This window comes from Gossypium hirsutum, chromosome A04 (genome assembly GCF_007990345.1).
Source record: "Gossypium hirsutum isolate 1008001.06 chromosome A04, Gossypium_hirsutum_v2.1, whole genome shotgun sequence".
Lineage (NCBI taxonomy): Eukaryota > Viridiplantae > Streptophyta > Magnoliopsida > Malvales > Malvaceae > Gossypium > Gossypium hirsutum.
In genome coordinates this window covers 80,925,302-80,982,346 of record NC_053427.1, presented here as the reverse complement: position 1 = coordinate 80,982,346, position 57,045 = coordinate 80,925,302, and the positions used below count along the sequence as shown (strand labels likewise).

The following is a 57,045-nucleotide window of genomic DNA, read 5'->3' as shown; positions in this document are numbered from 1 at the left end:
TTAACTAGTAAAATTGATAATTTGTTACTAGGGTAGTTAACTGCCTATTATCCATTTTTTTAATTCTTCAATAAATAAGTCATTTTAAAGTATTAATTATTAGAGTAATTATTTAATACACTACTTATTGTGTTTTTTAATTCAGAAGTGGGTTAAAGATGTAATCAATGTAACCTTTATTTATATATTTAATTTTTTTATTATACTTTATAAGACATTTGTTACTATCCAAACTTATTTGTGGAATTTAGAAAAGTCCACTCGGTATTAGGTAAGAGTGAGCAAAGTTCGATTCAAACAATAAAATAAATAAATTGAGTTATTCGATTTTTTTCAAGTCAAACTAGAATATTGTGTTTCAGTCGAGTTGAATTTTACAATTAGAATAATTCGAATAATTCAAATAACATATTGGTGTAAATATCCCTTTAGTCCTTGTCAATTTTGAAAATGAGTAAATTGATTTCTCTCAACAAAAATGACAAAAAAAAATCAAAATACTTTTTAAAATTAAAATTTTGTAAAAATTATAAAAATTATATTTTAAAATTTTTTTCTTAAGGATATGTGAAGAAAGTTAAAATTTTAAAAATTTTCTAAAAAAATAAATTTGAGGACCTAAATAAGTTAATGATTAAGTTTATCATACAGAAGTTTTTTTTTTCCTTATTTTGCTTTGAAATTTTTTTCAAATATATATGGTTTCAAATTAGTTATACTATAACAAAATTTTAATCTGATATGTTTAATATTTTAATTTAATTCGAACAATTTCACTCAATTCGACTTGACTCGAATTTATTTGACTCGAATTTTATTTAAACTTAAATTAAGTTAAGATGATAAAATATTACTCGTAAAGTGAATTAACCTTTAAAAATTTTGATAATTTTCCTTATTAACACCATCTACCTTTTATGGCAACAACTAATTTAAGTGAGCCAATAGTTGAAAAAGGCTCCTTTCATATGAATTACGGCTCTTAATTTCCCACATCCGTTCATGCTTTGATCAGTTCATACACTAATATCAACTTTTGTATTCAGAATTAATCATCCTATTCTTTCTTAATCTTTATCTCTAAATAGACCCTTTGTTTAACTTTGAGCTTGGTAACCATGGCGAGGCAAAGCCCTGTAGCTGTACTCTAAAAAAGTCGCTTTTGTTTAAAGACTAATACTTGTCGAATTGGGAGCAAATTCTCCTAAGGGATGCGCTTCTTCAAGATCAAACTACTACTTTCTCACCTTTATGAGCTTGCTGGTAAAGGATTTTAATTTCTAAGGAAGACAGGTTCCTTATATTCCATTAAAACTTGGACTGATGGAGAAGTCTGGTCTAATAATAGCATATATGGTTGAGGTGTTGGGTATGGAAGTAGCCATATATATATATGAGGCGGTTCACTTCCCTTTTAAAGGGAAGGAAGAAGGTTTCAGCACTTAGATGATCACCATTTTCTATTTAATGTATTGCTTTTGCCTTGACCTACTCTTTGCTAAGTTTAGAAGCTAAGTTTCCACTACGAACAACTTTACCCCATATTTCTACAAATGGTCGACCAGTCCATCGAAAACCGGATCATACCTTCCCAATGTGTGTATATATATAATACCTGATATATTTAAATAAACAACATAATTTTATTGATTCAAAGTGTATATATATATATTGACAATTAGAATTAGATAAAGGACTAGTTGGTCCTTTATATATAGATGTGAGTTAAGCCAACGTTAACATCAAGATTTAAGACAAAATGAGAACGACTTACTTTGATCGAAAAGCATTCATGAGGCAGATGATTTATGTATGTGATGAGGATGTGGATTAGCAGATAATTAAGGCATTATTAGGCGTTTTTCCAGATGATTTGTTTTCAGTAATCTCCGCATAATTAACTTTACGAGGATATTAATGGTTTTAGCTGCTCTTTCTCCTCTAGTTTGTATCGATTTCAACAAATCAACCCCCCCCCCCACTTGGTTTCCACATGCATGGACTGACATGGCCACTTATTATCCCACATGCATAAGCAAATCACACCATATTCCTGTTTTCCAACTCCCTTCTTTGGCTTGCTGGTGAAAGGGTAATTTGTAATTTTTGCTACAACATTGAATGGTGATGATGATGGCATGGTGACGGCTTCTTCATCCTTTTGATTTCTTCTACGATACTACGTAATAGGCGTAAGAAATATAGACGGAGGAAGCAACCCTCCACGCACTTTCTCTGATGGGAACAATGCATTTTCTCTTAATTTCCTCTGCCCAAAAATTAAACTAAAAGAAGTCAAGGTGTTTAGTCGTTCGGCTGGGCTTTCCATTATCATCATCATCATCAAAAGATGTCCATTAGGGCCCTAAATCATTACCATTCAATTTCAGCATCTTCTATTTATTTCTAGGCTTAATGCTATATTTGTTTCTTCACTTAAAACTTTTTTGATCTTAGTATTTAAACTATCATCTACAACATAAAAAAAAAATCAGGAGTAGCATGTGACCTTACAACGTGCCACATCAACTTCTTTTTTTTTTAATATTATGTATATTATACTGATTAAAATTAAAGTAAAAATAATATATATATGAATAATTTAAAATTTCAAAAAATTAAAAAATATTTTTTAATAAAATTCTAAATGATACAAATATAAATTTTAGAGAGTCAAAATAATATATAAAAATTGAAAATTTTATAAAAATTAAAAAGAGTATTTAAATTTTTGAAAATTGTAAAAAAAAGCCCTTAAATTTTCAAAAAATATATATTCCAACTTTTTTAAATAAATTTTAAAAGTTTAAAACAATAAATCACAAATTCAAAAACAGAAAAAGTTTGAACTAAAAAAATATAAAGTCTAAAAATTGAAAATTTGAAAAGTTTGACATTAAAAATTGAATTTTAAAAAAAAATTAAAAAATATATATTTTTAAAAATTTAATAATTTTTTAAATTAAAAAAGTATATATTTTAAAATTTTTATATTTATAAAAAATATTTAAAATTCAAAATCAACTGTTAGCCAATAGCGGTCAACGTCAAAGGTACTTTTTAAAATTTTTATTTTGTATTTTTGAATTTAAGTTTAATATTTTTAATTTTAATAAACTTAAATGTGCACATTCTGATTAGTTAGATGTGCCACGTGGGACAATCTATTTGTCACTACATATCAACTGATTTTTTAAAGTCATTACAAAAAATGTACTAAACCAAGTAGCAAAATGATAGTTTAAGTCCCAAACTGAGACCAAAAAAAAAAAGTTTAGGTACTAAAGTGAAAAAATAAGTACAGTTCAGGAGCCAAAGTGAGCATTAAGCCCTATTTTTTTTATTAGCTTAGTGTCTCACTGGATGTATTCATGGCGGTGTCGTGTTTAAGTATAGTTTTAACACATTTGAAGCTTATCTAAGATTGACTTAGCTCAAAATATGAGTCTAAAGTTTATCCCAAGCTTACCTATATTTGTAAATGGCTAACGCAAGTCCATTTTAGATCTATCCATATTATTTTTTTAAAACAAATAGTTGTATTATTTTTAGTTTAAATTTGATTAAATTTATATATTTTTCTATTTCTTAGAATTTTATATATAGGCAACTTAACATATTTCTAATATTTACATTATAACATTATATATCAATACACTACACCAGAACAGACTTTTAGCGGCGCTTTTAGCGGCGATTGGACAACAAACGCCGCTAAAAATTAAGCATTAGCGGCGATTTAAAAAAAAACGCCGCTAAATATCAGTATTACCGGCGCTTTTACAAAAACGCCGCTAATAATGAGCATTAGCGGCGTTTCTTAAAAAGCGCCGCTAAAAACCTAAACCAAACGACGTCGTTTTTCTTAGTTTTCGAGGCTTTGGTGGCGTTTTTGGAGAAGCGCAAGTAATTCTCAGGGCTTTAGCAGCGTTTCTTAAAAAGCGCCGCAAAAGACCTAAGCCCAACGACATCATTTTCTTAGTTTTCGAGGCTTTGGTGGCGTTTTCGGGAAAGCGCCGCTAATGCTCAATGTTTTAGCGGCATTTTTTAAAAATCGCCACAAAAAACCGAAGCCCAACGACATCGTTTTTCTTAGTTTGGGAGGCTTTAGTGGCGTTTTTGTAAAAGCGCCGCAAAAAGCCTAAGCCCAACGACATCGTTTTCTTAGTTTTCGAGTCTTTGGTTGGGGATTTTGCGGCGTTTTTTAAGAAGCGCCGCTAATGCTCTAGTTTTTAAGAAAATATTAATTAAAATATTTTAAATTATTTAGTAAAAAATAATGACACGTACAAGAAATTTTGAAAGTAAAAATAAATAAAAATATTTATTAAAAACGGGAAAAATGAAGAGACTGTTGTTTAAAATAATTTTAAATTAAGTTTATTGGGTACAGGAATGGTTATTTTTAATTTATATATTAAATAGTTTCTTATATAATCGTAAAAGAGATAGTATTATTTTTAAAATATTGAATTAATTATCATTATAGTTTAGGGTTTATGGTTTAAGGTATAAGATTTAGGGGTTAGGGATTATGTAGGTTTTATGGTTTAAGTGTTTAGGGTCGGAGTTTAGGGTTTAATTAAGGTTTATGCAAATTATGGGTTTAGTGATTATGGTTTACAGTTTAGGGTTTACGAGTTGGGGTTTAAGGTTTACGGGTTGGGGTTGGGGTTTAAGGTTTACGGGTTGGGGTTCAGGGTCTAGGCTAGGTTTAGGGATTATGATTTGGGTTTAGGGTTTAAGGGATTTAAGGGTTATGTGTTTAGGGTTTAGATTGATTAGTGTTATCTAATCAAGCTTTTTTGACCCTTACTTGTAGGGTTCTTAGAATGTCATATGTTCGTGGACGTGTTTGAAACAAGTTTTAGACACGAGTACTTGAAGTAATTAAAATTAAGAGTCAAATGAATAGAATTATATTAAATTAATTTCTATTAACCAATCATGAACTTTTTTCGGATTGTTTTGATCCTTCTAATTTGTTCGATTCTATCGTAACATTATCAGGTCTGTCTTCTTTAATACAAAAAACTACGTATTCTTCATCAAGGGAAACATATATATCCAGCTCCAGTTTTCATATTATTAAAAATTATTTTCATACACAATTATAAAATTTTACAAATTAAATATATAGCGTTGACCAGAATAAATTTAATTGAAAGGAATTTACGAAATAATTAAAACTTTGAAATATAGAAACAAATTTAATTTAAAGGAATTTTGTTTCAATAAAAACGGCAGTGTTCTATAGGATATATTAGTGGCGTTTTGGGTAAAACACCGCAAAATGTGATTTTGTTTCAATAAAAACGTTGCCGTTTTGTAAGATTTCTTACTGGCGTTTTTGGTAAAACGCCGGAAAAGATCATCCTTTAGCGGCGCTATGTCAAAAACGCCGCAAAATGTGATTCTGTTTTAATAAAACGCTGCCGTGGTGTAGGATTTATTAGTGGCGTTTTTTGTAAAACGCCGAAAACGTCAGCCTTTAGCGGCGCTGCGTTGGAAACGCCACAAAATTTCAATGGGTTATAATAAAAACGTTGCCGTTTTGTTGGATTTTGTGTTGACCGAAACGAAATCGTTTTTATGTTTTTAGTGGCGTTTTTGTTAAAACGCCGGAAAAGATCTTGCTTTAGCGGCGCTTATCTTAAAACGCCGCAAGAATGTTATTTTGTGTTTACCAAAACGTGACCGTTTTTTTATGTATTTAGTGGCGTTTTTATTAAAACGCCGCAAAAATGTTATTTTGTGTTTACCAAAACGTGACCGTTTTTTATGTATTTAGTGGCGTTTTTGTTAAAACGCCGCAAAAGATGTTACTTTAGCGACGCTTCTTTTAAAATGCCACAAAAATGTTATTATGTGTTTACCAAAACGTGACCGTTTTTTTATGTATTTAGTGGCGTTTTTGTTAAAATGCCGCAAAATATGTTACTTTAGCGGCGCTTATCTTAAAACGCCGCAAAAAATGTTATTTTGTGTTTACCAAAACGTGACCGTTTTTTATGTATTTAGTGGCGTTTTTGTTAAAACGCCGCAGGTGTTTATTTCTTGTAGCCGAAACGTCGTCGTTCCCTCAAAGGTTTGTTTATTTTACCGAAAACTTCGTCGTTTCTCCGTTTTCCCCCTTATTCTGATTTTCATTTCCCCCTTTCTCCCCAGCAGAGGGTCGATCGATCGTCATTCATTCCCCAGCAGCAAAAACATCCCCCAACGTTTTAGAGTTTGAGAAAATTCCTCCCGAAATCCCGAATTTCATCCCGAAATCAATAGAAATCAGTAGCCCCACTACTTTCCCGAAATCAACAGCCTTGGAATCGCCATTTTTGAGGTTTGTTCTCTTGCCCACCCGACTTCTAGGGTTTCCATGAATTAAAATTTGTTTTTTTCATTGAGTTTGATTCGGGGTTTGCAGTGTTTTAAATTGTTATGTATAGTATGAAGTTAGGGGAAAGTTGAGGATCCAGCATTGATTGGTACTGAATCCGGTGGATTCTTTTTTAGAAATCGCTTGTAATCGCACTGTCCTTTCTTGCTTCCTTGCTTTACTGCCTTTTACGAGCATACTAGGAGTCAAACAATTAACTATTTACTGAGCTATTGCATAAGAGAGAGCAGATTGTTCTCTATAGTTCTCTATAGTGCTTCATTACAGACCCAAAACAAAGCATATTGTTCTAGTGCGCAGCATATAAAATTCACTGTAATCGTTAAATATGTTCCTAATTTGGTCGAAATTTTTTGTACATGCTTTTGTAGTTTTGGTTCTTCTTTCTTGTTTCTAGGTTTCATTACAATTTGGTAGGCAGACAGGTGATCTAATGCATTTCAATGACCTTTTAATTATGTTTAATATTATTGTAATAATGTATTTTCAATGTTTGTTTTGGTATGCTTTCTATTTAGTTTAATCATTAAGTATATTAGAAATTGGATGTGCACCATTAAGCTTTCAATTTGCCTGCTGTCAAATGTTTGGTTGCTACTGTCAAATGTATTCTTATTTTCAGAGTCTGGTTTGTTCATTTGTGGGGATTGCAGTTGTTTTATGTTCAACTGTGCTAAGGCATTCGAAAGTTAAAATAAATCAAATTTAATATTCTGATTTGAATCTTGATTTAGTTGAAATATACTCTGTTTACAAAACGAGAAGGAAAAAATAAGCTTTGCCATTAGACTGGGAAATCCCTTCTAATGTAATTCTTAAATAATGTAATAAGCTGATAAATAATGTTTAAAAGAGACAATGTATATGATATGGCCTTAAATCATTTATGCATTTAGGTTTTTTTAGTTTTTTTAGTTTAGTTAACTTCGTGAAAATAAACTTTAGTTTTTTAAAGTTTTTTAGTTTCTTACTTCTGTTTTTTCGGTACTAATGTATTTCTGTCTTGGTTTTCCAGTTTTTGCTTCGAAATTGAGGAAATTTAAGGTATTTATTCCTATGTTTCTCTAATTAGTTTTCTTAAAAAAAAGTCAAATTGTTTAATTTCTTTTTATGGTTATATTTTAGCTGTATAGTTTAATTATTATTTTTCATTTTTAGAAAGGAGTTTTAATTACCATTTAAGCTAAATTTGCACTTGACTTTGCAGCTTATTACATTATTTGATGTTTAAATTTAAGAATTGCTTTTCGCGAAACACAATTGTTTTAAACTATTAAAATTTGGAATATAATTCTTAAATAACTTTATATATGTGAGTAATTGAATAAATTATGGGCGAATCGTTTAATCGGTTTAGCGTTTACAATTCATCGATTTTCGCTATTATGTCAATAAATTAACAATTTAATAAACCATTTATTAAAGAGTATACCTTATAATTAAATTTTGTTATCATGTTATCATAAAAGATAAAATAAAATATAAAAAAATATGTGGAATATTAAAATTGACTATTAAAATAAAATGTTATTTTATTAAATATTATTAATAATTATAAAAAAATATGTGGAATATTAAAATTGACTATTAAAATAAAATGTTATTTTATTAAATATTATTAATAATTATATTAGTAATGTTATTAAATTATATATTATTTTATTAAATAATACATAATAACTTACAACTTACATAATACATTTAACTTACATTACTTACATAATACATAATAACTTACAACTTACATAATACATTTAACTTACAACTTACATAATACATTTGACTGACATAATACATTTAACTTACAACTTACACAATACATAATAACTTACAACTTACATAATACATAATAACTTACAACTTACACAATACATAATAACTTACAACTTACATAATACATAATAACTTACAACTTACATAATACATTTAACTTGCAACTTACACAATACATAATAACTTACAACTTACATAATACATAATAACTTACAACTTACATAATACATTTAACTTACAACTTACACAATACATTTAACTTACAACTTACATAATACATAATAACTTACAACTTACATTTAACTTACATAATACATTTAACTTACATAACTTACATAACTTACCATTGCAATTTCTGGTGAAAATCAGACTTCAAGATCTAAGAAATGGACCGGTCTTGGATGAATTTGTTATGGGTAAGCGACGGTTATCGAAATGGAGTACAGACTTTTCTAAATTTTGCATTTCAATATGCAAGCCAAGAGAACATGATTCTTTGCCCGTGTAAGAAGTGTGTCAACATAAACTGGCATTATCGTGAAGTTGTATACGAGCATCTAATTGTTGATGGGTTTGTTCGGGGTTATAAACAATGGTTATTTCATGGAGAATGCCCGCCTAGTACTTCCTCTTCAAGTATGGATGTAACTTATCCTGATACTGCTTACCATCAGTCTGGTAGAGGGGATGACATGGAAGGTATGTTGCGGGATGCATTTAATATGCACAATCATGGTGTCGAATCATTCCCAGCGGACTTTATGGCCTCTGATGATTGTAATATTGGTGGAAATACTTTTACCGAACCGGGAAGTAGTGTACGTCATGAAGAGCCGAATGGAGAAGCGGCGAAGTTCTACGCGCTACTTAATGACATGAACGAAGAACTGTATGAGGGATCAAAATTTTCAAAGATGTCCTTCTGTGTTCGTCTTTTTCAATTAAAGTGTTTGGGAGGGTGGACGGGAAACTCGTTGACAATGCTGTTAGAGTTTTTGAGAGAAATGTTCCCGTTTGCAAAAATCCCTCGGTCCTGCAAAGATATGAAGAAGATGATAAAAGATTTAGGCCTTGGGTATAACAAAATCCTTGGGAAGATGCGGTTAGATTTTGGCATTCGAATAAAGGCGAGGTCTGACGTCCTTCTAAACTATTGTAATTATTTTGGTTTATAGTATTTTCTATTTACGTACTAAAAAATTTCATAACGTAGGATCGTGAACAAGTTGGAATAAGCAGCAGGCAGAAACAAAAATTCACCCACACAGCCGGGTCGAGAAGTTTCGCATGTGTAGCTAAGGCGGAGGTATTTTTAAATTTTTTAATATTGTCGAATATGTATAACTTTCTATTAAATAATATTTATACTACTATATTGTAGGAACGGTCGTCCGGTCAAAAAGTTGGACGCCTTCAACTTTTTGAAATTACACATAGGAAGAAAGATGGATCTCCCATGACTCCTGAAGCTGCTGAAATAATGGTACGTTTACTTAATACGATTTGACTTATTTTAGTTATTTATAGTGTTTATTTTCTAATGGTTTAATTCATTGCAGTTAATGCGACTATTGTTATGTTGCATATGTTTTTCAATATATAATATTGTGTTCCTAACTATGTGATATATTTATTAGGAAAAACTAAATGATAAAAAGGCGGAGTACGAAGCAATTGCTTCTAGTGATAGTTCGGTTCATCTTGAAGATATTGATAATCGGATTATTACTGAAGTTTTGGGTCCTGAAAGGTATGGTCGGGTTCGATTTCAAGGATCTTTTGTTAGCCCAACCCAATATTTTGGATCCAGCTCCCACCAATACATGGCTTCGGGGAGTCAGGCTCAAGCTGAAGTTCAGAGGTTAAAAGACCAAATGGCTCAGATGCAAGCGACTACAATTGAGGTTCAAAGGAAATATGAAGAACTCCAGCTACAACTTAAAGCAGAGGCGGAAGCGAGGGAAGCAGCGACTGCAGCGAGGGAAGCGGAGGCTGCAGCAAGAGAAGCAGAGCAGAGCAAAAAGTACGACGAACTTCAGCAGCAGCTTCAGATTATGATGAAGATGTTTAAGTCGCAACTTCCACCTTCATAGTGTATGACATAAATATTTTTATCATTTTAACATTTAACATTTAACATTTTTTGCAAAAACAATATGAATTCACTTTTATTTATTGATATTAATATTATTTTATTCCCTTATGTTAAAATATTATATAAATTTATTGCTATTGGTTGCTTTTGAAATGTTGCTTTTGAAATTTTGCTACAGGAGGGCAGAAAAAATGAAAAATTTAATAAAAAAAAATCCCAAAAATAGTGGCGTTTTTGTATAAAAGCGCCACTAAAGAACATGTTCTTTTGCGGCGTTTGTAAAAATGCCACTAAAGAACATGTTCTTTAGCGGCGATTAGAAAAAAAACGCCGCTAAAGAACATGATCTTTAGCGGCGTTTTCCCTTAAGCGCCGCTAAAGAACATGGTCTTTAGTGGCATTTTTTTACAAACGCCGCTAAAGAACATGTTCTTTAGCGGCCTTTTTTTCTAAGCGCCGCTAAAGAACATGATCTTTAGCGGCGTTTTTTCTAAGCGCCGCTAAAGAACATGATCTTTAGCGGCGTTTTTTTCTAAGCGCCGCTAAAGAACATGGTCTTTAACGGCGTTTTTGTTTGTAAACGCTGCAAACATTTGCGACGTTTTCATTAGCGGCATTTTTTTCGGCGCTTTAAGAAGCGCCGCAAATATCTTTAGTGGCGTTAAAAAGCGCCGCTAAAGGCCTAAAAAAACGCCGCTAAAAACCTGTTTTGGTGTAGTGATATAAATTAATTCTTTTGTGCTATAGATTTTATAATACATAAAAACAACATAGTATAATATATTACAAAATTAGAAAATCGGGTTGGGTTTGACTGAATTTGAATCTTGAATGTTCAAGCCCAAGCTCGACTTATATTTCAAATGGGCATAATTTTTTTTACCCAAAGCCCATATTTGGGCTTAATATTTTTACTCAAACTCTCTCAAAATTCCAGTGATTCTTCAAGCTAGACAAATAACTCGACTCTTGAATAGGTCTACCTCCCACTAACCTCGGAGCATTTTCAATATGTTTATAATTTATTTAATTTGTTATTTATTTTTATTTAGTTTGGAGGATCTCGTCAAGTAATCTCACTTTGAGGATATTGTGAAGTCAATTATTTTGACATGAGAAGACCACCTACTAGAAGCACTATGCTTAGAGACTGCATCTCACCTTGTACAATAATTGATATCTGTATCTTACATGCTTAGAATGTGAATCTCACCCAATCACATCAAGGCCTACGAAGATAAGGTCCTCCATAACCCTCAAAGGTATGTGTCAAACGGTCAAACATGACTCAACAAAACCTACTATCTAGTAGATAGCTAGCCTCATAAGACTCACATGAAGAGCCTATATACCTTCCCATCAACTTAGATGCACACACTTAATACATTGCCACACTGTCAAAGTGCTTCTGCAAATGTACAATATCATTTTCAAGTAATAATCACAACGAAATAAATTTATTAAGAAATATTTTAAGGATCAAATCCACATAAAAGTGTGTGAATGAGTTTAATTAATTGACTCGACTCACTAATTAATTTTTTAATATAAGTTAGAAGTAAAAGAAGTAGTAAAAATGGAGAACATGCGAAAGTAATTTAAAGGAACATAATAGGCCAATAAGAAACTATTTTATCAATTCAATGGAGTGGTTAAGGATCACCCTCAATCAATGGTAATAAAAAATCTATATCAAAATTAACCTATGTTTAGAATCAATGACACAAATGCACCTCTAGATCTACGTCAAGTTCTTTAGAAGCACAAATGTCACTGATGTACTTTCCACAACGCCTCCAGGTGATGTACTATAGTTATCAGCTTCACCCTTGGTTTTTAGGGTCTTCAACTGGAGGTTGTTGCTTGGAATTAATCTTAGGTAACCTCTCCATTTGGTTTGCTAATGCAGAGTTGGTGGTTGGCTTTCAAACCACTTTTCCTTAAAATCTTTGTTATCTTATCTGTTATTTAAAATTAACGACTTGAGTTAAAATAAAGAAAGTTAAAACGTAGCCATATTTTTTAAATTAGTGGTTAATCTTGTTTTGATTACTAAGCCATTAACATGCGGATTTCTTAATCTTAATAATGATTTAGCCCATTATATATTTGCAAGTAACATAAATGAGGTAAAATTAAAGCATAAATAAAATTAAGAAAACATTAAATAAATCTCAATTGAGTTATTGCAATCAAGAAGTGATTTAAAAGTTGAATTGTTTCTCCTAAATTATGGAAAGAAAATAAATGTAAAACTAATTAGATGGTTGTGGCGGCATACTTAGGGACCACAAATGCAAGCTGAAAGCCATGTTTCCTAAACTGTTGGGTGAGCTCGATCATGGACAAGATGCACTATTGGCGATTCTTCAAGCTGTAAGTTGTTTGTCAAGTGGAGGGGAAACGACTCACAAAGCCTCGTTATTGAATATGACTCTGCTCACACTATCTCTTGGTGTTCGAACAACCATCTTTGCCCTGGGACATTAAGTGAGATCTTTAAATGTATTGATGCATATGTTGCTTCAGTCGGCTTCACTAAGTTTGTGTATGTTTGGCTAGAATCGAATAGGTGGGCATTCTATTTAACAAAAACGATTACCGACCATTCTGAGCTATTTGAAGCTTCAACTACTAAGTCCACCTTTTTATGGGTCTTTGCTCCTGATACTTGAATATTTTTAATAATAAAACTATTTTATCGAGCAAAAAAAAAAAATCACCAGCTGATGTGAAAAGACCATAACACCCTTATTTAAAACGAGGTAAAATAATATGTAATGTAGAAATCAGGGTCAATTCCTTCCTACAAAACACCTTGCAAAAGCTTACTAAATAAGAAGTATTTAAAAAGTAATAAAAATAGCTTTTAAAATACTAAAAATAAGAAAATACTCATTTTATAGCTATTTAGAAATAATGCAAATGTAAACAAATAAGGGTCTAAAATATGTAATAAATATTCTGTCATCATACTCGATACTTAAATTTTTACTTGTACTCGTACAAAAAAATAGAAAACAAAATATGAAATCCTTAAGGTACTTAGCATAAAGCAATGACAAGATTACAAAGGAGTGAAGATAAAGCAATTTAATACTATCATGTTACATTTGGTTAGAGTATTATTTTTACGCTTGTTTTAGTATATGAGTTAGTATATTTAACTATTCTCATGACTTATTTTTAGCAAAGAAAGAAAAAATTTTGCTTATTTTGAAGAGGTCTTATCTTTTACATGAGTTTTTACTCATCTTTCTAGTTTTAATCTTAAATTTTTACTAAATTATTCTTTATTTTATATCTAACTATTGCAACACATAAGTAATAAATAAGTTTTTTCACTTAGTGACCAAACAAGGTTTTGGCCCTGAATATGTCCAAAGAGGCCGCTAGCAAAATATTAAAACACTGAACATATGGAATAGAATTAATATATCTTCTTTTGGAATCAAGTCTCTAGAAATAAGAAATTCGATCCACATGGAAAGTCTTCAAAGCATTTTTGTTTGACTAAATTTTCTTGACGTTCTAATTTTAATAAAGAGATGCGAAAAATCTTTTAAGGATGGGCATAAAGGATCGAAAGTTTTTTATCAAAAGATGCAAAACTAAATATAGTAAGTTATATTGGTCTATCAAATGCAAGCAACATCTAGCAAATTTATTTGGCACTGATAAAATTTCTCAAGGCTACCAATTTGTTACAATTATAGGTTCCACCAAGCAAAACATTTTTTACCAGAAGTCGGAAGAAGAATGAAGGTTCGTAAGTGGTTGAGGTTGAGGATGGTAAAAGTTTTGTTGGCTTTAGTATTTGCTAGAGTTGCAAGGAACCCAAGTTTGACCGGATCATGGGACATGCCACCGATTAGGCTCAAAAATTCGCTTGAAAAGTAAGAGGGTTTGAGCAAAAATACAAGTTTAAAAAATAGATTTGAACAAAAAAATAAGACTTATTTTCTAAGCAGCTAAGATTTTGTTCGACCCAACCCAAAATTGCCTAATATTTTTTCACTGCTATTTTGCTGCTATTTCCTGTTGTTTTCTATTGTTTGCTGCCATTTTGATGTTATTTTACTACCATTTTACTATTATATTGTTACTATTTGTAACAGGCCAATTTGCCCGGGCCCATACCAAAACAAAAATAAAAAAACAAAATAATAAAATCAAACCCAAATTAACATTCCAAATGTCCATTACACCAGGCCCAAAACAAGTAAATCCTATGGCTCAAATTAAGACCCAAGTACAAGCCCAAATACAAATAATAAAACTTAGCCCAAAAATACAAAACCCGATGGCCCAACAATAGAAACGGCCCAAAAGGCCCAAAACCAAACATTCTCAGCCAAAGGGTGAAAACCCTAGCTGCTAGGCGCGTCATTGCTCCCATGTACGGCCACCAGCGCACCTCCGTACCCCTCCACGCACCACCGCACGCCACGCACCTGCAAGGACAAAAATACAACAGCGAAATAGCAAAAAAGGAGCAAATTTTGTATTTGTTTCTTTATTTTCTTTCGGCTATAAAAAGCCAGAAATTTTCAATTTATTTTTTCTATTTTTAACAGCTCACTAACAGAGAGAATACGAAATCAATACAGAGAAATCGAATACACTTCAAAGGTGGTTCATTTGTTCATTTTCTGTTTTTATTTTTTCCTTTTTTTATTTTATTTTGAATCTATCACATAAATACATAAAAAAGGGGAGGAAAAGAGAGCGAAAATCTCACCCGGTGATTCGTCTATCACCACCACGGTGGCTTTTTCTGTTTTAAGTTTTTTTTTAAAGAGAGTAGCAGGATGAAATTTAAAAAAAAAATTGCTTTTATAGGACGGTTAGGCGACGTCGTTTAGGGCCTAGACCAATGGCTTTAAAACGACACCGTTTAGGCATCAAACCCGTGTGACCCGACCAAAAAACCGCCTGGGATCCGCGTGTTTTTGGACTAGAGGTCTATTTGCCCCCCTAGTCCTTCCGCATTTGAGGCTGGTTTCAATTTGATCCTATTTCTTCGTCCTTTTTTTTTTTAATTTTACCCAATGAATTTTTTGCATCGTTTTGAGGGCTTGGGATATTTTCCCAATCAGTCCCTCTTTCTTCAAGCACGCTTCTTGTCGGTCCTTGATGGCCCATTCTTGTATTTACAATTTGTACCCTAAAGTTCAACTCGATTTCAGTCTAGTCCTTGGTCTGTTTTTAATTTTTTTTAATTAATTTATTTTTCTTTTCAAAAGAAAGTTGTTTTATTATTATTATTCATTTTAATTCTTTTCTTATATTTTATTTTAAATCGATTTATTATTATATATTCTAAGTTTTTCTTATATTACCTATTTCAAGTCCTTTTATTATTTATATTGAATTGTCTCTATTATTTATTTATTTATTTTAAATTATATGTATTATTTGTTTTGAACTATTTTTTTATATATATCCTTTCATATAGTTTTAAAACCCTAGTTTATTATTATATTATTGTTATCATTAATATCGTCATCATTGTTATTATTATTATTATTTACACTGTTATTCTTATTATTATCGTTACTTATATTATCGTTTGCATCACTCTTATTATTGTTTATACTTGTTAACATTACGGTTCGCTAACATCAAAGCTATCTATATATGTTACACTTCATTATGCGTATTATGTCGTTGTTATTTCAAATGTATGTCGCATTATCTTTTTTTCGCCAAGCATGACCCTTTCCGCATTTTAAATATATTTCAATGTAAGAATGGAATACGCATATGTCATTTTAGGCCCTTTATTATCCTTTTTAAATTCATAAATGAAATTTTAAAAATAATCGATATTTTGTATTTCGGGAATTCGGGAAATTGTACCCTAACTTATGGGGTTTCGATTTTCTCGTCAAATCTAAAATATCAAATATCCTTGTAAGTTTTAAACTATATGAATTTTAAATAAAATAAAGGCAATTTCTGTGTTTAGAAACTCGAGAAAGTTGTACCCTAACTTACGGGGTTCCGAATATCCTTTCAAAAATCAAAACACGATTTTTAAAATAAAATTAAGAGGCAAACTTATTTTCAAGATTCGAAACTTTCGACGTTTAGACACTAATTAATCAATTAGGCACCAATTTTGGGCATTACGAGGGTGCTAATCATTCCTTGTACGTAACCGACTCGCGAACCCGTTTTCTCGAATTTCGTAGACCAAAATTATTGTTTTAGTAAATCAAAACGTTTTATTAAAACAATCGATTATGTGGTGACCCGATCACACCTCATAAAAAAGGATTGGTGGCGACTCCCATTTGTTTTCATTTTCAAAATAAAATGTCGACCGTTTTCAAAAACAAAAAATTGGTTTCGACACTATTTTTTTGTTATTATTTGAATATTGTATAAGTCTTTTTTTTGTTATTAATTTTGCTATTTTAGGGGAATTCTCTTATTAAGTTGCAACTATCTTAATGTTATTTAAGTAGAAAGACTTTTTTTAAATATATTTTCAATTTGTTAAGATAAATTTATTTTAATATTTTTAGTGTATTTAATGTATTATGTTTTTAATTTATTTTTATATAAAAATAATACAATTTTTTTAGTATGAGTAAGCTGGGTCGGACTCGAGTTTAACATTTTTCATCTAAGCTAAACTTAGACAGAAATTTAAGCCCATTTTTCGAATTGCATTGGGCCTAAAACTAAAAACAGGTCTAACTTTTTGCATTGACTTAGCTTGGCATAACCCATAATCAAGTCTAACCCAAGTTTACCATCCTACCGAAAGATATCAAATGAAACCTTTGGAATTGGACATCTATTTATAGCCTTTTTAAGGAAGTAACCAAGAGTGGTTGCAAAGTGAGTGGGAAGTTATCAAAGACCAATAATGGGTTACCAAAGAAACTATATTAAATGAAGTTTATGGGGAGATTACGCCCAAGTAATGTTGTGATTAGATTAATTAAGAAAGCATTACTTGACAGCACACTTATGAATGCATTGTTTGTTCAATAGGACAAGCAACTACTTTTGTTTTAGGAAAAGGTTAAGAATCCAAGTCTCTAAGCCATGCTTTTTGGTCCATCTCAAGAGTGGTGGCAAATCTAAAAATCCTACCAATATTATGGGATTAGCTTCACCGTCTTCATGTAGTTGCGAGTCTTGCTAGTTTCCGAATAAGATATCTTTGCCACACAAGTTACACAAGGGGTGTTGGAATGCTAAGTGAGTGGAGCACTGGATTGCTTAATGAAGTAACAGTAGCGCTCTAGAATTTGAGTGTTAGAACCATGCTACCTAAGAGCGTTGTGCTCTGAGTGCTACTGCCATGAAGTGCTACTTTCAGCGAGCACAACTGCCAAGGGAACTCTATGGTTAGATGTGTTGCTTCCTATGATGTTGTTATTGGGGAGAATCGTTGTTAGGGAGTCCTAATATCAGGGAGCAATACTGATAATGATATGCTATTGAGACTTGAGAGAGTGCTTCTGCTAGGAAGCAACACATTGTTGTCAAGAAGTATAATTGACCAAGGAGCCTTATAGGGTAGGTAGTGCTGCTTCTAGGGAGTAGTGTTGCTAGAGAGCAATGTTCTGCTAGGAAGCATCGCTGCTACCAAGTAGTGCTATGCTACTACTAGAAAGCGATGCTGTAAGCATACACATGACTTCACACCATTACAATTAAACCTTACAAGTTAAGAGAATTTGTTGATTAATGACTGCTCCCTGAAAAGTCCCTTTCTTGTTTTTAGAGAGAGAGAGAGCGAGATGGACAGGGCATGTTTGATGGGCTGGAAAGAAAGCAGCTTTTCAGAAAACGATCAGGCAGCTAACAAAGAACAGAAGCCATTGTTGTGAGTCAAATATTAAAATCACTTGTTCCAAGTTTAAAAACAAAGGAACATAGTATCAAATGGGAGAGAGAGAGAAAAGAAGATAACAAATGAGAGGAGGTCTCAGCGTACAGTTGAGTGCAGGGAGGGTAGGGTGGGGTGCACATGCTTGCTTCACCAAAGAATGTCCTACCAAGAACCCCAAGTCGCTGTGTTTTCGATTCTCGAGTTATGGGGAAACACCATCATGCATGCCAAACTTCCCTATTTATTCTTATTTTCTTTATTATTTGACAGGTAATCTCATTATGCCTTGCCACTCCTCTGCCCTCTCCACTTGTCTCAATTCCAGGGTATTATAGCCATTGGCACGCAAGTTCTTAAACTTGTCCTTTTGCTGTTAAGAATATACTATAATCAGATTACTCCCTGCACACAACTGACATTTTTTAAAAATTAATAAAAAAATATTAATTCAGCATGCTTTGCAGGGGAAATGTTTTTCACATCCTACCTATATGCTTGCTGCAAATTACTAATTTGTCTATGGAGAATTAAGGGTGAATATGCACTAGAGCATTAGTATGAACAGTTTATTAATAATTTATGATTATGATCCGCACCGTCCAAAAGCATGAAAGGCGTGGGATCTATGGGGGCCAAAGGGGGGCGACGTGATGGGGTTTTGTGTTGTCTAGTTTTCAACATTCTAATTGTAGTTTAAATTTTTCTAGGAATGATAAGACATTCCCCATAACCTCCCATTAGGGCTAAAAAGGACCTTTTTGTGATATTCTAAAAAGAAAGAGCCTTTACAGTCATTTTCTCCTTGGAACATGCCCTAAAGGTGTTTACTGAGGGACCCTTTGCTACATATTTTTCCCAATAAAAACAGGTGGAACATATATTTCGTCTTAATAAAGTCAAAAAATTATGATGGTTCGACCTCCCTAAGAATATATATACAAATACTATCATTATTTAATCAAATCTGACTGACCACCATCTCTCTTTCTCTCCCCCCCCCTTCTCTTCTCCTGCAACTATTTCATCTCCACAAGCTTCCAAACCAAGAGAATTTAATCTCTATATCTTCCCCCAATGAAACAACAATTTAAAACAACATATTGAAAACCCTTCATTTCTTTTCATCCATGGTTTCTCTTGCTTCTCCTTGTTACCTGCTGATATGACCATGGTTCCTGCTGAAAACCTTTCTAAACGAAACCATCTTCCTCACTGTGGCGGCCTGGATTTTTACGGTTGCGGTGGTGGTGGTGGTGGTGATAGCAGTTATACAGAGAATTTTGGTCTCATGAACCGTCTTCACGGGTATGACTATCACAACGAAGCTTGCTTAGGATCTGATCTGGGTGCTAATAAAATGGCTGAAAATCCATCAAGAACTAATAGCCTTAATGAAACCGGCTCCAGCTCTAAGGATTACAATCAAGAACAAGAAGAGAGAGATGATGAAGGTTGGCTCCAACTCAGTATAGGAGGTCATGCAACAAAATACCATCATCATCATCATAACAAGCATGACCAGGTCGATCTAACCGCGACAAGAGGAGGGTTGACCGAGCTTGATCTATTACCTGGTGGCACCTCTCATCAAGAAAGGCCACATATGCCTGAGTTTAGACCTCCACTGCATCCACTGGTTATGCAAGGTTTTACAACTTCTTTATTCTTACAACAAGAAGGAACCAGCTCCATGTTTAGCAGGGCATGTAGGCCTATAGCAGCGGCAACAGCTCCTTCCACCTTGGTGCCATTAGGCTCCTATTTTGCCAGACCATTTCAAGTGCAACCCGGAATCGATGTCGCCGGGCCGAGCACTGATTTTAAAATCATTGATCCTCCTAGAAGACCCCATTCTGGCATTTGGTTCATCCTACAAGCATCTGAAAACCAGTAAGAAAAGAAAAAAAAAATAGTCTGCACTTTTTGTTTTTTGTTTGAAAATTCTCTTAATACTCTTTCTTTTTTTAATTAATCACAACGCGTTGAAGGTATTTTAAAATATTAGAGTTTACTTTTCTGATTAAATTAACTTGATTTTTACATTTCAGAGCAAAAGAACCATTCTTGCCTCAAATACCAAAGAGCTACCTGAGAATCAAGTAAATAATATTTTATCCCTTTTGTTTTATTATTATTGTTCCAATTTACTACTTTCTATATATACTCCCTTTTTGGGTTCAAAAATTAACTATTATGGCGTGTTTTGAACTTGTTTTAGGGACGGGAAGATGACAGTAGGGTCAATAATGAAGTATCTGGTTAACAAGCTGAAACTGGATAGCGAATCCGAGGTATTACATGCAAACTCCATTAATTACACCATTAAATGAGTTTTTTTTTTTTTGCAATTCTCATTAGCAAAAACATGACGATTTTCTAAATAAATAAAAAAGCCAAAAAGAAGAAAAATGAAGCGATCTTTCTATCTAGTTAATTAATTTCTTTTTATGAGTATAGGACTTGGTTGGTGTTATAGAGACATGACAGAAACCCCAGAACTAAAAATGCATTTCTCGGTACTGTTTCTTGTTAGGTGGGAAGTATGTCTCATTGTTAGCCCTTTTGTTATCTAATGCTTCATTAATTAAGCTTTTAAATCCATAACCTAGGAGCCTGTTCTTAGTGAAAGGATGAAGGTTTTAGGGCTCAAATGTAGTAAGTTTAGAGAGAATAATATAGAAATTTACCAACCCACCTTCTTCTACAAATGGGGTTTACTGTTACACATCACAAACTTATGTGAAAGTAACATATGAATAATCAACACAAGCAAAGTATAGATATATATATTGTGTAAATTTAAGTAAAAAAAGAAAAAAAAAAGATATAGCATATAAAATAATCAACTGCACGAAATGACCAGGGGTGCCTTAAAATCCACAATCCAATATGATATGTATTTTGCACCGAATATGACCATTACTTGAACCAGAATTCAAGGGAAGTATAAAAAAGATGCTTAAATTCTTAGTATATGAATCATTTTCATTGTTATTCTTTTAGGGTTTAGACGTACGTGTATATATGTACTCAATGGTGAGAGAACCCGTACGTAAACAGTCATTATCATGAAAATAAATGAGGTCTATATCACAATAATTTGTACACGAGGTGCACTATATAAGTGAATGATTTATTGTATCTCAATTTGTTAGCTATCTAGTTCCACTTTATTTTTTTTCGACACATCCCTCCCCTTTATAAGAAATGCTTCTCATGCACACTTCATCATCAAAAACAATTATTTCTTCTCAATAATAATGACATTTGAAGTTTTCTTCCATAATACTTTAGCATCATAATATATAACCTAAGAAAATCAATTTTTTTCTAGGATAAGATGAATCTGCCTCAAAGAAAAATGCCTAAGTAACCTTGTGTCATTTCTTTATAAAATGCATACTTCTACACATATTCCCTACTATTTCATGAATTTGAACCTGCATTCTCTTAGTTGCATTAACAAGAATGATTTGTATCATAAGTTTTTGATGTTATTTAGTTCATTTCGCATTTCATGTTTTGCATGTTATGGCATATAAAAATTATAGCTAAATGCAAAAATTATTAATGGACAAGTACATAGAAAGATTATTGCAACTCCTTCTATGCAATTTCTAGAATATAGGAGAAAATGTCAGTCTAAATGAAAATTTATTGGTGAATGGTGCGTGCCATTTGTGTAATTCATTTTATATGTCTTGCCCTCGCTATATTAGTTTGATTATATATATGTCTAAAATCGAATTTGAAATTGATGTGAATTGCTATAATATTTTTAGACCCTTACACTATGAAATTTTTTGTTTGAGCCTTAAGAACATAAGTTAAAACATTCACTAATTTTACGTGGAATGATGCCTAGAGGAGTAGAAATGAAGTTTTCCATACGTATATAATCCAAAATGAAGCTTTTATTTGAATTTGTTGTATATGTCAACCAGTTCATCTCATCATTTCATCACATATTAACCTATCTTTAATTATTAAATGACAAAAAAAAATTGTTAGTTACATGAAAGACAAATTTCATGATTAGTCATTACATGATTTATAGTTTTTTTTTATATTTTATTTTGATCTTACGATTATAGAAAATATATTTTATTTAGTCACTCATACTATAAATATTCATTTTTATCGTCTTAAAGATCTATCCACCCAAATTGATGATCATAGCAGTCATTTATTGCACTCTAAATATCAGTTTTGTCTTGTCTCTCAGCCAACGACCTAAAATATCCAAAACTAAATAAGCTTGCTAGGATTTTATATGTATGCATGAATTTCATGACATCCTCTTCGACATTCTGTTTTTGTTTTGTGTTCTTGTTACCAGCAACATCTATTATGTCTTGTAGTTTACAATTAATTGAAGCATTTATTGGTCAACTCTTTATGCCATGAAATTAATGAAAATATACTTGTGTTTCTTTCCTTACACTTCATGCCATGAAGTAATCCACTTGAGATTATGACGATATATATATATTAATATATATGTCAGTCACAACACAAGGTGTTACAGCTATTGCTTGTTTGTATTCTAAACCGAAAAGATATACAACCAATCTTTAAAAATATGTTTAGATACTATAGGAATAATTTTTTATAAAAAAAAAAGAAAAAAACTTTCCATTTAGTAATTTATTAGGTCAACTCATAGTAGCGGGTCGGCTAGGTGATATATAATTTTCATCTTAGCTAGGGTTTTTTTTTTCCTCCTTTTCTCACATGACATGCAATAAAAATATCCAATGAGTAGTGTTCTAATCTATTTTAGCGTAGATGTATACTCTTCTCTCTCTTAGATGATGAGGACATTTTATATAAGAAAAAACAAAGTTTAGTGAATAATTTAACCTATTATTCCACGAATAATACTTGTTAATACTGGTATCTAGGGATGGGATTTATTAATCTTTCACACCACTTTGTTCACATTATCATTACCCAAAATTTAAGAGTACCATAGTCTAATTCTTTGTTTGTACATACTGTAAGGCTATCATAAATCTTTTAAGATTCGAGATTTTTTACTCTCAAATTCAAACTTAGTGTAAATGCTTGGAGAAAAGAAGTTCACTTCTGGTTCTTCCACCCACTTTAGGATTGGATACTTTGATAGTAAGGCATATATATGTAGTAAAATCATATCGCAGGGCCATGAAAACCACACGTGTACCTTATCATTCTCAAGCCCCCCATCTGCATGTTTTATCCCTTCCTTTCGTCACGCTTTCGCTTCTTATATCTCAGCTTTCAGACAGCTAACCCGTAGGGCCTTTTGTTTTCGTAGTGGATTGTACTTAAAAATGGCCATTAATAAAAATAAAAAAAAAAGAAACCCTTAAGTGCTTCTTTAAAGACACTATGATCACTCATTGGTTCCCACGACTAGCATATTGAAAGAAAAGAAAGTTAAAAAAATAAAAATAAAATAAACCCTAAATATTTTACGTTGTGGGAAAGCAATACATGAGGGATAGTTCCACAACAGAATCATTCCTAGTTGTTGAAAAAAGACAAAAATAAAAGCATTAAAAAAAACAGATAAGAACCCCCCACCTCATGAAAAATGTCTTGTTTATTGTTGGTGAACGGAATGCATGCAGCATTAAATATTATGGGGAAATTAGTCTTCTATCTTACATCAACGTCATATCCCATTCATTAAACAGAAAATTGAATTATAAATTTTAGAAAATTGAAAATATAATTTAGTAATTTCTGGAAGAAAATTAACAGTGGTTGTATGGTTTTTCTTACCTACCTATGAAGCCAACCTCTGTATTTAATATTTTAAAAATTAAAGGAAAGACAAGAAAAAACACACAACTAGAAAGGGTTATTGACCTTTGAGAGATTAGGGATTTTGGTTTTGTAAATGTGGAAAGTGAAAGCAACGTGAAGAAGACGTGCATGAAATGCGATTGTTGTGTTGTATGTGACAGATGTTAGAGAAAGTTAGGTTTTGTAGGAATGAAAATATTATAAAAATAAAAATGACGTTTTGAAATTAAATTAAATTTGTTATTATTATTTGATTACCTTTTATTTTTTAAATTTCTTTTAAGAATTTCATTAAATAATTTTAAATGACGATGATGTGGTAATATATTTGATTTTTTTACAATAAATTTACATTTTATTTTTTTTCTATGCAGAAAATTTATTTGATAAAAGTAATGAAAATAATTAAATTATATTCGAAGAATTATATCAGAGGATGAGTGACAGGAGCGAAACCAATTCTTTTTTTTTTATAAGATTGACCAAAGAGAAATCGTTGGGTCGTGCCTGTTCTTCGCCGGGCTTTCAGGATCCAATACAAATATTGTATTTTTGATTACTTTTAATTAAGCCTATAATTTGTAAAATAAAGTAAATAATTTTATAATTAACACCACTACTAGTTATAATAAAATTCAAATGGAATCATGATTTTGGGTTACGAGAAAAGTCTAGGTCGGTTGGGTCCCGTAATGATTTATTTTGGGCAGCCGTGGGATCAACGGTGGATTTGGCTGCCTGACCGCTGACCTAAGTTGCACTACTAAATAGTAGTGTCTTTGAATTTTTGCCTTTAATGGGATTGGAAAATAGGGAAGAGAAATTCTAATTTTTAAGGGTAAGTTGCAAGTTTGAAAGAGATGCGGCATATTAGCATGGGCAAGACGTAAGCCACTTATCAACCATGACTTCAGTTTTACTTGTAAAACTACATATATTAATCTAAATTAATTTCAATAATTGAAATTCCAGCGTAGAAACAATTTTCTTTTATGGGTTTTTATTAATGTTTGGATTTATTTTTTTATGATTTTATGTATTATTAGTGAATTAGATGATTATGAATATAAAGTGTAGTGAGATGATAGTTTATTTTGTCCTTTAATCATGTGGTTGAGGATTCGATCCCAACTCACAATAGTAAAAAATTCTTTAAATGATAGGTAATTATCTAATTCTTGGAAGTAGCACAAAATTATAAAAGTTGTGTAGAGAGATTTTTGAAGTTTGGGAGAAGAATAGATAGCATTGCAAAGTTTCAAATAGAAAAGTGGAGTCTTGGAGGAATTTAGTCTGGTTTATATGACTTAATATGAGTCTTGGAGTCTAGTTGAGTTATGATAGGGATTCATACATGTATTTAAATATGACTAAGAGTTTTTATTACATTAAAATAGTTTTTCGTGACATTTTGAAAAGGTTACGGAAACAAAAAAAAAAGTCACGAACATGGTGTTTTATTTGACAAAATATAAGAAAGCATTATGCATGAAAAGTAACGAAATTTTTTTCGTTATATTTTAAATGAAGATCATGCAAAGTAAAAGTGTTTATCATATGTTGCCTACCAAGGTGATCTCTTTAAACAAGGTGGTCCTCGGCTATAAATCGAGCAAACTCTTCTTTGATTCCACTTTTTGTCAAATCTGTCAACTTAGACTAATAAAGTAGTATTAGTGATCATATTTGGAATGTTTTTATATTGGAATTAGGATAAACGAGTATAATAACGTGGAAAATGGATGGATGAAAAAGCAGGTAGAGATAAGATGCAGAGGGGAAGAGCTTGAACCAGGGTTGACGTTGGAGCATGTGAGAGATCAAATATGGAGTTCAACAGACGCCGTCGTCACTTTGCTTCCACATACCTCAACGCCACCATCCCTTCATTTTAATCTCATGCTTCTTCACTATGGTAGGAGGGGTTGAATTACTTGCTTTCCAATACACACCTCGATTTTTTTTTTCATTTCATTTTCTCATAATTTAATTAATCCCCCACCTTTATGCCATGTATCATTCTAAATTTATGAAATGCCCATCCCTTAATTTCTTTTATTTTTATTTTCTTTTTCGATGATCACTAATCATGAAGAAATTTTTTTTGGGGGGGGGGGGGTTGGTTTACTTTGGGGGGTGCAATAACGCAAGTAAAATTGAATTGATGATATTTAATTATTCTCATTTGTGTCCACTATTACAAACTTCATTGATTAATTCACTAATCTTTTTTTTTTCTATTCACTTCTCCCAATCTGCCTTAATTTATGATTTATAGAAATTGAATTCACCTAATCTCACACAAACTCGAATTCTAAATAATCAAATATAAAAAAAATTTGTATTATCTAAATTAACATATGGGGTAGTGAACACTTTTGACCATTAGACCATCACATGTGGTTCCTCAATTAACAAATTTAAGAAATCTAAATCCGAAATTACCCAAATATGAAATGATCTAATATAAATAAGAACAATTGAAATCAGTATTAATTAAGTTTAGTATAATGAAAAACTATTGGAAAATAACTCAATAATCAATTGAATCCTCAATAAAAAAAACTCGAATTGAGCCTCCTTAAACGAATATAAACAATTAATTACCTTTGTTTACTCATATTTAAATAGTATAATAATTAAATTTATCTCGTTTTAACATTGTCCCTATAATTCATTAATAAAATAGTTAACATCATCTTCAGTTATTCTCATTAGCTCACTCCATACATTTTGAGAAAGATCAAATTACTCCTAATCTTATATAGTATAGGAATCTCTCAATTTATCATGATTCATATTTAATGAACTGTTAGTAAAATAAATTGTAATACATTATTATAAATTTTTAAAAATAAATTCAAATAATTTTAATTTTCATTAATCCACAAATAACATATGAATTTTAATTATGGGCACATTAAAATTATATAAACCCTTTTTAAAACATCATGTTTCAAAAGAAGAATGTGGCTAAGTAGTGTTTGCATAATTCGATTTGTGATCCATAATATGCTCATGCTTTCCAATTGACTGGTACTGGAGATGTCAAAGTTAAGTGGGCTGGGCTTACAATCACAGCAACTTAGAAATGTAAAAATAGCCTTTTTCTTCTTCTTCTTTTTCTTGAATTTAATAACATTGATGTTGCATAGGGCTGAGGAAAAAAATCAAGTAAACTGTACCACTAATAATATTTGTTTTAAATTGAGAATAGTGTACTGTGGGACACATTTTGGCCTTCTTTTGAAACTGAATATACTTTATTTTATGTGAAATATGTAAATTGTTGCAATCTCTGAATCAAATGTAACAAGCTTAGTAGTAGAATTTTGAGAGGTGACATTTCATGCCTTCAATTTGAAATGTTGGATTTTTAAAACCTATGAAAGTTGAGTGGACTACCTTTTTGTGTTCCCATTTTAAAATATATTAATGCGATCAATGCATTTCAAGTCATGCGGAGTTTTAGAAATCGATGGGAAAATTCCATCTCACACGACAAAGTTGGAAATTGATCTTATAAAATATAGTTAATGGGAGATGATTTCATATAGTTACATTTGTGGTTAAATTTTGTTGGATTTTTATTTCAATATATGTGATTTAAGGTGTTACTTTAAATTGTAACATTTTTTACATGTTTTTATGTGTGGTACAAATAAGGGATGTTTTTGGAATATATATGACAAAATCTTTTGAATTTTTAAGAAAAAATTAAAATAATTTAATAAAATCATAGAATTTTGTTGATGAGAGGTATCAACAAGGGAGTATATAATGAGGAGAAGGTAGTGGTGCGAAGGAAGTTAATTCACCTTGACAAGCGGAGAGCTAGAGAAGAATAAAATGTAAGGACGGTTGTGTACAGGGAATAAGAAGTCAAGGTTGCTAAGTGGAGGAAAAGATCCCTCTTTTTTCATCTTGGAGGATATTTATAGGAGATACCCCTTTGTTTGATAGTGGTGACGTGGCAACCTGTTGCCAAGAAGTTGCCATCAAGGAGTGTGTGGGGAGATGTACGTATTGGGACCCATTCTATTATTCATTTGGGGGCAGTACAAGGTTGTTATGCTCAAGTAGGCACATACGTACAACATCTATGTTTAAAGAATACAGGCAATTAGAATTCCACATACTTAGTTTTCTTTCATCCATGTTTTGAACTTTAGTATAGTACTGACAAGTATAAATAACTCATGTGCAATTATGAGTAAAAATTTCTTAAGTACTCATTCTTTTTATTTGATTTTTTTTTTCATTTCATTCACTTTTTACTCACATTGTTTTTAACCATTCTATGCTTTTATAACTCTCGCATTGCTTTTAGCCCTCACAATGCTTTTGTTTACTCATTAGTTTTCATTTAGGCATATACTTGTAAGGATTACATACTTATTATACTATACTATTTCAATATCCATGAATTCCAATAACTGAGTGATAAAATTCCAACCTATGATTTAAACAAATGTATATACTTACTCGTGTATATATTTATCACTTGGTATGCTTAACTCCTTATTCCTATTTACAGTTTAACAAATTGAACTGACTAATCTAAAATTAAACAACCTAAAATCGTTTGTTATGAGGCTAGATTTATAGTTTATACAAATAACCTATTCACATGCTCCTAACCAATCACTTGTATTTCTACAAGCTCAAGCACACACAAACACACGAGAAAAGAAAAAAATCAACTAAAAATTACTAAAAACTAAGAAAAATTTCTATGTTACCCTCACACTTTATTTGACACATTGTCCCTAATGTGCTCCCAAAAGAAATTAAGAGAAGAGACCACCTAGTTTTTCGTGAAGGTGTTAGAAAGTCAGCCAAGTCGTTCTCCCCTTTCTGGTTCAGCTTGAAATTGTAGTGTTGCCTAATGTGAGGTTCCTACATAGAAAGAAACAGTTTTTTTTAACAACTTCTTCAAAGGTCAGCATAATTGTCATTATCGAACTCCTCGGTACAGTCGTCCTCGTCCAAAAATGACCATCTTCCCCTTTCCTTTGCTTGTGGATTGTATTTTCGAAACAGGGTGTCAAATGTTGGATGGATTGTGCATTGGGATCCCCTTTTCCATTGGACTCGAATGTGCCCCACCATTTTGTAGTGGGATAAATAGGTCATCATCTGTAGGAGTGGTCCAGAATGGGGATGGCTGTGGGGCAGCCCATGGTGGCAACTCAAGACCATGCCTCTCGGTATAATGAGTTGTGATTGGCCTGAAGAATGCCATGCCTTGAGTAATGTACTCGAGAGAGGCTTGTGATCTGCTACAATTCATTGTGGCAAATTAAGGTCTTTTCAGCACTTAATGAGCTTGTTTTATAGCATTTTTATATGTTTTTATTTCGTTTTCATTTTTTACTGTTTTTAGTTTAATTTATGCAAAATAAGTATTTTTACGCAATTTTGAGTTATGTAACAACCTAATGGGCCACTAGGGGCTTAGGGTTGATCTAATGACTCTATCTAGTGTGTAGGATATTGTTTTCGGGCTTAGAAGATGAAGGATGACTATAACATGGCAACACTGAGAAGTTGTGTCACAACATCAAACATTGAAGCCAAAATACCTAGAAAATGAAGGCAGTGTCACGACACCAGTCTTGTGGTGTTGTGACACCAAGTGATGAACATGAATTATTAAGGGTATTTTAGTCCTTACAATGTATCTTAATCAGAATTTTGGGTTGTTTAGCAACTCTAATTAGGTCTGAGCATAAACTCTATAAATAGGCATGTTAAGTCTCGTTTGAGGAGCCTATCTAGATTTTCTATTAGGGGCGTCACTTCCTAGTGTACCATGTCCCTTGACTAATGTAATGACCCAAAAGTCAGTGGTGTTGAAAACAGTGGTTTTAGGATTTTTTTTTCCGATGATAGAGTCAGTAAAAAAATTATTTATTAATATTTACAAGGGCATTACAATTTTAAATTGAAGTTTGGTCTAATAATTTTGGTTAATTGGAAAGTTAGACAATGTATAAGTGTATCGATTCTAAAGTTAGTGGTTTTGAAAATTGAGACATCAAGACCACATTTCTGTAAAGGGGACCTATAAATATTTTTATTAAATATTTACAGAGTTATATTAGAAACGAATTGAATTTCGATTAAGTAATTCCATTGAATTAGTGTTTAATTTAGGTACAATGACTAAATTGCATAAGTAATAAAAGTATGAATTGATATTAGTTTATAAGGTGAAACTTGATTAAGGAGCTTATTAAATAAATAGACCAATAAATAAATGGTTATAATGATGGCCAGACATGGTTTAGTATATATGTGTTTTATATTATAAAACTTAAGTTAAAAAAATTATGTTAGAATAAAATAAATTAAAAACAAAATGAAGATAAATAACAAAGTGGGGAAAAAGAGAAACAAGCTTATCATCTTCATTCTTTGCATGTCAAAATTGGGAAGGAAGAAGAAATACTATTCAACCTTTGACCTTTAAACTTTGAAGCTCAATTTGGTTAGTGTAATTTTACCTATTTCTTGTAAATTTTATATTCTGGGATCCTTGTAGCTTGATTTAGTTAACCTATGTTACAATTTTTGGTACTGATAAAGATTTATGTGTTACCATTGTTGAAATTAGATTTTGAGGTGTGATTTTGATGGATTTTAAGTTTAGAATTGATAAATGACTAACTTGTAAAGTCAATGATTGATTCTGTGTAATATGGACTAAATTGTGAAAAAATAAAAATTTTAAGGTAAAAATGAGAAATAAGGAGTTAAATTAGGCTTAGAGTGAAATTGGTATAAAAGTTTGGAATTAAATGTGAAAATTATGCTAGTCCTGTTTTGGGAACTAAATTGAATAATATGCAAAAGTTACATAAATTAGCAATTAAATGTGAAAATGATTGTGTATTGATGATCTGGTGTATTTATGTTAATCTGTAGCAAACGTCAGTCCGTATTCCTCAAAACAAAAAGGAAAGGATAAAGTTATTGACAAATAGCTTGGAGTTTACGGTTTGTATTTCTATAACCCGAATCTTTTTAATTGTTGCAATTACAAACTGCATCACATGGTAATAAGGTAAGCTGGAAATGATTCAACGAGCTAAATTAAATTGATTTGAATTAGTTGATTATGATAAAGACTAAAATGAATATACTAAAATTATGATATAACGTTATAAATATGTAATTGAATTCAATTGGTGTTGAATTTTGCTATCACATATGTAATTCAATGATTGGTTGATGAAATTATGTTGTGGAATTGAGAAATCGAGTATAAATGAAACTGAAATAAGTGTGGATAGTAAATATTTGTTTATAAGCTCAAAATTAAGGTTTTGACATTGTACGATTTAATCAATTCGATTGTGATAGGGAAAAATGTATATGCAGCAACTATGATGGCTTGATTTAAGATGTGTAAATAGATTTTATATTTATGTGATGTATTAGGACTTGTAGATTGGCATGTTAAAATCCATTATAAACTTTATATTATGTTTTAATGTTCGATTTTAGAAATACCACTGAGTTATACTCAGCGTACGATTTTGTTTTATGTGCATAGGTTAGGTATATTACAATTTGATCATTGAGTCAGCATCCAACGATGGTCTCGAACTCAAATGTGGTGAATAGTATTTTTGTTTGGTTTTGACATGTACCTAAGTTGTGATATTCTAGTTTTGGTCATTTTGTATCTTGATGATCTTTAATGGTATGTAATTAAATACATGTGTGTTGGAAATGGTCAATTTGTTGATAGCTTGGAAGTGTTTTGCTTTGGGTTAATTGCCTAATGTTGTCATTAATGATTTGGTTATATAGTGTTTTGCTTGATGATTGTTTGGAACTAGTTAATAGATGATATGCCTAGTGATTTTAGTATGGAATTAGTAGGAGTCAAGTTATAACTATGTTTTACCTTATTAGCTTTGATAGTCTTTGTATCTAAGTTGTAATGTTAGAATGAACATCAAATATGAGATGGTTAAATGACTTAATGTGCTCAAGATTAGTATGTTTGATCAATTCCTTTTTGAGTTGCTTTGAATTATTGACATGTGGTGCCAATGAGGGCATATTGGTTAGGCACTTAAGTTGAATGTTTTAAGCTTGTTTGAATGAGCTTTTAAGGTATGTAAATGATTGTTTTTGGTTTGGCTTGGTATCCAAGTGATGTGTGAATAATTTTCTTGTTTTAGAAACCATTTTAGGTGCATACGGCCTGAGACACAGGCTACCACATGGCCGTGTAACCCATAATTTGATTCGTACATGGTTTGACCACACGACCATGTTTCTGAGCCACACGGTCTAGACTTTGTCATATGGCTTGGCCACACAGCTGAGTGACCCTGTTTCAAAATTTTCTCAACTTTTTGTTTTTAATTCAAATTGATCCTTGTTCAGTCCCGAATTATTTTTAAGCTTTTGTATAGTCAATATTTACCTGAAATTGATTTATTAGTGTGATTATACATGCATGTATGTGATAATTTAATAATTGTTTATGATTTTATATTATAAATTGTTTGTAATTGTGTGATATTTGTTCGTAGCATTCTATTGCTCGGGTCCGGCAACCAAACTGGGTGAGGGGTGTTACAAATAAACACTTTCTACTACACTCAATTTGTAACACTCGCAATTCGGCTTAAGAGTTTAGACCGAATCTCGGATGTCACATTGGTCACCGAAGTAACTGTCTCAAGTCGACTAAAATGTTTGATCGTTTAAAACCCAGTATGTAAAATTAAAATTAAGTAAAACATGTAACCAAAACTAATAAACGAATAAAATTTTAAAATGGAACTTGTACCATAGCTTTTTAAAATCTTACAGTTCGAAAATCGCTTAACCAAATATAAACTGGAAATATAAACCAATAATCATTTATTTCCACCGAGATTACCCAAGACCTCCACACATCGAGTCTAGTGTCAGAATTCAGGAATGTACCTGAAAAGGAAACACTAAGAGGGGGTGAGCTACTCAAGCTCAGTGTGAGTTTGAAACAAGACAAGAGACAAAATTCAAAATAGAAGCAACATTTCAAATATTCACCGAATCATAAAACCTACCTGGGACTAGTGACCCGACAGAGTTTATCAATCAGAGCACACCAAGTTCACACAAAAGTCTCAGCACAAATGCTATTTGGACAATCAGATTACAGACACTAACCTTACAGTCAGAACTCACAGGTACACTGTCACCTATGTTAATCAGTCCAACAAAAACAGTCAGAGAATCTCACACACAGAACACTCAAACAGATGCGTATGTATGCAGTCTGATATTAAAAGAACCTACCCTTCTAGCCAAACACACCTCTCCGTCCCTCGATCACACCTCGTATGAGTTGTTTGAGCTTATCCAACCAAACACACCACATAGGACCAAGTAGGCCCATCCAGCCCTACACACCATATAACGTCATCCCGAGTTGCCCAGCAACAATAACTTATCAAAATGCAGTTGAACTGCCAGATCAGATAATGTATAGATAGCATAGCTAACGTATACGTAGTATAGTGCAATGCTGTAGACTACTATACCATTAATTTGTAGTTTAACTGCCAGATCAGATAAATATACGAAGCAAGGCTGACGTATGAGCTGTACAGTGCAGTGCAAAAATATATAGTATAGATAAATTACAGTTTGAATTGCCAGATCATATCAGAATTAGACTCTCTTCTCTTCGAAACCCGTCCCAAAATATTTTATGTAGGTGTATGTATGTATACAATCTCACAGATCAGAGACACAATATCAGACAGTCAGACAGAACAACTATGCACACACCCAACAAAACAGATTCAGAATTAAACATCTCATATGACAGTCATAGATACACTCAGGCTGAGGCCTAGATCAGATAATTCTTTGTCACACTGACTAAAGATCAGTCAAGGTAGACAGACAGACAAATGCTTGTAACAAAGACACACAGACTCAAAATAGATGACTTAGAACCACACGTCCGTGTGCTATGGTAGTGTGGAATTAACTAGGCCTATGGTAGGTCAAAAACCCATGTAAAGAGGGGCACACGCCTTTGTGAAGAGGGGCACACGTCCATGTGACTAAGGCACACGCCCGTGTGGACCGAGAACATAACTGTAGAGATAAGACGTGTAACTCTTTGTCTATTTACACTAACTTTAAGTACAGGGCTGACACAGTCGTGTGAAAGTCTCACACGCCCGTGTGGCCACCAAACACAGCCGTGTGTCCAAAACACACGCCCATGTGGAATCCCTAAATCCTTAAATTAGCCACACAGCCATGTAGTCAGACCGTGTGGTACCAAATTACTCAAAAGCTTAATCCCCAAACTCATACACCTGTGTGCCCAAGGGACACGGCCGTGCGAGAAACAATAAAATCCCCAAGTCAGCCACACGGTCATGTGGCACCAAAATTGGCCCGAAAACCCTAATTCCCAAAAGCACACGGCCATGTGAACTAGCACATGCCTGTGTGGAAACCCTCAATGGCCACGAAACCACCTCTGAACAAGCCAGAAAATGATGTGTCAGCCTTCGCAACATCCCCAACCATCGCAATGATAGAAGGGTGTCGAGATATGTTGTATTTCCATACCTTTTTCAGCAACTAACACTCCAAAATCGACAATTAAGAACACAAACAAGAATTTCCACAACAATAATCACAAAAAAATAAAGGTATACAATATTCAAATCCCACACCTGTCTTGTGATCAAAGATGCCCAAAACTCAATCCAACGAACAAGAAATCAATAGCTTCTCACGAACCCCACGCCACTATTTTCAAAAAAGAAAAAGAAAAGAAACAGGGAAAAGAAGAGGAGGACGTTTCCAGTAGAAAGAAAGAACAAGAAAAAGATAAATAATAAAAATACAGTAAGTAAAATAAAACAAAACAAAATAAATACAAATTATTAATTGAGAACCAATCAAAATAAAAAGGCTCTCAAAGAATGTGCACTTAAGACTCGAACCTAGAACCTTGAGGTATGCTAACACTTACTAATCCACCAGACCAGAAGGCCCATTCTATCACATAAACGTGCTACTAAACATAATAGCACAATCTCCTCTGTACCCTTAACCACTAACCTCAGAACTTTTAACCCTCGAAAACTGGGGTGTTACACAATCAATTAATTAACAAAACACCCAATTCATGCAAGATAAGTACAAAGCACAAAATATATTCAAATATTCATACAAACATTCAATTAAAAGATATAATGAACGAAATATAAATAGAAGAATAAGGACAAGAGAATGCTCATGAATTAATAAATAAAATAGCATGATTCCGAACATCCTTTGGTAGCAATTATCTAACTTTGGAATAGGATCTTCCGATTAAGTGAACATAATGAAAACTAAACTAAAAACTAAAGAAAACTGTGTAACAAAATCTGTCTATCTAGGTTGACTTCCCCTTTAATGTGGTTAAAATGTGACTTATAGGCTACATTTAAGGTACTAGGTGCCTAAAATACCCTTGAAGCAAGTAGGGCTTAACTAGGAAACAAAACCCTAATTAGTTATCAAAATGTGACTACCCTTTCTAGGTTTTCGTCCTGTCTATTGGATAAAAGGGCTTGAAAAATGCAGCGAAAAATAAATTTAGGGAAAATCAGAGTTTTAAAATTTTTCCCAAAACAAGATCTTGGTTGTGATATCTAAAGTAATAATCACTTAATCAAAATTGTATCTTTTCATTCGTCTAGGCTGAGCATTTCGACCGAGTAGTGTTTTCCACTATCCTCAAGCTCACGTCTGTCGAGTGTGGGCTTGTTTCGAATCAGAAAATTTTTTCACAAAAATTACCAGTAGGATAATTTTGTAATTTCTCTAAAATTTTGAGTCAAGTTGTAAATCAGAAAAAATATCTTTAAAAATTTTCTAGAAAATCTCTTTAGAAAATTTTTTCTTTACAACTTTCTCTTAAATTCAAGTGTATGAAACATGATGACCCAATGCTCTCTTTATATAGCGAGAGTTTAGAAAGTTTAACTATTATTAAACTTAATCATTTTAATATTAAATCTTATTAAAATAATAAAATGTTTATCTACAATATAAACATTAAATTAAATTTAATATTAAAATATTAAAATATTATTATTTTTGGAATAATTAATCTGAAATCAAATTCGTTGGTAGAGTCCCAATAGGAGTGTAAATTTTCCACTGCTTAACCACCAATGACCAACCATCGCTGGCCACCGAGAAGCCCTAGTCACAGTCACCGGCACCACCATGTCCGGTGATATAGATGCGACACCTTACGACACCCTGAGCCGATTTAATTGATGCCTGTTCGGTCCGGGTCAATGACGACCTGACCGTTTCGGTCTAGCCATCGGTTGGACTGTCAGCTCGGTTTCACATACTGGGCTAGATTTGACGAGCTTTTGAGTTTTGGTTCAGTTTTGGGCTTCTGGGCCCAATTTACGATCTTAGATCTAATTTTCAAGTTCAATTACCCATTAGGCCATTGTCTGACTTGAAAATTAACTTCCAAAAATATCATATTAATTTTAATTAATTTGATTAATTTAATTTTACTTGATCAAAATTAAATTTTCCAAAAATTACTTAGATTTTCCAAATTAATTTTTCAAGAAAATTATTCAATCAAATTATCTAATTAAACAATTCTCACAACCACCTAATTTAATTTCACATCGAATAAATCGACTTAATTAAATTAGTTCTAAAGTCGTAGAATTTTCTTCTGATTCAAATGCAGTCCGATCGAGCTTTTGTTGAGCTAGCAGAGGGACCAATCAGACATATACAATTTATATCAAGAAGCATCGTTCTGATAATTCGCAATTACTTAATCATGGGGTCAGTCCACAAGAAGTACCATGATTGAAAACTCCTTATTGTATACTCTTTATGAAAGAAATTCTTCCAATTGCTTTGTCCAATGACCTCGTCATGTGTGTGTTACCCTCATATGATGTTCTTGATCCGTTTGAGTTAAATCTGTTCACTTAATACAATCTTATTTTATCTCATTGTTACCATTGTGTCTTCTTAATGATTAATATGATCACTGCCAACAAATGACTATGATAAATTGCTCGTTCTAGAACTAGCAACCCGTGACCACGTTCCATATTTATCAATCCACACAATTCCAATGAGAGGATATCATTAAATCTTTAATTGAGCTATGAATTCCACTTTTGGTAGTAAAACCATGCCACACAAAAGTCATGTACCCAACATATCAGCGATGGACTCAATCATCTTTAGAGCATAAGCCTCCACTTATATCAAAGCACATGAATTGCATATACATGGTTAGTGGCTAACTCAGGATTTAGGTAAATCACACCATGAACGTCACAAGTGAATTAATTCACAAATGAATTCAGAATTAATTCATCTTGGGTCTAGTCTAATGTATCATTTTACCAATGAATATATCTATGTCTCTACTTGTGGAGTCAACTGCTCCTATAGCCAAGACTAGCCATATCTCCAATTAGAATTGTAGATGACATAATAATCCTTCTCAGTATTTGAATCAAATGTTCACTTTGATTCTTTTACGGGATTAGGCTCATTTAGATTATCTACTGAAGTAAGTTGCCTTTCTCGCAATGTAAACATTCTTTACAATGCCACTTATCTTCAGTTTGAACTTTAGACAATTAATGAGCTAATATTTGTTTGTCATAATTTTGCTATACATGCAAAATATAAAAGAAAGAAAATAAAAAAGACATAATAGTGAAATATGGAATTAACTTTATTTATTTATTCATTTCTCATATAAATAGAAAATAGTTACATGTTTACTACAATATGGACACAATTCTTAACACTATCGTCATGACGTCAAAGAACCTATCATCGCGACGTCGTCTCTGTTTCATCCCTGGTAGCTTCGATGTTCAGTGTTACGACATTGCATGCTGAAGTCGCGACACTAGCGTTGTCCCTTATGTTTCTTGGCTTGAAACGATGTGCTGCACATTCAAGTAGCCCATTAGTCATACCCTAGACCTGAATTGGCCTAATGGGTTATCGAAACATCTAAAAATACGTAAAAATGCTTATTTTACCATAATTAAACATTAAATAATAAAATGTAAAACTAATCAAAATAAAATTAAATTATGTTGAAAACAAGCTTATTAAGTTCCAAAAAGAACCTAATTTGCTGCCTCGAATTGTGGCAGATAAGATTCCAACCAATCACATCCATGAATAACACATTAAAAGCACTAATGTCCGAAGACTGTAGAAATGGATTCATAACGCACAAAAGTGTTATGCCCTAAGGCTTTAACCATAGTTTGAAATCGTATTTCCTAAAATACAAGCGCTAATGGCCCCTATGGCATGCCAATTGTATCCTCACTGATGTACTAAGTCTACTAGGGCTTTTTATTTAATTTACACTTGAACACAAATAATTTCACATAATGATCTTATCAATTTCCTTGATATTTCACAAATATAACTCGCCATGTTTTGAGGGGAAAGCTCCATGAGCAAATTTCAATATGCACTTTTCATTTATTCCATATGTTTTGGGTGTCATGATACCGAAGCCTGGGTTTCGTGATACCGCTACATGACGAATGAAAAACTGTTGGGGTAATTTTTTGTCCAAACAAGCTTAAGTCTTTTTTTTCTTTCATTTAAGGACATAATGGTCAATATTAGGTTAAATGTTAAGAGACCATAAATACTACTTTATAAGCTTTTGCCTTTAGACTTTTTTTGCTAAACATTTCTCCTTAGTTTTTCATAGTTTTAAGTTAGGTTTTCTTTTCTTTTCATTTTTAGATTAGGTTTAAAATAGATTTTATTTTTGTTGTTTTCTATGTCTTCTTTTATTGTTGAAGACTATGCAAAAGAAAGATGATCAAACTCTTGGGCTTCATTAGATTTCTATCAATTGAATGGGCATTTTCTTTAACTCTTTACCTTTATTTTATGCTTACCATGTGTTTGACAAAATGCTTGTTTGAAATTTGACAAAATGCTTGTTTGAAATTTAAGTTTGATTATGTGCTAAATTGGTTGATGGTTGGTTGATTAGTTATTTGTTAGTTTAAGTTAATATTTATTCTTGATTAATTGATTGTTTGATTATATCGAAATGCTCAATACGCTAGAATTGACGCCTCTAATGGAAAATCTAGATAAACAAGACCGAGAGGAGAGTTTACCATTCGATAGTTCAATATAATTGTGCTGAATAATGAAATTGAGAGGAGATCTATATGCCTAGGTGAGATCGGGAAGAGAACCTAAGTGGTATCCTTTAGTATAGTATGAGACTGAGAGGAGATTCTTAGCTAAGAGTGACAAAAATACAATCGGTATAGGTTTATTCGCTTAGTTAGTGAGTAATGAATCAATCGACCATCATTTTATCATTTTCATTGTCTAAAGTAATAAGAAAGAAAATTAGATTAGTTTGTTTAACTTATTATTTAAATTTAGTCTATAAACAATTTATTTTGGAATTTACACTAATAATTTCTTACTCGATTAGATTAGTAATTGCAACTTGTAATTAACTTGATAAACACATTTACCAATTTGGCAATCCCTAGGGTTCGATCCTTGGAATACTTGAAGTGTTCCACTGTAACACTTATAAATATTATAATTGACCTGTCACACTTGCAATAAGCCGCTTTTAGATTCTTAAATTTTGTGTTGACTCATAGTCTCGGTGCACATACGCCTGGGCGTGATCAATTCTATCATTGGATTTCTGGAAGTCCAATAAGATAATGAAGTTTCTAACTATAATATATGATTTTTTGAATCTTAAATAGATTCACAATAATTTTTCACGTTTCTCAACTATGTTTTTGTTTTTTGGGTTAGTGAGAGGAAGTTGAGATTTCTTTAAGGCAAGGTTGTTTTCAGGTTAGATTCAACTTATTAGTAAGTTTAGAAAGTTTATTGAATACTGAGAATTGGATTAGAATGGAGTTTAGGCATAGCTCTTAGAAATTATCATTGATGTGTGCTTAAGACAAAGTGAAGGAGGGATGAGTGTTCAGTTGAGATTTTGATGTTTATAGGTTAGATTTATGTTCCTAAGAGTGAATCTGAGGTTGTTTTAGATAGAGTTTTCGAGAATGAGAATTAACACTATAACAAATAAATCAATCTGTGACGAATTATATGTGTAATGCTTAAAATAACATCACAAAATATACTACAAACATATCAAAAAGAAATAATCGTCATATTTAATAATTGATGACGTATCTTAAATGACAACAAAAATTCATAGACTTATGTCACTTTATGTTTGGAGTCAAAATTTACCTCTAAAAAAATTTGGTGAGGAATGTTTTTGTGAAATTAAAAATTTTTTGATAATTTTTCGTCACCAATGAAATTCTTATTAATAAAAAATTATTATTTTAATTTTTTATCTATATATCATTATTTATTAATAAGCTTTGTTCATGGCAACTTGATTTGTTGTATTTATAATACATAAAGGTAATACTCTATTTTTTTTTCTCGAAAAATATATTTAACGTGACACATAGTAATTTGTCACTCTTTCTTTTGTATTTTTCCTTATATTTTATAACTGTCATAGGATTGTGCCACTTATTGTTTGACGTGAAAATCATTCTAGTGATGTTTTCATCTTTATTTGAATTTTTTATTATTTAAAATATTATTAGTGACAATTGTTTTTGAAAGATATTAGTGGCAAATTGTTAAATTTTTTTTGAAAATATTTTAACCTCATGGTGCTATTGTAAATATATTTTATCAATGAAGTTTTAGTTTTGTTGTGGCCGCCACCTTTATTCCATATTCCTTCCATCATCACATCATCATTTGCATTAGTAGTTAATGCCAAACTTTTTGGGTCTATCTGAGATAGAATTTTTCACATTTGAATCTACTATTTTGATGTTATGCTATACGATATAATGTGTCGAAACCATTTTTGAAAAACAGGTCGATTTTATATTTTGAAAAGAAAACAAAAAATGGGAGTCGCTACCAATCCTTTTTGTTTAGGTGTAATTGGATCACCTCGTAATTTAATTGTTTTAATAAAATATTTTGTTTTACAGCGATTTTGGTCTACGAAATTTGAGAAAATAGGTTCGGGAGTCGGTTACGAACGAGGTAGGATTAGCACCCTCGTAACGCCCAAAATTGGTATCTAATTGATTAATTAATGTCTTAACGTTGAAAGTTGAAAACCCGAAAAGAATTAAAAATACGATCCTCTTTTTTAATGTTGATTTTTACAAAGAATTTGCTTGAGCAAATCGAAACAGATGCTAAAGACCTTCTTGTCCCAAAGTGATAAAATGTCACATCCAGTACGTTAGGACACAATATTTTAAACTCTCAAGGATAAGCTTGTCCTTTGATTTTCAAAACTCATGCATTTTAATTTTAGAAGGTTATTCGGTTATTTAGGTTAAACGAGAAAAATTGAAACCCAGTAAGTTAGAGCATGATTTCTTGAATTTCCAAAAAAACGAAATATTGCCTTATTTTTTATATTTCTTTTTTGAATAACAAAAGTGCAACATCTAGCAATGTATATTGATTTAGTTTGGAATAAGATAAAACGGTCTATATTAAGTACATGCATTTGAGCTTTAATACACGATGTGATTTAAATGGAATGAGAAAGAATGATGATATCGAACATGGCATAATAATTTGCGAATAAAATATTACCACAATGAATCACAATGACATGAAAATATGAATAAACGAACTATAGAACACCTAATGGCAATAATCATACAACGCATATTATTTTGGCATCAATATTAACGATAAAAAAATGAAACAAAATAATATATAAAACAACTTGAAGTAACTAATATAAAACAAATTAAAATGAATAATGTATAAAACAATCTAAAACAAATAATATACAAAGCAAATTTCAATCAATAATATAAGATAGTTTAAAGTAAATAAAAAGATAATTTTAGATGAATAATATATATATATATATATAGAAAAACACGTTTAAAATAGATACTACAAAAAACAATTTAAAATAAATAGTAGAGAACAATTTAAAATCATCAATGTATAAAACAATAAAATAATACATAGAACAACTAAAATAAATAATTTATAAAGCAATTTAAAATGAGATAGAAAAAGTTTAAGATAAATAACATGTGAAAAATAAATTTGAAACAAGTAATACATGAAAAAATATATAAGAAGTTTAATATAAGCAATATAAGAAATCTCAAAATAAATAATAAAAGATTTACAATAAACAATAAGAGGAACTTAAAATAGTTAACCTATAAAACAATATCACTAAATAACATATAAAATTTAAAATAGACAACATATATATAATAGTTTAAAATATAATATATATAAATTTAAAATATATATAAGGTAAAAGTTTAAGATAAATATTGTATACAAAAAACCTAAAATAAATGATATGTAAAATAATTTAAAATAATATATAACAAAACGGTTTAAAGTAAGAGGTCGAGGACTGAATTAAAAATGAAGTAAAACTGCAGGGTTAAAATCGTAAATAATAGAAGCTTCTAGGGTCTAAAATAGAACACGCGTGAAGGAACCGGGGTTAATTGGGAAATTATCCCCCAACCCCCGTGCGCAGCTTTTCAATACAGGACCGAAATGTAATCAGAATAAAATTATGTGGGTAAATCTCAAAAATATAAAACAATTATAGGGCCGAATTAAAATGTACAAGAAAAGCGGGGGGATTAAAATGGAAAATAGCCCATTTTGGCCTTAAAAACACTTGGATCCTTCCCAATCGGGTGGCCGGAAATCGAAAAAAGGTAAAATTTTTATTTATATATATATACTGTTTTTAAAAGATAAAAATAGAGAAAACATGTATGTATGTGTATTTATAAAATAGATTCGAAAAGAAAAGAAAGAAAATAAAATACCTTAGCACGATTTTTGAATATGATTTCAGTTTCGAATTTCTTTTTTTTCTATATATTTGATTCTCTGTTTTTTTATTTCAAAAAAAAAAATCCCCCCTCTACATCGGTTTGGAAGTGGCTTTTATAGCCGAAAATACAGCATTTGCTACCGTTTATTATTGTTTGCTTCCCCTTTTTTGCTGTTGTTGCGTGTTCTCTTCCATTTTGCAGGTAGCGTCAGAGCAGGTGGGCAGAGGCGATGGGACAGGGCGTCTGTCTCGGGCACTGAACGCGCTGACACCACATGAGGAGCGGCACGGCGCTTGAGAAGGGAACCCTAGGGTTCCTCCGAAAATGTTAAATGTTTTTGGGTTGGGCTGGTGTTTTAGTTTTGGGGCCATAGAGTATTCGGACCTTGTAATTGGACCACTTAATTAATTTTTTTATTTGGTTTATTTGTTGTTTAGTGGGCCCGGGTAAAAACGATCTTTTACATAATGCATAATGGGTATTGAATAAAAATTCTAAAACCAAATCAAACTTAACAAATTCTATATTTGTATAATTTATGATTTTATATAAAAGTTATTATTTGTTATTTGCAAATAGATCTCTATCTCATTAATTTGACAACAAAGAAATTTAAGAAATGGTTTTGATTTGAATTTTTTTTTTCTTGATTTTTTATTTTTAATGAAATTTTGGTCCTCGATTTTTTTATAAAATATAATATTTGGAACTTATCATATTATTTTATTAGAGTTTAAATTAAAATTTAGAATATTGTAATCAAAATTTACTAAAATTATCTTGGTAGGAATTAGGAAGTTCTAATTATGAGAAATTTTAATCAATTTTTATTAAATTATCTCTTCCTATTTTATGTAATATTTAACATATTTGTTATTTTGTTTTATTTATTTGGATTCAATAAATGCTTTGATTTTTTTTTTATGATTGGGAATGGGAAATAAGATTGCTTGGGATTAAACTCAAATTTTCATGCCTACAAAATAATATTCTTTCTACTAGGCCAAGAGGTTGTTGGCATACATGCTTTGATTTTTTTTTTTATCGAATCCTAATATAAAATTAAATTATTACAAGTTCTGATATACACATTTCGACCAAGAGTAATATGTTGTTGTTGTTGAAGGGCAATTTGAGCCTTGGAAGGACCAACAAAAGTAACGAAAACTATGGCTTTGCTAAAGTAGACAACAACATGTTTAACTTCACCATAAACATTGAAGTGTTGTCTCAAGATCCTTTCATCCATTTTAGTAGAAATTTCATTTATAATCAACTTAGGATTCGTAATGATTATACAGAGAATTTCAGACCTATTACACAGAAATTTTGAAAGGTTGAAAACTACACATAATACTTATAATATAAAAAATGTGTATACAGAGATAAATTCGGATTATACTTCCTTCTTTGCATGGTTTACTTGTTGTACCGTTGGTCATTCATTGATTAAATATAAATATATTGTTTCCTTTTTGTTGTTTAAGTAATTATTTATTAATTTCAAAACAAGTTAATTAGGGGCGTGTAGCAGTAAATAATTTATGTTACTTAATGGGTTTTACATTAATTTTAAATATATTAGAATTAAAGTTTTATAAATTTGCTAATAAAGTTTATGTTTCTACAACAATATTTTGGGCAACAGAAAGTGTATGCATGGTTAGCTCGTGATTTGGCTAAAAGTATTTCTTTTAATCGTTAAGGAAATTTGGAAGTAATATTAAATATCTAATCTATCTCTAAACCATTAATATTTTTTTAGTTAACTTGATAATATAAATAGATTTCTTTATTTCATAAATTATATTAGATATACACCCAAATATTATGTGTTGTACTGCATATTTTGGTCATTCAAATTTTATAATTTATTTTTGAAATTTATTATTTTCAAATTTCTGTTAGAAATTAAAATATTTAAATTTTAAGATTTTGAAATTCATTGTTTGGACACTTCCAATTTAGATTTGAATTTCAATTCTTAGCCTTAAAAATATTTTTTAAAATTTAATTATTTAGGAAGATTTTAAACATGGTTGTTTGAACTGGACCAAACCAGCCTATCGAATTGGCAACTAGCTAGTGTATTGGTCCAAAGAAAGGCATCTTCTGATAGAATTCTCGACAGAGTGACCAACTGATGAATCCGTCTTAGTGATCTGTCATGGCAAGGAGCCTTATGTGTTGGAATATGAAGTAGTGTAAGTGCTTGCCAAACTTGGAATTTCTTAAGTCTTGCATTAACGTTATCTAGAAATCTATTACCTGTATTATAATGTTGTGTTCATCAAAGCAAGTATGATTGTTTGGATTGATTTGAAGATACTATGTAACTAGTGTTTTGACAATCGATGAGCTCTATAAAGGAACCTACCAAGAGTATCCGTTGGGTATCGTTCTGAGAAGCTTATCTAACTACAAACAGCAAAGAAATCGTGTAATGGGATTCAAAATATGTTGTAAAGTCTGAGATCCATCAGTCGGGTGAACTGATTATAAGATAGTTAAGCGTAGGGAGACATATGGTTATCCACCAATTAGGAATTAGAATTGTATTTGCCAATGTGTGAGAGGGAACTCAAACCCTTGAGTCGAAAGAATCTACATTTTCGTAAAAAAAGTAAATATGAGTGAGACTCACTAACTTCCTTGGAAACTTATATGCGTGTTTTGGTTTGTAAGTCTGTTTGTTGAACCTATACGCTAAGAGGGACCAAGCCAATAATGTGCCATGGTGGTAGACCAAGAGCAATATTATGCATACAAAGGGATATTATGAAAATTTGTTTTTCAAATGATAAATAGTAACACCGGCTACAAATATGTCTGTCTAATTTATGTAGTATTTAACATCTTTGTTATTTTATTTATTTGGATTCAATACATGCTTTGATTTTATTTTTTTTTATTTTTTGATGATTGAGAATGGGAAATAGGGTTGCTTGGGATTGAACCCAAGTTTTCATACCTACAAAATAATATTCTTTCTACTAAGGCCAAGAAGTTATTAGCATACATGCTTTAAATTTTTTTTTTATCGAATCCTAATATAAAATTAAATTGTGATAAGTTCTAATATATACATTTCTTGTCACTTACAATTTATTGTAAATGTGGATTCACTTTTGAGATATATATATATATATATATATATATATATAAAGATGCTATATCTCTACAAGTTTACTAATCGTATAAAGAAGTCAAAATAGCATAAAACCTGAAGTCTGTCAAGAAATTGATAGTTATGGAAGATAAAGAGGATAAGATTGAAGTCATGTTAGCAGCAATTTCGTTAGAACATGTGATATTACGATGACTTGCTCTTGCAACTCTAATTCGTATATGTGTACTTTCATTTACATGCATTGACATCTAATTGTTTATTTAGAGTTTGTGAATTTTGATAGCTCTTTGAAGTAATATTGCATTAATGAATAATAATTTGTTTCAATTATTTTAGGTTATTTCAACTTGATTTTCTTTGTATAAATAAATTAAATCGGTTGTAATAAAAAAAGTATATATGCCATTTTTTATGTTTGATTTTACCTAATGCATAATAGCGATTATAATATAATATTTTCTTGTGTTGTTTATTTGATCTGGAACTCATATTTGTTAATATTGGCTTTTGTTCAAGAATAAATTTGGTTTTTTCTTTACTTACGAGCTGCATAGTAATTCTATCATCAACCAACTTATCTTTTGTAGTTTTAGTGTGAAGAATGGTGAATTAATATTTATATGAGTTGGGTTTTTTATTTTTATTTTTTTCTTAATTTTATTTATAATTAAAATCATTTCTAATTTTAAAATACTAAACCAAGATCATTTGAGTTAACTTGAGTGTTTTTAGTACATGTCTTTCATGGAATTATGGACTCTGCTTTTAGTGTTTAATAATCATCTTCAAGCAATGAGAATATTCAAAATAATAATAATAATAATAATAATAATAATAATAATAATCATTTTCAACATTTCCACTTACAAGCTTTAGCCATATTAATTTGTAGTGTATTGGGTTTCTTTTTTAATCAATTGTTCTAAGGAAGGAACGCTAAAATTTCGGTTATCTTTTTTTTTAATGATTTATTTAGTATTTCAACTTTATAAAAAAAAAAAGAAGGCATTTTTACCTTCTATTTAATCTTTCGACTTTTTTAGTCCTTAAATTTGTACTATTTGTCAAATCACCCTAAAATGGATGAAAAAATTAACATCTGTTAACTTTGTTGACGTGATATCCACATGTATGTCATGTCAACAATTAATTTTTTTTTAAAAATTATTTTTTATAATTTTTATACTTTTTAAATAATGCTAACTGTTTATCTAATAATTTTTTATTTTTTTAAATTTTTAAATATTTAAAAATAATAATTATTTATGTGGCATCCATCACTATAGGAAAATAGGACTTTAGCGGCGTTTTAGAAAAAACGCCGGTAAAAACAGAGCAATAGCGGCATTTTTGGGAAAACGGGCTAAAAACCAGGGCAATAGCGGCGTTTTACCAAAAACGCCGCTAAAAACCAGAGCAATAGCGGCGTTTATGGTCAAAACGCCGCTAAAAGTCATATAACTCCTAAAATCCTAAACCCTCAAAAAATCATAAACACTAATCTATAACCGCTAAACCCTAAAACCATAAAACTAAACTATAACCCCTAAAACCTTAAACCCTAAAAAACATCATATGGATGTTGATGTGTATATACATAGATATTAATGTAAAAGCTTATGTTCATAATAAATTATGGAAGCAATACTTAATATTGATTAAATTTATTTTGGGGTTTAAGGTTTAATATTTAAGGTCTATGGTTTAGGGTTTTATGGTTTAAGGTTTAATGGCCATGGGTATATAGTATATTAATCTCAAGTGAATCATATTCAATAATTAAATCCTAAACCATATAATTAATATATATTTAGGGGCATAAGTAGGGGGTTGAAAGGGTCTCTACTCCTCTAAAAATGAAAAATTTTCCATTTCGGTTTTTTGAAATTTTTAAAAATTTTAAAGGTAAAATTGCACTTTATCCCTTTGAATAGTGGAAATTTTTTGATTTAATCATTTCAAAATTATAAAAATATATGTTAAACTTTAATCGTTTAAAGTTTAGATGATAGGAGGTAAGGGTTAGAGGTTAATGGGTAGAAGTTTAGGGTTTATGTTTTATGGCTTAAAGTTTAGGGGTTAAGAGTTAGGGGTTTACGAGTTATAGGGGTTAAGAGTTAGAGGTTTACAGGTTATGTGGTTTAAGGTTTAAGATTTAGGTGTGTATGGGTTTTAGGGTTAAAAGGACATAGGTTAAGGGTTAGGGGTTTAAGGTTTAAGATAATTAGTGTGAAAAATATATGTTAAAAATTTGAAATACTATTATTTAAAATAATTTTAAAGTTTTTTTGGGTATATGATTGATTTTTTTAATCTATATATTAAATAATTTCAAATTTTAAAGAATTAAAATTTTAAAAAAAATTTAAGATTTCAAATTTTATCTAATTCTTTTAAATATTAGTTAAATTTTTAAAAAATATTTATTTAAATAAAAAAATTAAAACACTATTATTTAAAATAATTTTAAAGTTTTTTGGGTATATAAGTGATTGTTGGTGCACGTTGAATGATATTTTGATTAAAAAATGGGAAACCATATTTCAATATCTATTCTCTAAGATTGAATATTCAAATTATATATTATCATGTAATGTTTTAATCAAAAAGTTAATAATATTAACTATTTGAATTAATTAATAATATTATAAAAATATATAGACTAAATGATATTAAAAATTAAAGTATATGCAAAAAAATCTGAAATTTAAATATACTAGAGAGACCAAATTAAAATTTAACCATTTTAGTAAATAATAATAATAATAATAATAACAATAATAATAATAATAATAAAAGAGAAAAAAATTTATTGGGCTGCATATTTAGTGGCGTTTTTTTAAAAACGCCGCAAAAGATATGAATTACCGTCGTTTTTATAAAAAACGCCACAAACATCTCTTAATAGATTGAAAACGGCGTCATTTTTTGGAGCCCCAAATTTCCTTTACTTTCCCCTATTCAGATTACCCCCGAACGTCTGGTTCCCCAAACCTTGAATCTCCAAATCCTCTAAAATTTCCCCTAATTCGATATCCTCAAATCGGTTTCCCAAAATCCCCAAATCAAAATACCTTTGATTTTCGCCGAAGTCCCTTTGATTCTCTTTTTTTTTTTTTTCATTTTCATTTTCACAGTACACTCCATCACTCGCATCCACTGATTCTCATTGCTTTTGCAGTACCCATATCTCAAAATCAATTCTACGCAGTGTTTTAGCTACCCAATGAACGTCGACTGCAACTCTCTATTTTGTATTTCCAATATATCGATCTGTGTTTGAAGATATGGCGGAAGCGACTGTTTTGGCGATCTTGGAGCAGATGACTGCAATCACCATTGATAAAGCAATCGAAGCCTGGAGTCTGGTGCAAGGTGCTGAGAAAGAGGTGAAAATGCTTGAAACCAACTTTAAAGCACTCCGGTTGGAGCTTGAAGATGCAGAGGAGAAAGAATACATGGACAAACGGGTTAAACTTTGGTTAGACAAGTTCAAATATGTTTCTTATGACATGGAAGATGTATTAGATGAGTGGGAAACTGCAGTTCAGCAGTTGCAAACAGATCCTTCTGGCTCTGCTTCTGTTCATAACTAGAAGGTATGCCCCTTTGTTTCATGCTTTTCTTCAGGTTTTCAAGTTGTCAAGCATTATAATATTGCTACCAAAATAAAGGAAATCAATGAAGAAGTAGATGAGATTGTTAAAGACAAAAATTAGGTTTGAGTTGATAAAAAGAAAAATCAACCAACCTAAACGTCCAGAAACTACTTCTTTTGTGGATGTTTCAGAGTTAATTGGTCGAGATGCAGCATCATCTCTGTTTTTTGTTTAAATCTTTTATGTTCGATCTCATTTTCTTTTTAATTCTAAAATCACTGTACAGAGATAGTATTTATTAATTTTTGATATATCTAACAAGCATGTTCTGTGGCTGATATTTTCATAGTTGTTGTCTGTTTTTAGCTCGTAAATTGGTACACCTTTGTTTTCTCTTGATTCTGATTTTGAGCTTGGTTTATTATTTACACAATTTTGGCAGCAATAGTTCATCTAAAACTATATAATTGCTTTGGCGAATGTTAAGGTAGAATGATTCTTCTCCTTAATCCATTAAATAATAGTCTAAGCTCTTAAAGAATATCTAGGGCACGGGATGAGTAGGTGTATGTTTTTGTTTTGTTTTGTTTTGTTAGGATGAGCAACCAGAAGTACAAGGACCAGCAGTTTTGGTCTCAACTGAAAGAGGATCAACTATCAGTCCAATTGGTATTTCTCTGTGTGTGTGTGTGTGTTTTCTTATGATTTAAGGGTTTTTTCTTCATTGGATTTAGTTGAAAAATGGAATATATGTTCATTGCAGTACTTGGACTTGAGATTTTAGAACTTTGATTTGCATGGAACTTTGACTTGCGGGTCTCTTTTTGGAGTAATAAAGAGGATATGCTTCGAATAGATGCAATTTATTAGTAGCATATTGGTTGTTTGTTGGTTGCTTGATTTCTCTTTTATTGTTTTTCTCAGCTTAGTTGCATTTTCTTAAAAATCCAACCGCCGGTGAATTCCTCTGTGGTAAGTGTATTATAAACATGCACGGTTGGGAAGAACAATAATATAGGCATTGTTGGCCTGTTTCATTCATTTTTAAGTTAATTATATATATAACATATTGTTTTAGTTAAGTAAATGGCTGTTGGCTGGAAAGTGTAGTAAATCAGTGCTTTTTGGGTTTGATTCATTGTTCTTTAAATTTTCACGTAATAAAGTTATTCTATCATTGGGTTGGTTTTATTCTGTCATATTGTAATAAATATTTATCATAGCAAAGGCATGTGGCAGCATTGAGTAAGTAATTAAATTGGTGGATGCAGGCATTGAATATATTGCTGAGATTTGCATGGATGCAAACAGTGTTGAATTTTAAGGTGTCTTTACACAGAGAAACATTAGCTGCTATTGTTGCCAGTCTAGAGATCATTCATCGCGGCATCTAGAATTTCTTCAGGTTAACCTTTAGATCAGCCTTGTGTTTATTCAATTAGAACCATTTATGTTTTCAGACCAATATAAAGATTCTGTATAAGAATTTAAAGCCTTTGAACATTGTGATAGACATTTCCTATTGAAAATGAGCAGGTTGGAGAATGAACATTTGAACAATTTTGGCAAGTTTCGTGCATTTAAATCAGTACCATTGCCTTTCAACTATGAAGATGACGAAGATAGGGATGTTTAGGCTGCTGCAAAAAATAAGAAATATTGGAAGCAGAAAGCAAAGATGGAAAAAAAATTGTAAGAGAAACAACTAGCAATGCAATTGTTTCGGTGTAGATTTTTTAAACTCTTTGCTAGTTTGGATTAGTTCATTAGATTACTTCATTCTTTTTATATCACGTATGCTACGAGTGTTGTTGAATCCTAATTGTCTTTATTTGTGTATAATTTTGTTGAATCAAACAGTTATTGATTGCTTAGAAAAACAAAGTGCTTGAATGGAAGTTCTTAGAATATTTTAAAATTCAGATTTAAATATTTTTATTAAATTTGTTGACTTAACATTTTAAAATACTCATTTATTTGCAGATTGTTTCTATTGAAAAATTACAGAAATTTAAAATAAACTTAAAAAATATGTAACGCCTCAATTTTTGGGAATCCTGTGAATGTTGGCATAGGTTTAATTATGTTAGTGGGCCTCTAGAAAGCCTAATCTTAAGATAGAACCCGACAATTTATGAAATATGACCTATGTGAAAATGCTTGAAAATGCTATAGGCTAAATTGAAGTGGCCAAATAAATAGGAGTGCAAAATAGGAGGATTTGCATGACAAACCTCCCATTTTACATGAAGTGGCCAGCCATCATGTTGTTGTAGACAAAATGTACACTTGATATCCATAATTTATGGTACAAATTGATACAAATTGATAATAGGTTAGGTAAATGTTCCATGATAATGGGTTAGGTAAATGTTTCATGATAAGAATTTCATGTCTTTTGTATTAAAGAATTAAATGGATGAAATATGAAGTTTTATTAAAAGAAAAAGGGGTGAAAAGAACAAAGTTTTGTCCATCTTTGTTCATCATAGTTGAAAGTTAGAGCAGAGAAAGGAGAGGAGAAAGCTCTTGAGTATTCGGTCATTAGGAGGAGGAAAATTGAAGGTAAGTTCTTGGTACCTTGCTTCTATTTTGAGGTTCATGAGTTCTTCTTGATTCTACCTTAACTCTTGAAGTATATTTTGATTTTTAGTTGTGTTGTGAGCATTTAGTCATGAATTAAAATGAAGGAAATGGTTGTTGTTTCATGTTCTTTTGATGAAAAATGAAAGATAGGTGAAGTTGAGCCAAACAAATGAGCATGCATGTGCCTTAGATGCTAAGGGGAAAAATCGGCTAACATGTTGTGCTTTAAAATGATGAAATGGAGATTATTCTTAAGTAAAATCATAGATATGTGATGATTGATTGGTGATATACATGTTTAAATAACATGCATGCAAGGTATGTGTGAAAGAGTGATTTGGTAATAAATCTGTTTGGGACAGCAGCAGTAACGTGACTTTGGAAAATCACCATAAATTGTGGGAGATAAATTAGAAGCTGAATAAATTATGTAATTAAAGCTTATTGAGTCTAGTTTCTAATGAAATAAACTAGAACATATTTTGAATTCTGTAGAATGAGAAATTTGATTCGTAATGAAGAGTGGTCAGATTAGTCAAACAGTGAAACATGGGAAACTTTGAGAAAAATCTGGTATTGATTGGCCATACCAAAAATTCTGAAAATTTTATGGATAAAAGATATATGAGTCTATTTTCAGGGAAAATTAATGGCACTTGATTTGGAGTTTCGTAGCTCCAGTTATAAATAATTTAGTGACTGTTATTCAGGAAGACAGCTTGCAGTGAAATTATGATTATGTGGTAAACATTGACAAAAATTTGTTAATGAGTTGCTTATTGATTTCTTATAAGCTTACTATGATCTGTAGGTGTGGTTGGCCGAATATTGTAAGGGGTTAATACGTAGTTTGTATTTGAATAGTTAGATTAACGTGTTAGTAATCCAATTGTAGGCGGTTCGTGTGTGGATCTCGTCAGCATATCGTCGCAAACAGGTGTGTAACTGACACCCTCTCATAAACTAGATTGGCAAAAGCCGAAATGCCGAAAAGTCAGTATTTTGGGAATTTGCGAGTGTGCGAATGCTCGTAAGATAGTTGGGTTTGTATATTTGGTAATCTAAAGTAATAAACTGCAGTACGCGCGATTTCGTACATTTTGATAATTTGGGCTTAATGGGCCAAAGATCGGGTTCATGGGCCAACGGGCCCAATTCAGTAAGTATGTGCGGTAAGTGTTCTGATAGTACGTAAATAGTTAGGATATGCATGAAAACCCTAAAAGTATCTAAATTACTATAATACCCCTATGTATGGAAAATTACTGTTATACCCCTAGATGCAAAATTACCGTTATCCCCTTAGGGTTAATTTTGACTGAAAAGCATGACGATCTGATTCTGTATGATGTATGCCATGATTATATATCTGTTGCATGGGGACATGGGTTATATTATGGAGGAAGCGTTCTGGTGGCTATGCCACAAATATCTGATCTGGTGGCTTTGCCACATATATCTGTTCTAGTGGCTCTGCCACGATTATCTTTATCTGGTGACTCTGTCACATTATCTGTTCTGGCAGCCATGCTGCAAATTCTATGGTGTGTAGCGGTTGGGTGGGTCGAGTTGTCTCCCCACACGGTGTAAGGTTGGTACGGGGGTGTATACGGTTGGATATGGTTGGGTTTTTGCATAAACATGTAATATCTGTTCTGTTCTGTTATGGGCCTATGGGCTTTATTTTGAATTCTGTTCTGGGCTAAGGCCAACTTATTCTATTTCTGTGATTTAAGCTGATATAGGCTATGGTTGGGTTAATTTACACACTGAGTTTCCCCAAACTCACCCCTTTTATTTTCATCCACGCAGGTAATCCCCAACCATAGTGGGCTTGGAGCTGTGAGGGAATTTGGAGTGGCCACCTGTTCTGAAAGTTTGATTTTCTTCTGGTGAACTGGACATCCTTTTATTTACGTTTGAAGTTTTGGGTTTTTAAATGTAATAAGGCCGCTTATTTATTTTTGATGTTTTTTTATATGTATTACTAAGATAGGTAATACTTATTTTAACTGTTGAAATTGGATAGCTTTAGGGCGCGTTTTCAAAAACAACAGTTGATTTCAAAATAACACGACAACAAGCAAAGCTTCCGCAATGAAAGTATTTTCCAAAATTAATCACTTTTCCTAAAAATGACTTAATCAAATCGGTTTCCTAGAAATATCCATGACGTTAAAGTGTGGCAATGGCGGTATGCATGTCTAGGATTGGATCCGAAGGGAGCTTGGTACTTAAGCAGTCCGATGGACTCACCACCTCTTTTCCGGTTTCCTACCTGGTGCACAGCTTCCATTCACTTTAACCTTTAATGAATTAATCTTTTGAACATCAAGTACGATTTTCTGGACTTAGAATGGAAATTTTTTTTACGTTTTTGATGTGGCATGTCGGATCCGGCAATAACTTCTGGGCCGGGTTTGGGGTGCTACAAAATACACTTGTTAATGCACTGATTTTTCACAGTTTTCTTCTTCTATTTCAGGTATGTTAAGCTTCTCTTTTACACTTGATATGGATGTTGGGGAGTTCATTGTTCCTGTTCCATACGTAAAGCAAATAAAGGTTTGTCTTACTCTTTCATAATCTACTTGCATAATGTAATTTATATATTTTAGTTTGTCTGTCATGATATTATTTAACTTGTGCACTTAATAGCATTGGATATCGATATTTTTTTTGAAAGGGCCTAAAATTAACTAATTCGAAAAGTATTGGTCAAATTAAAGTATAAGAACTAAATGCATAACTTTAAAAAATACTCATGATCTTCATTGAGGAGATAAACATTAAAAGGTCTCTAAGGATTCCTTTTGATTCTGTTCATTAGTCATGATCTTCTATCTTTATTCATTTTCTTAAACAAAAACTATTAATTTAAGCATTAAAGAGTGATTGAAATGCAAACTTTGCTTGTTGTCCCTAGTTGCATCGGCAAACCATGGGTGCCTTAATTGAGTATGCTATCAGCAGTAGTTTATATCCCCACTGGTAGAGTCTTTCCAAATCAAGTAATTTGGATTAGAACTGAGACTGCAAAGTATGCATGAATTCTGTCCATTGGTTCAACTCCCATTAAAATAAATGGATGCCCATGTTCCAACTCCACTGCTTTCCCATCTTAAAGCCAAGCAGAGTAAAAGCTTGGACCACTAGCATTGTGATGTCAAGAAGCAGTTGTAATACTTTGGTTAAATGGAGTTGCCTCGCAGAGGTTGGATCAAATTAAATACGGATGATTAATTATTATTCATGTTTGAGTGTTAATTACTTACAATATAGATTTAATTATAAATATTAAGTATTGAACACATTACTTTCTTTTTTATATAATTATAAATGTTTTTATCGATTTTACGAGTTTTATTCAAATCGAAGATTATATCAAATAATAACTGATCCGAAATTTATTACTTGCCAAGTAACATAGTGGATTTAGAATACTTTTCTGCTACTATTTTTGGAACAGTAAGCCAAAAAGTTTAACGCGAACACGAAAAGACTCGAAATTAAATCTAGAAATCTCCATCTTGTATGTGCTTCAGAGAATTGGTAAAGGTAGATAGAAACTTCAAATCAACATAAAGATATCTGGTTAATTCTATTATTAGTTCCTATACTTTGCGAAAGTTATGCATTTAGTTCTTATATTTTAATTTGACCAATACTTTTCGAATTAGTTAATTTTAGGCCCTGTACTATTTTAAATTTTAAAATTTTAGTTCTTTTCTTCTTATCGCATGCGTAGTTTGACTCTGCTACTTGTTTTTAGCTTGGCTGCGATTTATCATCTTTTTTTTTCTTTTTTAAATTCTTGTATTTGCTCTAGTTTTGCTGCGTGATTGTTTGTCTATTTTGTGTTTTTTTGTTGTTAGTGTTGTGTTATAATTTGTTCCAAAGTTAGATTTCAAATTTTTAGATTTATAATTAGGGCTTATTGGATTTACTGGTATTTTTAGTCAAATCTAACTGTTCATTAGACCCTGATATTACCTTTTGTTCTTGTAATTTTAGATATTAGAACTAAAGAATAATTTCTATATAACGTTAAACAACAGTACGAGGTAAAATATAGTTTGGGGTAGAATTGAGCAAAGGCTTCAGAACTGTGATTTTGAGTTGAGTATCACAACTGTGAACTAATTTTCTCTCATCAAATACCATAATCTCATGGACATTTATATGCAGGAATTGGAGAGAAGAAGAGAAGAACATGAAGAATTGCTCTTGGCAGAAAGGGTATGAGAGAATATGGGTGATTAAGTCAAATGGAGAAAGGGACATCATGTCCTTGTTGTGTGCAAGTGTTTTCTCCCTGAGACAGGCAAGGAACCTGACATCAAGAATGGTTCAACTTAAAGATGCTTCCTTGTACTCATTCTCATACTCTTTATATTTTCCAATGCTTTCTTCAAGTAGGATACTAAGAATTTCCTGTACTATTCTTTCTGATTGCTTATAAAATAGTTTGCTCATTAGAACCTTCATTTTCTCTTGTCTTTTATGTATTTGTGTAAATCATTTTTCTTTGTTTAGTGACACAACGAATCTTTGAACATAATTTTTGTTGAGTTATATATATAAATGATTTTTAAAAAATTGTATATAGTTTAAAGTTCAAATTTTAAAAATAAAACATAATATAATATTTATCATAGAAAATAAATATTATTTAATTAAAATATATTTTTTAAAGTTTATATTTTTAGCGGCGTTTGTAAAAAAAGTGCCGCTAAAGGTTTATTATCTAGTGGCGTTTTCAGGAAAAGCGCCGCTAAAGGCATGACTTTTTGAGGTTTTTTTTAAATAACGCCGCAAAATTTTGCGGCGCTTGCTATAACGGCGCTTGTGAAAACGCCGCTAATAGTTC

At 31.4% G+C, this 57,045-nt stretch overlaps 2 protein-coding genes across 24 annotated transcripts; both read left to right on the top strand.

Moving 5' to 3' along the window:
* The first annotated feature begins 19,071 nt into the window (after positions 1–19,071).
* LOC107898111 (protein LAX PANICLE 2) lies at positions 19,072–25,968 on the top strand. 2 transcript variants are annotated; one of them, XM_016823654.2, is made up of 4 exons: positions 19,072–20,007; positions 20,166–20,216; positions 20,336–20,408; positions 25,669–25,968. In XM_016823654.2, the coding sequence occupies exons 1-4, from the start codon at positions 19,280–19,282 to the stop codon at positions 25,837–25,839; spliced, it is 1,023 nt and encodes a 340-aa protein (XP_016679143.2). In that variant the 5' UTR covers positions 19,072–19,279; the 3' UTR covers positions 25,840–25,968. The 2 variants fall into 2 exon arrangements, with proteins under 2 accessions (XP_016679143.2, XP_040967412.1); XM_041111478.1 differs by having other exon boundaries at positions 25,666–25,968.
* A 22,928-nt stretch (positions 25,969–48,896) lies between these two features.
* Positions 48,897–56,662, top strand: LOC107944651 (uncharacterized). Of its 22 annotated transcripts, none has more exons than XR_005925752.1 (8): positions 48,930–49,589; positions 50,032–50,076; positions 50,186–50,258; positions 50,514–50,561; positions 50,861–50,994; positions 51,126–54,067; positions 54,661–54,740; positions 56,364–56,662. XR_005925752.1 is itself a non-coding variant. In XM_041111474.1 (6 exons), the coding sequence occupies exons 1-4, from the start codon at positions 49,519–49,521 to the stop codon at positions 50,981–50,983; spliced, it is 315 nt and encodes a 104-aa protein (XP_040967408.1). In that variant the 5' UTR covers positions 48,930–49,518; the 3' UTR covers positions 50,984–50,994; positions 51,126–51,281; positions 56,364–56,662. The 22 variants fall into 22 exon arrangements, 3 of the variants coding, with proteins under 3 accessions (XP_040967408.1, XP_040967411.1, XP_040967410.1); XR_005925736.1 differs by lacking the exon at positions 50,032–50,076 and having other exon boundaries at positions 48,931–49,589; positions 51,126–51,281; positions 53,988–54,067; XR_005925735.1 differs by lacking the exon at positions 50,514–50,561 and having other exon boundaries at positions 48,931–49,589; positions 51,126–51,281; positions 53,988–54,067.
* The last annotated feature ends 383 nt before the right edge of the window (positions 56,663–57,045 follow it).

Coding starts and splice junctions, on each gene's coding strand:
- LOC107898111 (XM_041111478.1), top strand. CDS start 19,280: ATGACCATGGTTCCTGCTGAAAACCTTTCTAAACGAAACCATCTTCCT. Junction 20,008..20,165: donor CTACAAGCATCTGAAAACCA/GTAAGAAAAGAA, acceptor TTTACATTTCAG/AGCAAAAGAACCATTCTTGC. Junction 20,409..25,665: donor AACTGGATAGCGAATCCGAG/GTATTACATGCA, acceptor TGGATGAAAAAG/CAGGTAGAGATAAGATGCAG.
- LOC107944651 (XM_041111474.1), top strand. CDS start 49,519: ATGAGTGGGAAACTGCAGTTCAGCAGTTGCAAACAGATCCTTCTGGCT. Junction 50,259..50,513: donor ATCAACTATCAGTCCAATTG/GTATTTCTCTGT, acceptor TGTTTTTCTCAG/CTTAGTTGCATTTTCTTAAA. Junction 50,562..50,860: donor CGCCGGTGAATTCCTCTGTG/GTAAGTGTATTA, acceptor TGGTGGATGCAG/GCATTGAATATATTGCTGAG.